Source organism: Sorex fumeus, unplaced genomic scaffold (genome assembly GCF_029834395.1).
Source record: "Sorex fumeus unplaced genomic scaffold, SorFum_2.1 ptg000125l, whole genome shotgun sequence".
Taxonomy (NCBI): domain Eukaryota; kingdom Metazoa; phylum Chordata; class Mammalia; order Eulipotyphla; family Soricidae; genus Sorex; species Sorex fumeus.
In genome coordinates, this window is record NW_026606182.1 from 1,141,285 (window position 1) to 1,202,232 (window position 60,948).

The following is a 60,948-nucleotide window of genomic DNA, read 5'->3' on the forward strand; positions in this document are numbered from 1 at the left end:
TTCCTCTTACTTACCGAGAAAACGGATGATTACCAGAAATTTGTTTCCGAGCATTATATTCTGTAAAGTATGGATATTGGTGCTCTGGCGCCACTTCATATCTGTCATTGTCAATGGTGTCCCAAGGATAGTAGGTGGGGCCAGTCGTACGGGGGATGCAGTTAAAAGCATCAATGGAGTCAGCAGTTTGGTAGATGGGATGAACAGGAACACAGACACAGTTGTAAGTCCCTGTTAAATTCTCTCTATTTCCTAGAAGAACAAAGTATAAAAGATGAGAGGACTGGGGAACAGCTTCTCTGGTTTGGAGTCCATGGTTGTTCCATGTGCTTCTCAATGAGCACTATCCCCTGAGACACTATTGATGGAATCACTAAAAGGTAAAGGTAAAGGCCCTCCCGTTGATCGTTGATTTGCTCGAGCGTGCCCAGTAACGTCTCCATTGGAGACTTTGTTGTTACTGTGTCTGGCATATCGAATACTCTCGGTAGCTTGCCGGGCTCTCCGAGAGGGGCGAAGGAATCGAGCTCGTGTCGGCCATGTTGGCCGCTTGTAAGGCGAATGCCCTACCACTGTGCTATCGCTCCAGCGATATATTTAATCACTGGTGCATGGAATTATATGTATGTCCCTTTTAACCATATGGGTCTTGGCCTCCATTTCGGCTATATTGGAGATGAGGTATTTAGAGATCTAGGAGAGGTTAAATGAGTCATAAGATTCAGATCTCAATTTCTTCTTTTTTACTTTTTGGATCACACCTGGTGGTGCACAAGGGTTACTTCTGGTTCATGCCCTTAGGAATTACTCCTGGCAGTGCTAAGGGGACCATGTAGGATGACAGGGATCGAACCAGGGTCGGCAGTGTACAAAGCAAATGCCCCACCCACTGTGCTATCGCACCAGCCCCTCCCCCAAACCCCCAGATCACAAATTTTTAAGACTGGAATCCTTCTAACAAAGGAAGGGGACTCTGAGTATCTCCCCACCCTATCTCCACAGAGAACAGGACATTGGAGGACAGAGTGGAAAGGTGGCAGCCTGCTCACTAAGAAAACAGGTCTTTCCAGAATCCAACCCTGCCACCACCTCAATATTCTATTTCCAGTCTCCAGAACTCATGAAGTCACCTATGCCTCTCTCTGTGTTTAGAAATAGTCAGTGATGCTTTCGATGGAGCCTGCAGGCACTTTGGTGCAGAAGGTGGGGCAGCACCCTGGACACAAGTCCTCCGTTGTACATGGGCACAGAGGTCTTTTGCCCATCCATTGCCAGGATGTGGTGAATGGGGACAGATAAAATCATGTGTGTGTGTATAGCGATGTATGAGGGGGTGTGTTTGTGTGTGAGAGAGTGATAAAGAGGGTGAGAACGAGAGAGAGAGGACATATTGAGACAATAGAAATCTGATTCCAGCTCCATAGGGTCACACAGGTAAGCAGGTATTCTCATTTCACAAGATGAGTGATCACACAGTCAGCAAGAGAAAGTTCAGGACTAAAGTCTGAGTCAACTTTTAGGCAAGTCTGTGACCTTATATAGAAGCCAACTTATGTTTCCAAAATTCCTCCAATTCCTATCTTAAAGTCTATAGGATATGCGTGGAGATTTATTGGTGTGGTTATATTAAAAATCAATGATGCCTGAAAAAAATGCTCCACATTTTAGCCATCAGAGAGATGTAAATCAAAACAACAGTGACATTTTTTCTCACACCACAGAGACTGGCACACATTTAAAAGAACAAAAGCAACCAGTGCTGGCGTGGATGTGGGGGAAAAGAGATGCTCTTTCACTCTTGGTGAAAATGCCCACTAGTCAGGACTTTCTGGAAAACAATATGGACAGTTCTTCAAAAACTAGAAATTGAGCTTCCATATGAGCCCACAATATGACTTCTCAGAATATATCCCAAGGATGCAAAAAAGCTTAGTAGAAATAATATCTGTACCTATATGTTCATTGCAACACTTCACAATAGCCAAAATCTGGAAACAACCCAAGTGACCTAGAACAGATGATTGGTTAAAGAAACTTTGGGACAACTACACAATAGAATACTGTGCAGCTGTTAGGAGAGATGAAGTCAAGAACTTTGCTTATAAATGGATAGACATGGAGAGTATCACGCTACGTGAAATGTGTCAGAAAGAGAGGGACAGATATAGAAGGCCTGCACTCATTTGTGGAGTTTAAAACAACATAACATGAGGCTGACACCTAAGGATAGTAGATACACGGGACAGGAAGATTGCGCCATAGCTGGAATCCTGTCTCATGAGCAAAGGGGAGAAGGCAGCTGGAATGGAGAAGGGATCACTAAGAAAATGATGGTTTGAGGAACTGGTCGGGATGGGAGATGTGTGCTGAAGGTAGATAAAGAACCAAACATGTTGACCTCTCAGTGTCTGTATTGCAAACCATGATGCCTGAAAGTAGAGAGAGAGAGTGAAGTATGGGTCAGAATGTCTCTCATGAAGGGAGGGGGGGGGTGGGAAAAGGGGGGGAGGTATACCGGGGATATCATTGGTAAGGAATGTGCACTGGTGAAGGGATGGGTTTTTGATTATAAAAAAAAAAACTAACTAACGATGCCACCTTGCACTATGTACATAACTGCAATTACCAGGTAAAAAGGTATTTTTTGTTCATCCTAGACCCTCTAATGTGGACAATAGAAGGGGGTGGTCTGGTCTTCAGATCCATGGGGTTGGATCCTCGGGTCTGATCTTGAGGATAAAGCCCTCATCACTTCTTCCTGGAATCTCACAGGACAAAGCACCCTAATGGCTCTCCATACCCCATGAGGTCCATCGACTGAGCAAGAGATCCTTCTGTTTATGGAGGAGGTTCTGTCCTAGGAAACCTTCTGCCCTAGACTCCTGCTTGGACCCAGAACTTCATTGCCTCTTCATCCTCCCTCCCTCCTCTGCAATCACAGGGTCTGCACAACTGCCTCCTGAGAGTTCCTGAAGGATTAGATTTTATGTAGAGTGAAAGGGAAAAGTACAGTGTGTGAGAGAGAATGCTTCAGGAAATAAGAGAAATTTTGGTTGCAGAGGAGATTCATATTTTTATGGTTTTTCTGCTTCAATGAAGAAAAATAGAATATCATGGCTTACATGAAAGGTACCCAAAGCCTTATGTGTATGTATTTATTCAGGTGGGATCTCTTTTAGGGACTTTGGCATAAATAGGGCCTCCAAGAGGCCATAGTATGTAGTCAACAGGAGCGTATCATAGGCTATTCAAGGCAGGTGCTCTAACACAGTTATGAGGGGATATGGGATAAGGGAGACAGATTCTACCAAAACAAGAAGGTAAAGGATAAGCAACTAGGTGCTTCCATGTGTTAAGTCACATGATAGGAATACACAGTGAGTCTCTATTTAACACAGGGAATTTTTTTTCATTAGATGAGAGTGCAGGTAACATGGTCCATGTCACACCATTCCAATATTGAAAAGAAGAAATGGACTCAAGGTTGGCCATGGCTGCCTCCATTTCCAACATCTGTGTAGGGCTGGAGCGATAGCACAGCGGTAGGGCGTTTGCCTTGCATGCAGCCAACATGGCCGACCAGAGTTCGATTCCTCCACCCCTCTCGGAGAGCCCGGCAAGCTACGGAGAGTATCTCGCCCGCAAGGCAAAGCCTGACAAGCTAACCGTGATGTATTCGACATGCCAAACACAGTAACAAGAAGTCTCACAATGGAGACGTCACGGGGCCCGCTCCAGCAAATTGATGAAACAACAGGAGGACTGTAATGTAGTGTATAGAGTTTCAAGCAGACAATTATAGGAATTTTGAAAGCATGAGGTAAGTTGAATGTAAAGTCAATGTAGCTTGAATAGAATGGACTTATGGGGAATGCTTGAGGCAAGAGGCATGAAGGGGTAAAGAGACCACGTCAGGGTTGCTGATCAACACCCTCTTCACCCTGTCTGACCTCAATCAGTATAGAAACACTATTTCTTCTACTCCTACTGCTCTCCCAAATTATTCAGTAGCTGTCCTGGCTAGTCGTGAGCCATTTAACAGTAGGAGCAGGGAAAGGTATGAATGAACACCTCAGCCATGGTTACCGAGGAAATACCAGGAAGGAAATATCCTCACAGATACCAATTGCATAAGTCATTTCACCCCCTCTAAAGCTTATATACTGTTCATAAACTTTTTCAATTCTTGTTTCCTATGGAAGATATCTCATCCTGGAGGTCCCCTCTCATTGTGGAGGCTCGGGGAGGACGCAATCAGAGAACAGGAAACTGAATACCTTGGTACATGATTCTGCAGGGTCTCACACGCAGCATTCTGTATTCAGGGAGAGAGGCGTGGCTTTAGACTGTGGGGAGAAGACAAAGTGTGAGGTTCAATGTGAGAAACTGAGCCAGACAGGGCAGTTAGAGGATGGGTCTGGGCTTCATTCCAGGAGGGTTACAAATGCTAAAATGCTGCTACTCAAACCCTCTGCCTCAAATCCTCTGCCAAATCTCCCAATGAACCCCTTAATTGTGAGAAGGGCTCTCTATCATCCTCTCTCGCTGAATTGTCCATGGTTCTCCTCTCTCGCTCCAGTAGTAACTGACTTTTTGCCTCTGCAGGGCTGCCACCTCTTAGCTTCCCACTCCACGTAAGTCTCCTGGGAACACCAGAAGCATTGTTGAGAAGGTTGACTGGGGTCGTCTCACCCCTACTTACCCAGGAATCCTCCACGTCAGGCTCTTGGGAACCAGATCAGAGTGAGCAGTCCTGCACAGACAGCTAAGTCTGCTATTTCTGACCCCACCACTGGAGCCTACTTCCTCAGGGGACTGATAGAAAGTGAAAGCACTGAGCAGAACAGATTCAAGCCAGTTCAGCAAACCACCCCCTTCTGAGATATATAATTTCATACTTTCAGATGGATAGCTGGGACGTGAACTGGGGCTCCCTCTCCCCTCTAGAGAAGCCCCCGTTCTCTCCTGAGCACAAAACACCCTCCGCCCCACCCACTGCCCCTCACAGGTTTCCTCAAAACCTCCTTGTATTCTCCTGAAATTCTTTTTGGGGAGAAAGATATGAACCTGAAAGGCCTGGGTAGATCTGGAACTGACTCTTCTTTTTCTGCACGGAGTAAGATACACAGTCTTACATATTCCCAGCCATTCCCAGGTGTTTGGGCGGACACATGTGCATGAACAGGAAACAGCAAATACCCTTCCCACGGCTACCATCTGTTAGCTTCCCACTCCACTTTAGTCTCCTGGGGCCCCCGGCAGCATTGGTGAAAATCTTGGGTGGGGGTCCTCACCCCCTACTTACCCAGGGATCCTCCTACTCAGGCGCTTGGGAACCAGATCAGAGTGAGCAGTCCTGCACAGACAGCTAAGTCTGCTATTTCTGACCCCACAACTGGTGCCTACTTCCTCAGGGGACTGAATGGAAAGTGAAAGCCCTGAGCAGAACAGGTTCAAACCAGTTCAGGAAACCACCTCCTCCTGAGATATGTAATTTCATACTTTCATATCGAAAGCCGGGATTTGAAATGGGACTCCCTCTCCCCTCTGAGAGAAGCCCTCATTCCCTCCTGAGCACAAAACACCCTCTGCCCCACCCTCAGCCCCTCACTGGATTCCCCAAACCCTCCTTGTATTCTCCTGAAATTCTTTCTGGAGAGCAAGGCAAGAACCTGTAAGGCCTGGGTTTATCTGGAACTGACTCTTCTTTTCCTGCAAGGAGTAAGATTCATAGTGCCAGATTTCCCAGTCATTCACACCGGATTTGGGAGATATGTGAGAATGAGCAGGAAATGGAAAATACCCTTCCAGAGCTGCCAACTCTTAGCTTCCCACTGCACATAAGTCTCCTGGTGACCCCGGCAGCATTGGTGAAAAGCTTGGGTGGGGTCCTCTCCCCGTTACTTACCCAGGGATCCTCCGCCTCAGGCTCTTGGGAACCAGATCGGGGTGAGGCGTCCTGCACAGACAGCCAGACCTACTATTTCTGACCCCACAACTGGTGCCTACTTCCTCAGGGGACTGAATGGAAAGTGAAAGCCCTGAGCAGAACAGGTTCAAACCAGTTCAGCAAACCACCCCCTCCTGAGATATGTAATTTCATACTTTCAGATCTAACGCTGGGATCTGAATTGGATCTCCCTCTTACCTCTGGAGAAGCCCTCGTTCTCACCTGAGCACAAAACACCCTCTGCCCCACACTCAGCCACTCACAGGCTTCCTCAAATCCTCCAGATCAAATCTGTTACACTTCCCTACTTGTCTTCTCCTGAAATTCTTTTCTGAGAAAAAGGCAAGAATCTAGCAACTGACTCTTCTTTTCCTGAAAGGACTAAGGTTCACAGAACTAGATTTTCCATCCATTCCCGAGGGATTTGGGGGACATATGTGGATGAACAGGAAACGGCAAATACCCTTCCCAGGGCTGCCACCTCTTAGCTTCCCACTCCGCATAAGTCTCTTGGGGACCCCGGCAGCATTGGCGAGAAGGTTGGCTGGGGTCCTCTCACCCCTACTTACCCAGGGATCCTCCTCCTCAGGCTCTTGTGGACCAGATCAGAGTGAGCGGTCCTGCACAGACAGCTAAGTCTGCTATTTCTGACCCCACAACTGGTGCCTACTTCCTCAGGGGACTGATGGAAAGTGAAAGCACTGAGCCAGTTCAGCAAACCACCCCCTCCTGGGATATGTAATTTCATACTTTCAGATCTAATGCTGGGATGTGAACTGGATCTCTCTCTCCCCCGCTGAAGAAGCCCTCATTCTCGGATGAACACAAAACACCTTCTTCCCAACCCTCAGCCCCTCACAGGCTTCCTCAAAACCTCCAGATCAAATCTGTTACACTTCCCTGCTTGTCTTCTCCTGAAATTCTTTTCTGAGTGAAAGGCAAGAACCTGAAAGGCCTGGGGAGATCTGAACTGACTCTTCTTTGCCTGGAAGGAGTAAGGTTTACAGTCCTAGAATTCCCAGCCATTTCCGAGGGATTTGGGGGACAGATGTGGATGAACAGGAAACGGAAAATACCCTTCCCAAGACTGCCACCTCTTAGCTTCCCACTCCACATAAGTCTCCTGGGGACCCCGGCAGCATTGGTGAGGAGGTTGGCTGGGGTTCTCTCCCCCGTACTTACCCAGGGATCCTCCTCCTCAGGCTCTTGGGAACCAGATCAGAGTGAGCAGTCCTGCACAGACAGCAAAGTCTGCTATTTCTGACCCCACAACTGGTGCCTACTTCCTCAGGGAACTGATGGAAAGTGAAAGCACCGAGCAGAACAGGTTCAAACCAGTTCAGCAAACCATCCCCTCCTGAGATATGTATTTTCATACTTTCAGATCTAATGCTGAGATTTGAACTGGGTCTCTTCCCCCTCTCCCCACCGGAGAAGCCCTCGTTCTCTCCTGACCAAAATACACCCTCTCCCCAGAACAAATCTGTTACACTTCCCTGTTTGTCTTCTCCTGAAATCCTTTTCTGAGAAAAAGGCAAGAATCTAGCAACTGACTCTTCTTTTCCTGAAAGGACTAAGGTTCACAGTCCTAGATTTCCCAGTCATTCCCGAGGGATTTGGGGGACATATGTGAATGAACAGGAAATGGCAAATACCCTTCCCAGGGCTGCCACCTCTTAGCTTCAAACTCCACAATAGTCTCCTGGGGACCCCGGCAGCATTGGTGAGAAGGTTGGCTGGGGTCCTCCCCCCCCCTACTTACCCAGGGATCCTCCTCCTCAGGCTCTTGGGAACCAGATCAGAGTGAGCGGTCCTGCACAGATACCTAAGTCCACTATTTCTGACCCCACAACTGGTGCCTACTCCTTCGGGGATTGAAGGGAAAGTGAAAGCACTCAGCAGAGCAGGATTAAACCTGTTCAGCAATACTCCCTACCCCCCGCCAAGAAAGCATTCCCACACACTCATCCTCTTAGAACAGCTCTCCCTGGTCCCAAATTCAGGTCCCTCTCAGCTAAACCCAGGGCTCAGAAAGGAACCACCACCCAGACTCTTAGCTAATCACGTGCCCACACCAGGGCATGATTCCCCCCACCTTTACCCTCCACGGCACAATACTTGGCACAGTTCTGGATTATTGGTTACTCCAGCGTCTGTGCTCAGGAATCATGCTTGCCGGGCTTTGAAGTATCAGGGATCAAACCTGGGTATGTGGTTAGCAGGCAAGCGTCCTACCCACTCTATTATCTCTCTGTACCCTGTGAGTCATGATTTTTATGATTTTCAAATGTAGTGATTGGTTTACCAATGATCTATTGAAAACTAATCTTCCCTGTAATGGTTTTTGTATTGTTTTATTTAAAATATTGGGGAAACTCCCAAGTGGGGCTCAGAGAACCCGGGGTCACTCCTGTCAGTTCTCAACTCAGCTGGTTCAATGCTCAGGCCCTGAGGTGCTGGGGGTCAGGGGTCACTCCCAGCTGTGCTCTGCCACCAGGACTACACCCAGCAGTGCTGGTGTGGGGTGGGAATGTGTTGCTGGGGGTTGACTGAGGGCCATGCGCATATAAGATATGCGTTCTCACCTCTAGTGTCGCCCCATACCTGCTACTGTCTTTTCTCCTTATGAGATAGGACTAGAGTGGGTGGGGCCTCACAAAAGTCAACTTGTACCCACCATGGGTCCCCTCTTAAGTAGGGTCGAAGCCTGGGGGTCACCCAGGCCTACTCCCCCAGCTATGGAGAGAGACAGGCCAGATGTTTGGGACATCAGGACCCCATCCAAGTTTTGTTATTTTTTTTCCTTTATTTTTTTTAATTGAGCCACCGTAAATGAAAAACTTACAAAGATGTTCATGATTGAGTTTCAGGCGTACACTGTTCCAACACCATTCCCTTCAGCAGTGCCCATTACCCTCCACCAATGTCCCCAGTTTCCCTCCAGCCCCAGAGTCTCCCTCTGGCAGGCACACTTCCCCTCTGCATCTCTCTGATGTTTTTAACCTCCAGTTTAGTGTTAGCACCTCCTAGCCTGGAGGACACAACTGAGCTGGTGTGCACCTAGAAAGCTGAATGAGGGGAGAGGGCCTCACTAGCAGCTCTGTGGAAGTCAGGCATTGACCCTAGCTTGCCCTTTGGCATTTGACACTTGTAGCCACCTCTGCTTGAGGAATGGGGCTTTCTTATTTGAGGAGGCAGCAATGATTTCTAGGACTGTCCTTCTCCTTGGTTCTTCCTATATTAGTGTGACTGTTGCTTCACCATCGAGATGCAGAGCTCTTTTTAAAGTCCCTACAGTGCCAGCCTGGTAATCGCAGGATGCCCTCTTTAGGATGCAGAATGCACCTCAGGCCTTCAGAACTGAAGGACAGTGACTCTGTTCGGTCCACAGCTGGAGGAGAGCAGGAGACTTTAGTCTTAGACTTTAGGCTCCAATACTGGAGCCCGTGAACCCGAGTCACTCCATTCTGGGGATATCCATGTCTCTGGTATCGTGAGAAAAGTCACCCAGAGGCCTTGAGCTCTTGGGCCAAGGTATTGGCTATGCTGTGAGCAGTGAGGAATTTCAGGTACTGTGAAGGGGTGTGTGTGTGTGTGTGTGTGTGTGTGTGTGTGTGTGTGTGTGTGTGTGTGTCACAGTTACCAGAGCTCCACCTGGTGGAATCAGGACACTATTGCCAGAAGCCAGGCAACAGCACCCCACTAAATGACCCACAGGTGCTTGGCATCTCCATCCTGGTGTAATGGAATAGGAGAGCTCTAGGATTTATGGTCCAAGAGGTGTTGGGTATTGAATCCAGGGCTTTGCACCTGCAGAGGAAATGACCTCCCACCGAGCCTGGCCCACACAGGTGAGTGACCTGGAGCTGGAAGGAGCTCTGCTTAGGCGGAAGGAGATTGTAAATAAGCAGCCCGAACTTCAAGGTCGATAGAAGGGGTCACGAGTGCTGGTCAGGAAACAAGAAGGGCTGTGACGGTCGCCTGAACAGAGATATGAGAGACAAATGCCAGGATCACCACCATCTTTTAACCCCTGCTGCCAACGACCAAGAAATCCTTGTCTGGTGTCAGTGGCATGCTAAAAGGGAGCATTCAAATGGTAGCATTGGTACTGGAGAAATAATACCAGGGTAAATCCTCCCCAAGCATTGAGCCAATAGTAATCCCTGAGCACTGCCAGGTCTGGTCCAACCTCCTCCCTTCCCCATATACCTTAAAGAAGATAGAGTAAAATCATAACATCTATGTTCAGAAAAAAAAAACAGTTGAGAGAGTGTATGAGTGAAATTCTCTTCCATGGAGGCAGGGGGAGGGTTGAAAAGGAGGGGTATACTGGGGACATTGGTGGTGGAGAATGTGCACTGGTAGAAGGATGGGTGTTTGATCATTGTATGATTGAAACTCAAACATGAAAACTTGTAACTGTATCTCATGGTGATTCAATTTTTTTAAAAAGCAGGGGGTAATGGAGCCATAACGACAGTACAATAGGTAGGGTGATAGTCATGCAGTATGTCACCAACCTGGGTTTGATCCCCAGCACCCCATATGGTCCCCTGAGCACTACCAGAAGTGACCCCTAAATGCAGAGCCATGAGTATGCCTTAATTATCACGAGACGGGGCCCCAAGCAGCAACAAAATAGAGAGAGAGAGACTTGCTCTAAAACTAAGTGTAGAACTACCTGATATCCATAATTCCCACTTCTGGAAGTGCCCCTGCAAGGCTGAATACAGAAGGGCCTCAAAGAAGTGTCCTGTTTATAGCCGCATTATTCACAGTGACCAAAAGGGGGCACCAGGACAACAGGATGGGAAGCCCTAAGAAGAAAGAAAAGCTCTTCAGTCTTAAAGAGAGCGAAATTCTTTTTTTTTTTCCAATAATGAATTAACGTTTTATTAGTAAAAGTAAGTAAAGGCCCTCCCGTTGATCATCGATTTGCTCGATAGCACAGCGGTAGGGCGTTTGCCTTGCACACAGCCAACATGGCCGACCCGAGTTCGATTCCTCCGCCCCTCTCGGAGATCCCGGCAAGCTACCGAGAGTATCTCGCCCGCACGGCAGAGCCTGGCAAGCCACCCGTGATGTATTCGATATGCCAAACACAGTAACAACGTTTTATTGATATTGAATATTCTTTTCATATTTAGTTGATTATTTTTTACAACAACAGAGCTTTTTTTAAATTTTTATTAGTGAGACACCATGAGGTACAGTTGTAGACTTACAAATTTTTGTGCTTGGGTTTCAATTATACAATGTTCGAATACCCATCGCTCAACCACTGCCCATTTTCACCACCACTGATCCCAGTATTCCTCCCTTCCCCTCTCCCCCATCCCACCCTTCCTCTGTGCAGGGCATTCAAGAGAGGGAAATTCTAACTCATACCAGTTAGGATGACCCTTTAAGACACAGGAAGTGAAATAAGCCATCACACAAGGGGAGAAAGATCCGAATGGTTCTACTACAAAATCACTGTGAGTTGAGGACTCTGGGAGAGAACCCGATTCCTGCACTTACTGGCCTTGGGCGTGGACTCCCAACTTGCCCTTTAGTTTCAAAGGCAGTATCCTGGCACTTTCTGGTCTTCCCCTCTCCTCAGATCATCACACCTCCTTTTCTTCCCTCCACCGCCCTGTCATCCTCATACAAGAATCTTCCTGTTTTCATGGTGTCACTGAAATACCCCCAGAATGTCTCTCTTCTCCACACCCTTTCCTGACCCTCTTCTGGTTCTTTGTCTCTGTAATTCATTTTCACTAGAGTTTGAAAATGTTTTTAGATGCTATTACAAGTTTTACATAACATATAAAAAATAGGATGGTAGCTCTCTGGCTCCTGATAGAGCTGCTTAGTGACCATGATCCCAGAGACTTAGAAACAAATCTCAGAACCCAGCAGCTTTTGGCAGAAATGCGTCCACACTCTGCATTAGGTTACCGGCACTGGGTCACCCCAGGTGGGACAAGATGCCTTCCCTCTGCCTCTTCCCCCTGGCTTCTTGGTGGTCGCCATCTTCCAGAGTCAGGTATGGGCCCACCATGACGAGACACGTGGGGCCTCATGGAATGGGGTGGAGCTGACCCTTTCCTCCCCCACCCCAATTAGACCCCAAGTCACGGCCCACAAATGGCCTCTCTGGCTTCTGATCAAGCTGCTTAACGGTCATGGTCCCAGAGACTCAGAAACAAATCTCCGAGTCCAGCGGGTAGGAAGAAATCCCTCCAGATTTAATTATTAAAATTTTAGAATTCCAAAATCACGTGGCCGCTACATAATATACAGCATACTCAGCAATAGAAAACAAATTGTCTAATATTTCCATTTCAACCGATCTGAGTGTTGGGGTAAAATCCCAAATAATAATGCTGGGTTTGGTGTTGAAATATTGAATGTAATCAAAGCAGAGAGAGAGTAATGTGGCCACACGGATACAGGGAGGGTGTGGGATGGGGGGAGATATACTGGGTTTTCAGTCGTGGAAAATGTGCATTGGTGAAGGGAAGGGTGTTTCATCCTTGCATGACCGAGACTTAAACCTGAAAGCTTCATAACTTCTCTCACAGTGATTCAATAAATAAATTTATTTTAAAAAATGAGTGTTGTATCTACAAAGTACTGAAGTAGAACCCAAATGGAACAGAGAAACAGTGACCTCAAGAGGGCCGCCAAAGAGACACTATTAGGATGAAGCAGGTGGAGGTGATTTGGTCTGAGGAAGTGAGAGCATATGGGATCACTGTTGTGTAAGGGATCCAGGTAAATGTGTCAGAGAGAGATAACAAAGACAGACATAGACAGAGAGAGAAAGTTACTGCCTAAAGTAAGCACAAATTTATCAGACTTTTTGACATGAATCTTTTAAGATGTTTATGTCTCTATTCCTCATTCCTGGTCCTTATTCACAGGGACAGGAAGGGCCTGAATGATGGGTCTAGAACACACTCACCTGGGGCTAGACAGTGAGCACAGGGTTGAAGGCATTTGCTTTCTATATGAGAGACCTGGGTTTGATCCCCGTATCTGGAAATGGCCACCCAAATAATGCCAGCAGTGATCCTTGAGCACAGAGCCAGGAGTAAGCTCTGAGGAACGCCCAGTATAAAACTCCCCCCCTCAATAAAAAGGTACAACCAAATACTCTACTATGCACAAGCAATTCTGTCTTCTGAACTTCAATAGCTTAAATGGAAACACTTGTATTCCATATGTCTGACCCTAATAGTAAGTTTTTTTTGCTACTTAATTAGACAACATTTCTGTTCCTCACAACCAGAGGAATTAAAAGATCTTGCGTGTCTCATTACCTGTTTTCTACCACGACTTTGGTCATGGGAACCAAGTGCTCCATTAACTCAGTGGTCATCACCCACATGTCATTGTCATGACCATCATTATCAATACCACCAGGACCTCAAGACCCACATCAATATCACAGGCTAACTAAGATGAACCTTCCTGAAGACAAAGGTAAAGTGACCCAAGAATGGTAGAGAAAGAGACCGCCACCAAGGAATGAATTCTTTATTGCTGGGATGGGAAACCAGGAATTGGGGTGGGGTGTAAACAGCAGGTGATTTTCTGTCGTCAAATCCTTCTCACTTTTCAGCTCTCTCTTCTTTCAGCGCATTAGAATCATTATCTTCTTCACCGCTTGTTCCTCTGAGCTTCTTTAATCACACTCACGCCCATCTTTTTTGGTCCGAAACAAACAAGAGTTTTCCTCCACTCTACTCACTCTTTTTCTATCTCCTACCTTATACCAGATGCTACGTTACCGCTCTGTCTTTTGTCCAAAGCCTCCATGGTCTCTCTCTGACTGCATTCATCAATAGGAAAGCAAAACTTCTCAACATCCAGTTCAATTAATTTTATCACACAGAAGCCTGCCCCGAAGAGGGTCTCTCCACACTTCGGTCTCTTCAGGCCTCTGCTCTCCACTCTCTTCTGGGGTCCTAAAGTCAGTCCTCCAGGAGACTTGCATGGATCTCTTTGAGATTTTCCAGCTTCAGCTCCAGTTCTGAAGCCTGCTCCCTCAGCCTGCTGGCTGAAGCTGTCTTAGCTCCTTCCTGCATATGGACCGATTGCTTCACAAGGCTGTATACATCTGCCAGGAGGAATAAACCTGCAGTGGCCATCCCTGCCAACCGGGCCCCTTTGCTCATTGCCAGTGCAGTGCCTCCAAAAGCTTTCTGCACCTTCCTGGCATTTCGAGTTGAGATTCTTCCAGTTTTCAAGAAGCGTATCACTCGAGCTTCTAAAAGAGGGTTGGCATTGACCAACTTGATGGCATGAATATTCTTCTTAATGCCCTCCACGCGCCTGATAACATTCCTCCCCAAGGGAACAATTTTGGGGGCACAGTCACACACAACTCCCTTGAATGCTTCCTCTGGGTTCACCCCAGTTGATGTCAACTTATCGGCATCAACTTCGATGGCTGCCATGCTAGCGTGTTCCATGATGCTGGTGGCTACATCAGTCACAGCAGATGCGGCCCCCAGACCCAGCCCAGTTACTGTCAGTCCCAGACTGACCCCAGCTGTCACCGGTGCCAGACCCATGCCAGCAATGGTCAGGATGCCGGACACAATGCTGGTGGAGCTGGCCACCAATTTGTAGAATGCATAGTCCTTGTGGAGCTTGTCAGCTTTGTCTGCCAGTGCTCGGAGCTGTGTAATGTGCTCCTCAAGTTCCCTTTTGACCCGAGGAAACTCTTTCAAAAACCTCTCCCTGTACTCCTGCTCCTGTTGGTGACTCTCTTTGTCGTCCACGGCTTGGAGTGTTTCTTGCTTCCTCAAATCACATTCTGCCTCCTCCCTGCCAGAATGAAGGTGGTTGAGTGGCATGCAGTTTGTTTATATATAAAATTTGGTATACAAGATCTCTCCCATATCACTCACAGAACTTGCAGTCTCAATTCACATGAGAAAGGGTCTTAACCAACATAAAGGACTTTTTACGACATTAAATCAATTGCATGTGTAGAATCTTATTCTCACCATGGAAAATAATTAAATGACACCTTAAGATTCTTACAAAAATAGGTTTTTGATAAATAATCATCACACTTGGGGGTTATCAACACCCATCATCAGCATGGCTGGCATTGGTAGAAGGAAACTCTGGTGAATAAGAGCAGGAGAAGGGGAGCAGGATCACTTCCATTAAAAAGTGAATTCGAGAATTTAATACACAGGGAAAAAATTAAGTTGCCTACAGTCAGATCTGCCCTTTGCCCTGTTTCTTGTGAAGTGAGCTCAAGTTTCATAAAGTGTTTGAAAAAGTGTTCTCATTTGCAACTGGAGTGATAGCACAGTGTGTAAGGGTGTATGCCTTGCACACAGCCAACCTGGGTTCGATTCCCAGCATCTCATATTTTCCCCCGAGCACCACAAGGAGCAATTCCTGAGTGCAGAGCCAGGAGTAACCCCTGAGCATTGCTGGGTGTGACCCAAAAAGAAAAATAGAAAAAGAAAAAAAAGTGTCCTCATTTGCCTGGACTTTTGACTGTTGGAGAGTGAGATGGAGACTTGATGGATGCTATGTGGTATCAATTATGATCTTGGGAGAGGATGTAGGCTATAAAACACCACACGGGAAGTATGTGGTTTATCCAGTATAATTTTTCACACAGAGGGTGAGGAGAAAGAGATTTGCTCTTAAGCAAATCTCCACCAAACTTTGTGAATTCTCATCGAGTTGGCTTTGACCAGCACCTTCAGCGTCCTGTTTGCCAACTTGTAGAGTTCTGTGTCCTCACCATGTCTCATATTAGAAAAGTGGTAGCCACCACAGTCTGACCTTAGAAGTTACACTGCCTTTTTTCAGGATAAGAGCTACTCCATATATGACAGAAGATGGCCTCACATGGCAGCTTGAGAGTCACCCACCCTGACTAGGTATGGAGGAAACAATTGCCCCTAACCCTCTACATAGTGCTGGGGGTATCTGATCAGCAGGAAGAAATAGCCTTTCTCCTGTGATTGTGTCAGAGGGTTCTCAGTCATAGGGCCTCCTTTACATCCACAGATTCCTTTAGGTTCTTCTTGACACTACCCAAGACTTAGCCATGGGGGCTCTCTTCTGGCCGTTATCCAACCTGGACATAATCCTATTCCATCCTGACATCTGGCTCTGACCCTGGTCCCGTTCTTCATAGATAGGAGGATAGGAATAATCCCAGAATCCACTCTACGTACTTTCTCATGATCTCATAACATTGAGTCGCTATTTTTCAAGAACAGAGGATGATTCTAACTCTTCACAGCAAATCTCAATGCCTCAGATTTGGGCAGGTATAGAGTCAGGATAGAGTCCATTTCCAACAACTGCATTTTGCTCTCTACATTGGGATGGAAGGGCCCTGCAGTTTTTGAGGTTCCCTTGAGTGGTAAAATAAGAATCTAACTAAAAACCCAGAGCACCCACAGACTATGTCATAATTTTCTGACTTGTGCCACAAGGAATTTCTTCTCAGCTATTATCTGCAGGTTGAAGACTGGGGGCACTTACCTCTTCCTGCAAACTTTTCTTAGTTAAGAGGAATTGACACTATATGTTTGTTGTCATGCTAAGAACTTTCCATAAATTGTATAGTTTATTCACAACAACACCGAGCAGATGAAGAAACGGACTCAAAAGAGATAATCACTTATCAGAATCCCTCACCAGTTCCTACCGGCTTTTATCACTTCTCAACCCCAGACTAGTCATGTTCAGCATAGGACATATTCCTCATATAAATCTATAAAGGACATAAAGGACATTCTCAATGACCACTCAGGCCTCTACCTGGAGGAGGTGTGGTGGTCAAGAGGAAAGTAACCCGGTAAAACAGAATAAATGACATTTCTATGTACCCAGGCGAACTCCTTGGGAAGTACCAGGACAGATGGTTCAGTTTTTCCAAGAAGTCATCTGTCGCCAGAGATTGCAGTTCCTCAGTGCTCAGAGTGTCCCGCATATAATTGATGGCATCCCCAGCAATGCTGCAGCTGCCTAGAAGGAAGAGAAGAGAATAAGGTGAGCAGATTTGGGGGTGGTAGAGGGACAGTTTCTCAGGCATCAAGTCCAAGGTGTTTCCAAGTGCATCTTCCTGAGCCTCCAGGAGCTATTGATGGAGTCTCCTTGTGTTATGGAATGAACTTTGTTCCCTCCCGACATATATATAATTTTTAAAGTCCTGACTTATTATAACTGTATTAAAGATATTGGCCGTTGATGGGATTACACGGCGCCAGGGGGCCAGGTGGTGGGTGTGACCCCCGCCTACTGGAATTTGGAGGATCTGGGTGGAGGATGCTCGACTCCAATCCGAGTAGGCTTGGAGATCTCGGCCCTGGAACCCGCGTGGCTTTGTCCCTCTGCCAGTACCTTCATGTGTGCGGAGAGTGGTCTCAGCATGGTGGTGGCTGGTCCTGGAGGTCTTCGGCTGCCGGAGCCCTGGTCGGGGTGGGGAGGAAAGCTCAACCCGCTCCCCTCCAAGGGGCCCCGGCGAGGAACAGCCAGGCACGGGGGCAGGAGACTAATCCCATCAACGACCAAGACTCAGATAAAATCCAGCTCCCGGAACATCTTATCAGGACATTTTTTTATGACATCTTATTATCTCATTCCTACTTTGGACAAACTTGCAGGCTATCGAATGTAGCCATGTAGCCTGCCCACAGGGCAGAGTCTGGCAAACTCCCCGTGGCGTACCAAATATGCCAAATACCAGTAACAATGATGGGTCTCATTCTCCTAAAGAGCCTTGAATATAATCTCAGGGCTAGGATGAAAGAGACGTTACTGGGGCCTGCTCGAGGCAATCGACGAATAACAGGATGATGAAATGAAATGAAATGAAAGATATTGGAGAAAGGATAGAGATGAGACCTTTAGTGAGGTAGGAATGATAAAATGAAGTAATCATGACCTCATATTAGTCCATTAGGCCTAGTGTCTACACACAAAGAGAAGAGTGTACACCACTCCACACATCAAAGGAAATACCCTTTGAGGAGGGGGAGGGCAGGAGAAGTGACCATCTGCTGTCCAGGAAGTGGGACCTCACTAGACACCAACCCCAGGAGCACCTTGACCTTGGACTTCCAGCCCTGAGATCTCGTGACATTCAGATAGAGAGTCTGTCTTCCTTTAAGAAGGAGCCTACGAGCACGTAGGTGCAGAACCCCCACTGCAGCAGGAGAGGTGGCATCCCAGACACAGGTGCACCCACGAGCACCCACAATTCACGGAAGTCAGGTCGGCTCCATTCAGTATGGTTATCATGATATAGAGGTTCAGATCAGGATCTGTTCAAGGCCAAATTTCTACTGAAATGAGCGAGCAGATTCTGTGGGGTTTTGAAGGTATTGGAATTGCAGGTAGGCGACTGGGGACATGGATGTCTGTGTGGGGGGGGGGGACACAACATAAATGAGTTTCCCCTTCTGGTCACACATAGAGGAGTTCTTATTTCACAGGAGAAAGTGAGAGCAGAAAAGGGATCACTCAGTCTGCATGCACATTGAAAGTTCAGAATTTGAACCCGAGAGAAATGTCATCCATCTCTTCGACAGTAAAGTCTCCTTCTTTCAGAATCCCTGAAATATCCACCTTAAATTTCCCATGATATATGCAGGGATTTATTATTCTCATATGGTTTAAAACATTATTGCCAACTACAAACATTTAGTAAAATGAGAGTTTAGTGGGATTTCTTTTGCTCGCCAAGGACCCTCCAGATGCACAGCAGAGGGGGATGCTGATGACAGGGTTAGGGGGCTGGACCCTGGTCCTTGGGATGGGTCCTCATCACCTCTCCTCGGGCTGACTTAAGACACATACACTGCCATCCTCGATCCCAGCTAACTCAGGGATGCTTGGGTCTTGCTTCTGACCTCTTAACTTCACCATGACTGAGGTAGCGCTATCTGCTTCTGGGGGAATCCTTGGGTCCCGAGCAAAGCAGTGAGAGGGCAAGTGTCCCGCAATAGGACTATGGTCAGCAGTGGAGTTTGGATTGACTGGGAAATGTTTAGATTTTGCATTATCCTTAGGAGAGAAATGAAACCAGAGCTTTGACATAGGCACCCCCACCGCACATCTTGCTTCATTGACGAGGCTGAAGAAGGTCTGTGTGCTCTGCAGCCAACTTGAGACCCCGACACAGGGTTTGTGCAGCAGGTCTCTCACACCTGGTAAGCAGGTGCCGATAACTGCAAGCACAAGGAAGGTGCTTAGACCTGTCCCCGGGTTAGTGCCTGGAAGAGCAGAGGTTTAGCACCTGGACTAACAAAACCCAGGTAGAGAGCACAGAAGCATTCCCTCTGAGTGACATACAGCAGGGAGGTACTGGGCCAGCCATGCACACTTATTGCAGATCCTCAGGACAACATGGGAAGACACTAGTCTAACATAGAGTTAGATATTCGCTCCAGTGACACAGGAAGAAAGTAGCTACAGTCACACTGAGCTCCAGTTACGTGACCCTTTGCATTTCACACAGAGGTTTGAAAGGCCTCATGGCTAACAGTCCAGGGCAAGAGGGTGGAGGGGCTGAAGGCAGGTGAAACCCCCGTGAGTTGCTGGTCAGTCTCCTCTCTTTTCCTTATACCAAGACCCACTTTCCTCTGCTCCCTGCCCCCTCCTCCCTATGGACTGTCCTTGTCTTGTTTAGCCAACCGAAGGTGACAGGGGAAGGGAGGAGTTAGCACTCAGCCAGGGCACCTGACCATGAGACCAGGACAGAGATACCCTTAATGATCCCTAGTAGGTAAACCCCTTTGGCTCCTATGGGCAGTTCCACCTTTTGATTTCTCTGGAGCATATCCCGCCCTTGAGGTACCCCTTGGATTCAGGGTCTTGAATAAGAACCAGCGAAGGAGAAGAAGCTCAATACCTGTGTGACCTTCTGGGTTCATGTTGCTGCAGGATCTCTGTGTCCCTCACCCTCAGCTGTCTGGGTCCTGGTAGACAGAGGTGTGGCTTCGCTCTGGGAGAAGGAACCAAGTGTGGGGTCCAGTGTGAGCAGTGGGAAAACAGGAAGCCACGAGGGGAATGTGCCGGAGCTTCCCTGGGTGGGGTGGTTTAAACACGAACGCACACGTAAGCTGAAGCTCTGTTCCTCCTCCCTCTGGTATGTCTCAGTTGCTATTTTAAACAAACCAGCCCTCAGACTCTGCCAAACCAAGAATAGTCAATGGCCACAACTGCCGAACCAAGAATAGTCAACAGCTACAAGGAGGAAAGCCCTGTGAAAACATATAGAGGAAATAAAACCAAACACGGGAGAGATGGACAGGAATGTTCTGGAACCCATAGAGGCTGGAGCTGTTGTGTTCACTCACTGATAGGAGCTACTATGAAAAGGAGTCTGTGAGTTGCATGGCTTCCTCATTTGCCTTGGCTTGTATTCTAGGAGTTGTTACTCTTGCTCCCTTTAAATTTGAAATTTAAAACTTTTCATCATTATTATTTAGGTCACATGTTTATAATAGTGTGAATATTTGTGGCTATGATGTAAAGAGTTACCACACCTCAAAGTCACCAAAATGCCCAAGAATTTGCACGGATGTCCCCTTGCTACTTCTGGTTCACCTCATCACACTCCCTCTAGTGCTTGGTAATCTCAGTCTTGAAATCTAGGGCCAAAGGTTTGACATCGCTGGAGAGCACACAGCCCCTTGTTTTATATTTATGTGCCGCAGATAAATCGCACCATCCTGTATTTGTTTTTCTGCCTCTGACTTATTTCGCTTAACATGATGCTCCAGTGTCTTCTAAATTGGAGTGAACTCTAAGGCTTCACTTTTTCTTACAACTGTATTGTATTCCACTGTAGGTCTATACCACAACTTCTTAATCCATTTTTCTACTGTTGGACATTTAGGTTGTTTACATGCCCTGGCTATTATACAAAGCATTTCAATGACACAGGCATTCGTTGTGTAGCACCATAGTACTGTCCTCCCGTTGTTCTTTGATTTGCTAGAGCGGGCGCCAGTAATGTCTCACAACAAATTATGAAACTTGTTGTTGCTGTTTTTGGCATATCGAAAGTGTTTTATGATAGTCAACATGATTTCCCCACTTGGGAGAACTGGACTCATTTTTCAATGCCCACGTTTATCATCATCTCCTCAGAGAAGCCCTCCAGAATTTTCTCAGCAGAGTTCAGTTCTATGCCAATGGCATAAGAGATCTGATTGGAGAACAAGGAACCTGAGTGACGGGAGAGACTGGAACCACATCAGCAACTTTGGGGAGTCAGGCCTCAATTCTAGCTTGACCTTAAACTTGTGTGACCACTTCTCTGTAAAGAAAGAGCTTGTGGGGTCACTTTTTCTATCACCTCCCTTTGTCGTTCCAAGCGACTGAATAAAGGATACACTCGAGCCAAGCTATTCTGTTATCTGGGAGTTTGATGGTTATGTTGGAGATGCTAAGATCCCCAGCCTCATTTAACAGGGGTCCTCCTTTTGACTCATGCTAGTTTTGATCTCCATAACCAAGCAACTGACACAAAAATTAGAGAAGTGGGGCTTGTGTGATAGTACAGCAAGTAGCTAACTTGACTTGGATGTGGCTAACCCAGATTCGATCCTCGACATCCCATATAGTCCCCTGAGGACTGCCAGGAGTAATTCCTTAGTGCAGAGCCAGGAGTAACCCCTGAGTATCGCCAGGCAAGACCCAAAAAGAAGAAAAAGGGAAAAAATTAGAGAGAAATGTATCAACTACACTAAATCACAGTGGAATTCAACATAAAGGGTCAGAGGAAAAAACGTTGATGAGTCTTTGAATAATATAATTTTCCAGGGCTTACACTCAATGTCAAGTTCAGTCTCTGAAAGAGCATCAATTCTTCTCTTCTTGTGATGAAGAATTTACCAAGAGATAAAGCATATTGCTTGTGTAAAATGGCAAGTATCGGTCAGGATCCTATTGGCCTCTTCAGGAAGAAATAAAAGACGCCATTGATGGCCACAAGGAGACATCAACCGACAGATGGATTGAGAAAAGCCCTCAACAAGGTGGTTGTGAAAGAACCTGTCAGTCATTAGATCACTTGGTTAGTGGTTTAAGAGACTTTCTAAAATGATACTGTATGTCCAAGTCTCCTGCTTCTTGCCATGAGTGGAAACCTGTGGCATATATGTGCAATGCTTCTGTAAATGTTTATGATAATGAGGAAACAACAAGAAATGGAGTGAATGACAGATGACCTTTTCTCTGCCTCTTTGGAGAACATGATTCTGTGATCCTCCACAAAAGTTCTTCCTAAGATCCTAGTAAATCCAGCACACAAGGGTGATCAAATCCAGAACAGTATGCATTCAGGGGTGTTCAGGGTGAGCAGAGGGCAGGGTCTCTATTCCAGGGGAAAACCAGGAGACCTTTCTGGGACACAACTACAAAAACATAAATAAAACATGGAAGCAGCTTGGGATAGAGTGATGCTGTCTGGATTTCTCCCGAGATTTCTGAGAAAAATCTCTGATGTTCTGTGACACCTCTTAAACCAGTCCTCTGGATTTGCAGAGTCTCACAGGCATGTGTCAATCTAGGATTTAGCTGGATCTGTCCATTAACACTATGAAAGCTCAGAGTATCACCAATCCACAGGCCAAGGGTCACAAGGACCAAGCAGAATCCATATATTGTTCTGTCCAGCACTCACGCAGGGATAAAGAGATGGAGGCACAGAGAGTTCTTGTCTCTGGAATCCAAATAGGTTGATCTTGACCCAGTAAGTTCCTGACCCGAGCTAAAATCTAAATTTATTTCTTCACTTAGTATGTTAAAAACATTTTTTATTTAGGCAACATTGTTCAAACAATTGTTATGATTACAACTTCAGGCCAACAATGTTCCAATTCCACTCTACCACCAGTGTCCCTCCTAACTTTCTCCTCCCCTCTCCTACGCACCTATCCCACCTTTTAAAAAACAACTATTTTACTAGAAATCGGGCTCCCATTTGACACAGCAATACCACTTCTGGTAATATATCCCGGAGATTTAAAAAAAAAAACATTGGAAATGACATCTGGACTTGTATGTTTATTGCAGCACTATTTACAACAGTCAGAATCTGTAAAAAAAAAAAAAAAAAAAAAACCTGAGAGGTCGAGAACAGATGACTGGTTAAAGAAACTTTGGTACATCTACACAATGGAATACTATGCAGCTGTTAGAAGAGATAAAATCATGAAATTTGCATATAAGTGGATCAACATGGAGAGTATCATGCTAACTGAAATGAGTTGGAGAGAGACAGACATAGATAACTGCACTCATTTGTGAATGTAAATTAACAGAATGGGAGACTAACACCCACATACAATAGAGATAGGGGTCAGGAGGATCGCTCCATGGCTTGGAAGCTGGCCTCACATGCTGGAGGAAAAGGCAGCTAGAATAGAGAAGGGACCACAAAGTGAATGATGCTTGCAAGTCTCGATTTGGTTTGGAGATGTGTGATGAACGTATACTATAAACCAAACATGATGGCCAATTACTACCTGTACTGCGAACCACAACACCCCAAAGGAGAGGAAAGTAAAAAGAAACATGCCTGCCACAGAGGTGGGGGTGGGGGTCAGGAGGGTATGGGGTAGGTGTGGCAGGAGGGATCCTGGGAATATTGGTGGTGGAGAATGGGCACTGGTGGAGTGATGGGTACTCGGTCACTGTATGACTGAAATGTAATCACAAAAGTTTGTAAGTCTGTAACTGTATCTCACAGTGATTCATTAAAAAAAAAGTAATAAAAAAGCAACTATTTTACAACACAGCATTTGACCTTTCATTGAAACTTCACTGATTCTTCAGTGAACGCTGAACCCAAAAAGCACCAGCAATTTGCCAAATGCTCCATATGCTCAACTCGTATCACCCACATCCTATTCCCATTCACACAATCACTACCACCAGGACTTCCACCATCCTCACGAAGAAGACAGAGTCATAAAGGCAAGCCTCCTGGAACACAAAAGTGAGTAATAATGGAAATGGTAGAGACAGCAACCACCACTAGGGAATAAATTCTTTATTGCTGGGAGGGGGAATCCATGGGGAATGTTAACAATGAAATCATGAAAGCTCCTTCATGAGCAAATCCTTCTCACTCTTCAGTTCTCTCAGAATTCAACTCAGATTGCTGAACTTCTCACTGTTTGTCACATCATCTTTTTCCTTCGTGCCCCAATATCTTTGTTCCAAAATAAACAATTTCATGCCCACTCTCTTGGCTCTCAGATCCTCTCACCTCCTGATTCGAGGCTCCATAGTCCTGCCTGTCTTTCACCCAACAGCCTCCTCCATGAACCCTCCCTAGCTATGCTTCACTAACAGGAAAGCTAAATTATTTAACATCCAGATCAATTAAACTTATCTCACAAAAACCTCCCCCAAGGAGGGTCTTTCCACCCGTCAGTCAGTTCAGGCCTCTGCTCCCTAAGCTATTCCCTGGTCCTCCAGGATAATTGCATGGATCTCTTTGAGATTTTCCAGTTTCATCTCCAGTTCCGAAGCATGCTCCCTCAGCCTGCTGGCTGACGCTGTCTGAGCCCCCTTCTGCAAGTCAGCCGATTGCTGCACGAGGCTGTATACATCTGCCAGGAGGAAAATACCTGAAGTGGCCATCCCTGCCAACCGGGCCCCTTTGCTCATTGCCAGTGCAGTGCCTCCAAAAGCTTTCTTCACCTGCCTGGCACCTCGGGCTGAGATTCTTCCACTGTTCATGAAGCGTGTTGCTCGGGCCGCTAGGCGAGGGTTAGCACTGACCAACTTGATGGCACGAATGTTCTTCTCAATGTTCATCATACCTTTGTAAATATTTGTTCCCATGGGAACAACTTTCGGGGCACAGTTAGATATAATTCCCTTTAATATTTCCTCTGGATTGACCTCAATTGATGTCAACTTCTTGGCATCACCTTCAACGGCTGCCAATCTTACGTGTTCCACAATGCCGGTGGCTACACCAGTCACAGCAGATGCGGCCCCCAGACCCACCCCAGCTGTTGTCAGACCCAGACTGATCCCAGCTGTCACCGGTGCCAGACCCATGCCAGCAATGGTCAGGATGCCAGACAAAATGCTGCTGGAGGAGGCCACCATGTTTGAGATGGTGCAGTCCTTGTGTATCTGGTCGGCCTTGTCTGCCAGTTCTCGGAGCTGTGTTATTTGCTCCTCAAGTTTCCTTTTCATTTGAGGAAACTCTTTCAAGAATCTCTCCCTGAACTCCTGCTCCTGTGGCTCTATGTGCTTCATGTCTCCAAGCATTTCCTGTGCCATCAAACTTACACGTACTTCGTCTGCCTCCTCCCTGTAAAGAACAAAAGTAGGTGATTGGCTTCTAGTATGATCATCTGTAAAATGAACTCAGTAAGGTCCATCTTGTGTTAAGCACAGGGCATTCACTATCAATACAATAAAAAAATGTTTTACAAATGTAAGACTTTTAAAAAAGACATTATGGAGCCAGAGAGATAGTACAGCAGGTAAGGTCTTTGCCTTGCATATGGCCCACCTGAGTTCAAACCCCAGCATCCCTTATGGTCCTCCAAATTCCATGAGGGGTAATCCCTGAGCACTACCAGATGTGGCCTAAAAACCTAAATAAATAAGATCACGGTCACGGTCACAATCCTCCCGTTGTTAATCAATTTGCTCGAGCAGGCCCAGTAACATCTCCATTGGAGACTTTGTTGTTACTGTGTTTGGCATATCGAATACATCACAGGTAGCTTGCCAGGCGAGATACTCTCGGTAGTTTGCCGGGCTCTCCGAGAGGGGCGGAGGAATCGAACTCGGGTCAGCCATGTTGGCTGCGTGCAAGGCAAACGCCCTACCGCTGTGCTATGTCAAACATATAGATTCTGGTTGTACTTATATCTGCATAAATAACTATTTTTTTATTTTGGGGGTCACACTGGTGATGCTCACAGGTTACTCCTGGCTCTGCACTCAAGGTCGTGCTTAGGGGACCAGGTGGGGTGCTGCGGGGAATCAAACCTGGGTCGTCCACATGCAAGGCAAATACCCTACCCACTGTACTCAAGATCCTAAGGTGCTCCCAAGAAGGAGGCATTTCTTGGGACAGGGAGACCACATAGCAGTTTTGGCACATACGGACATGTTCCTGACCCAGGTTTGATTCCTGACATCACCACGTCCCCAAGCATAGTGAATGTAGCCCTAGAGATCCTGAACCCCTCTGCAAGGCCCAGCAAAATTGCCCTGCAAAGCCCTTGAAGCCCACTGACCCACCAGCTTTGAAACACAAATGAGGTCCTCAGGTCTCCTGAGAACCTCGTGGTTTCTTCTAGAAGAACCGAATATTAGACAAAAACCATCTCTCTAGAGACCAAGTAAACAGCATCAGTACAATAGGTGCTCCTAGGGCAGGGACTCTGACAGGAGAAGGAAGAGCATGAGCACCTTTATTCCAGAACCGTGAGTGAAAACTGAGGTGACCCACTGTCAGACCTGCCCTTTGCCTTGGGCACCCAGGAAATGGTGTCCAGGTACTGTAATGTCCTGTGTCATACAAGTGTCTCCATATGTCTGGAACCTTGCAAACTGGGTAGTGTATCATGGTGGTTTGTGATGTAAGGCTGGGGTCATGTGGTAACAGTTCTGACCTCAGTGAGAGGATAAATGTTGTAGGTTAACAAATGAGCAGCAAGAGATTGACCCCAGGAAAAATTTACATACAAAGGGAGGGATGAAGAGATTCTCAGGGCTTCCTGTAGGCTCTGTGCTAATGGATCATTCTTGACCATGCTGGGGGTACTTGTGAGTCAAGCCTGGGTCAGCTGCAGAAAAGGCAAGTGTCCTATGCTCTATACTATCTTTCTGCTCCAGATTATGCTCTTGAGCAAACCTCTGCCAGGATCTGTGGATCCTTCTCTAGATGAGATCTCCACCTTGGTGTTCCATGTCCTGTACTTGTCACCTTATATTTCCCTGTATTAGAAATATTAGGCTTACAGCAAGAACCCCTACCATTTTTTGACATCCCATAGCCCTTGATAGCAGACAGGATGTCTTCAAAGGACAGGGAAGCATCACCTAATAAATATTCCAGAGATAGCACAGCGGTAGGGCGTTTGCCTTGCATGCAGCCAACATGGCCGACCCGAGTTCGATTCCTCCGCCCCTCTCAGAAAGCCCGGCAAGCTACTGAGAGTATCTCGCCCGCACGGCAGAGCCTGGCAAGCTCCCCGTGACGTATTCGATATGCCAAACACAGTAACAACAAAGTCTCCAATGGAGACGTTACTGGGCCTGCTCGAGCAATCCTTAAGCTTTCAGCCCTTCTCTATATGGAGTTATAACTGTGAGTAAAACCAGGTCTTGGAGCTTTATGAGTACTTGTTGGAGTACACGGAGCTTAGGTTTATCAGATTGTGCCCATCACAGTGCTCCCGAGTCACTCCCATTACTTTGTCTGTCTGTAACCTCTTCTATGCTCTCTTCCCCAACCAATTTGTAAGGTCTCATCCTTCTTAGACACTGAAGCTGTACTGTAAGTCAATATTGCCTTTCTCCTCTCCTTATGTCTTTGAGCAGTTTACTTTAATGCAATGTCCTTTTGTATAGATACAGGAAGGCAATTAATTAATATTATGCTTTATAACTTAGGAATTGATTGGCTTTGAATATTATTCACTCCTGGGCATCTGCCTTCTCAACTTAAGCCTCAGTTGCCCTTACTTCCTAGCACCCCAAGGGCAGGGTCCCGACGTGGGACTGGATGGAACCAGGGCAAGCCGGTAAGTTATGTGCTACCCTGGCATCGCGATGGGCCAGGCCAAGGTGCCACGATTCTTAACTATAAGTTAAGAATTTGATCATAGGCAAATGATGTCATGATCCAAAAGTAACGACGAGACTAGGGCCCTGCTGCTAGGAATAGGAAAGATATCTGGCCTGAGCACTGCAGTCTGAGATCGAGATGGCCCTAGGAGAGCAATTCTATAAGCCCAAAGTATTTCTTACTGTGTCCATACGAAATGATTAATATTATGTATGCTTATATGTTGGTTGGACAAGGAGAGGAGAAACACGTCCTAGAAGCAGTTTCCTGTGTGTCCTGACTAGCTTGGATGAGACTGCTTTTTTGGAGATGTAGATTCCAAGCTCTAGCAGACTGGTCTTTGTTGTGCTAATCTAAGTACTTGTAGCTTGTGAAAAGGTGAGGCCAGGATTACTGGCCTGCGGATGTAAGGAAACAATGTATGGTTTGCCGCCTCAACGTTCTTTCTGTAACTCCTTCTGATGACATCATTATATTGCGCCCTTTAGAGGTACTATGATCTATATAAGGGAGATTTCAGGGCTCTCTGGGGGGACACGTGCACCAGAGAACGGGGGGACACGTGCATCAGAGAACCTGGGAAGATGGGGCTGAGACAGAAGCGGAGAGAACAAAGGCGCACGTGCTCGAGGATTCCTGAGGCCTCCATGACTTACATCTCTTCCCATGTAATAAACGGCTACTAAGACCAACTAGCTTGGCCTCGTTTCCTTCCTTCACCTGACCATCGCCTTCGACCTCCCTGGAGTGGGGAAACGGCAGACCGCCGGCCTTTTTATTTTTTGTGTGTTTACACAAGTACTGATCGAGAAAAGTCAAAACTAGGATGATTTGAGGAATCCCCAACTGTGGTTAGTATCACGGGAAGAGGCCTCTTTAGAAAGTATTTTCGAAAAGACATTCTGTTATTCTGGCTCTTTAGGGTTTAAAAATCTCAAACTACAAAGGTAGAAAGGATATTAGTGATGTGTTCTTGTATCATCTTTCTTCAGAGCCATTAACCTTTCTATGTGGCCACTGGGTCCAGTCTCAGACCAAATGCTGAAACAACGAAGACATGTCATTAACACTGTTACCCTTGCACTCTCCAGTCCGCCCCTTGACCTCTGACCCAACATCCAGAACTCCTCCCCTCTAAGCTGACTCCAGCCTTCCCAACAAATTAGCTGGTGACATTCCCCTGTGAGTCCTCTCTATCTGTGTGCCAATTCACGGAAACTCTGAAACATTCTGCAGACATTAAGAAGCACAGATAGAAACTTCTAGTTATGAATAGATTTGCTTTGGGACAGTGAGTTGAGGAGTAACTGTGCTTTTTACAGATCAGATGTGAATCTCTTCACCATTAATCAATGACACAAAATTGGCCACCATCACAAATTTGACTAAGCCACACCACCCTGCTGGTCTATTCTATGTAGAATAAAAGGTCTCAAGTGGTAGCTGAGAATCACCCACCCCAGGCAGGTTTAGAGGAAGCAATCAGCATGTGAACCCTATCATAGGGGCTATGTCCTCTCTCCCACTCAGAGGAGACTTCCAAACCCACGTGTCCCTTATATTCTGTACTGGACACTGATCCTAGTTCTGACCATGGCATCCAAGTCTTCTGACTAATCTTCCAACTAGCACATAATCCAATTCCGTCCTGAAACCTGCCTCTGATCCTGGTCTAGGTCTCAACAGGCCTTTGAGCAGACTGTTTGCATGCTTCCAGACTTTTACCCTGCAGTTTACTCTAAGTAATTAATTTTGATTAACAAGATTGAATGCCTATTCTTACAGAACAACCCACAGTTCTGACTCTCTAAGACAAAGTCCAGGGGGCAGGAGCGATAGTACAGGGGTAGGGTGCTTGCCTTGCACGTGGACAACCCGGGTTCAATACCCAGAATCCCTGATGGTCCCCCGAGAATCACCAGGAGTTACTAATTTCTAAGTTCAGAACCAGGAGTAACCCCTGAGCATCGCTGGGTGTGACCCAAAAAGAAAATAAAGAAGACAAAGTCCAATACTTTGGAAGTTGGCAGGGATAGAGCTGGCATGTAACCCAACTCCATCCAACTTAATTTCACATTCTACCTTGTGGACAAAAGGAACCTGCTGAGTTTCTGAGATTCTTTAGGCAGAGAGAACAAAATACCAAGCTAGAATTCGCCGGAGCACAAAATGATTCTGTCAGTATTTTTCTGACTTTCCAAAGGGAAGTTCTACTTGGCTTTCACTTCCAAGCTGAATGTCCTCATCTCTTCTCAGCAAATTTTTCAAAATTAATATTAACTGAACACCTCTATATGTTGGTCATTATGCTAAGCACTTTGTATACATCATGCAGTTTACTCACAACACTGGACAGATTAAGAAACTTTCGGAAGATACCTTGAGAAATGTGCTTCAGTCACAAAATACTCCCAGATGTCATTATTTGTCAGCAGGGAATAGAGATCTTCTTTATTCATTGTGTTCTGGATGTAATTGATGGAGTACTCAACGAAGCTGCAGTTTGCTAGATGAAAGAATAAAGAATTAGATGAGAGGCCTGGGGTGGCACTTCCAGAGGATTGAGTTGAAGGTGATTCCATCTTCCTGAGCAGAGTCTCCTGGGTACTCCTGATAAGTAACCTGGTGCTATTGATGACTTTTCTCCCCCCCCACCACCACCACACACACATGCCAAATGATTTCTAAAACCTGCTTCTTAATATAATTGCATTAAGGCAAAATGGAGATGAGACCTTCAGTGGGAAAGGAGAGGTAAAATGAGGCAATAAAGATCAGCTCTTAAGTTATTAAATCAAATGTCCATAGAGAAAGCAAGTCTACACCCCATTCACCTTCCTCCTAGCCTGCTCCATGCACAGAGAATTGCCACAGGAAAGCAGAGTAGAAAGGTGGGCGTCAGATTCCTCAAGGAATCTGTCATCCTTTAGAAAGAGCCTGTGGGACCTTTTACTACAGTCAATGGGCAGCACCCTGGACACAAGTGCAACCATGTTTTATAGGGAACATATTTCTTCCTATTCAATGGGATGAATGTGGTGATGACAATAAATAAGCGCAGGTAGGATCTGCTCAAAAACGCATTGCTACTTAAATGAGTGAACAGTAGAACAGTAGAAGGTGAGTAATTGGAGATAAGAAACTAGAGAACCGTATTTACCATAGACTCTGTACAAAGAAACAAATAAAACAAATAAAAAATAATAAAAAAAAAGAAACTAGATAGAGAACCGTGTGTGTGCCTGTGTGTGTGTGTGTGTGTGTGTGTGTGTGCGTGCGCGCGCATGCGTGTGTGATATAGTGGGTTTCTTGCTCCTTGCATTCAAAGAGGAGTTCTTGCTTCACAGGAGAAAGTGAGATCAGATAGGATAAAGTCAGCAAAACAGTCAGTAAAGGGAAAACCCAGGAGTTAATTCACATCAACTATTAGTCATGTCTTTGATATTACAATGAAGTTCCTTCATATTTCAGAATTCCTGCAGTTTTTGCCTTAAAGTCTTGAGAACTTATGTCCAGATTTGTTGTTTCTGTTATATTTCTAAAGAGTGGTATACTCTACAACCATTTAGGAAAATTACATTTTGGTGGGGATTTTGTTCGCTTGTTTGTTTGTTTTTTTAATTGAATCACCGTGTTTGAGTTTCAGTCATACACTGATCAAACACCCATCCCTCTACCAGTATACATTTTCCACCACCAATGTCCCCAATATCCCTCCCCCACCCCTGTCCCATTCCTCCCCCTGCCTCTTTGGCAGACAATTTCCACTTACTCTCTCTCTCTACTTATAGGCATTATGATTTGCAATACAGATGAGAGGCCATCATGTTTAATTTCTTATCCACTTTCAGCACACATCTCCCATCCTGAGTGGTTGGGTTGGAAACTACATTTTGATAGGAACCCTTCCATTTGTCACATACCTTCCAAATGGGCATGGAAGGAATCCTGCAGGTGGGTGGGGTTAGACCTCTCCCAAACGATTGTCTTAGGAAACATAGGTACCCACTGTTGACCTTGCTGAACCATGGACTGGTCAATAGATCCCATTCTTGCTGGGGAAGTATGAGTGTCCTGGAAACCTCCAACCCTGATCTCTTTTTTTTTTCATTTTTTTATAATTTTATTTATTGAATCACCATGAGAGCAGTTACAAAGCTTTCGGTTTTAAGTCTCGGTCATACAATGAAACACCCGTACCTTCACCAGTGCCCATTCTCAACCCCCCAAAATCCCAGTATACCCCCATCCCACACCCTCCTGCTACCTGTGGGGTAGATGATTTCCACATTATTCTCTCTCTATTTTGATTACATTCAATATTTTGATAACAGACCCACCATATTATTTGGGACTTTACCCCAACATTTAGATCTGCTGAAAAGGCAACAGTAGACAATTTGTTTTCTATTGCTGGTTATGAAAAACATATGATTCTGTGTGGCTGCAGTAGTGGCCGTACAATTTTGAAATTACAAAATTTTAACAATTAAATCTGGAGGGATTTCTGCCAAAACCTGCTAGGTTCTGAGATTTGTTCCTGAGTCTCTTGGATCATGGTCGTTAAGCAGGTTGGTCAGGAGCCAGAAAAGCCATTCGTGGGCAGCAACTCGGGGTCTTGTTGGGACGGGGAGGAAAGGGCCAGCTTCACACCCATCCCATGAGGCTCCACATGTCTCATCACTGTGGGCCCTAACATGACTGTCCAATGGCCTCTGGAGGATGGTGGCCACCGAGCTGCCTAGGGGGAGCAGGCAGAGGGACAGCACCCTTTCCCCACTGGGGTGGCCCGGCGACATTAACCTACTGTGGGGTCCAGTCACATTTCTGCCAAAAGCCGTTGAGTTTCAAGATTTGTTTCTGAGTCTCTGGGATCATGGCCATTAAGCAGCTTGATCATGAGCCAGAGAGGTCATTCTTTGGCGGCAACTCGGGGTCTTGTTGGAGTGGGGAGGAAAGAGCCGGCTCCACCCCCATTCCATGAGGCCCCATGTGTCTCGTCACTGTGGGCCCAAACCTGACTGTCCAGTGGCCTCTGGAGGATGGTGGTGACTGGGCCGCCAGGGGGAACAAGCCAAGGCACAAAACTTATTCCCACCTGGGGTGGCCCCGGGCCTGTAACCTACTTCAGGGACTGGACACATTTCTGCCAAAAGCCGTTGGGTTTCGAGATTTGTTTCTGAGTCTCTGGGATCATGGCCATTAAGCACTTTGATCAGGAACCAGAGAGGACATACCTCCAATTATATAGCTGAGCCAGAGAAGGTTTGTGGGTGTGTCTTCCATATACCTAACTTTTGGCCATTTACTTTCTTGGTAAACTTTGCCCCAAGTTTTTGGGGTTCTGGCCAAAAGCACAGCAGCAATTTTGGGGTATCTGAAAATCTGATAGTGCCATCAGGCTGCTGATGCACTCACCTCACAGGTACAGATTGACCTGCTGGCGGCAACAAACCCCCCAGCCCTGATCTCTTGCAAAGACTTGGGGTCACTGGCATTTCTGCTTCTGATCTTTCCTCTTTCTTCTGCAATGTAATTGAGTCAGCACTTCTGCTTTCTGGAGGTTCTAGAGGGGTTGAACTTGGTGTCCAAAGGAATAAGGGAGAGGGAAATAGGATCCTAGGAAGGACTTTGAGAAACACAACTTTGAGAAACAGAGTGGTTTAAGTTGGAAAGGGGACAGTATAGTTTTTGTGATTTCCCTGCCATTATGAAAGGAGCAAGGAAACCAGGGCATTGACACAGGTACCCCTAACACCAAATCTCATGTGTTTTATTGGGGGTGAAAAAGCTGGGGGAGAAGGGATGAGACAGAGTCACCATATTGAAATCAATAGAAGGAGCCTCTGTCTGAAGTTATCACATCTGGTCAGCAGGTGCTGACAATAGCAACCTAGTCCTTAAGTTAGAATCTGAGGGAAGTAGAGGTCTCATATCAGGACTAACTCTCACCAGGCTGAGATCACTAAACCAAAAAGCATTCCTTGGTGACAGAACTGCGAGGCACTGATCAGGCCATGCACACATATTGTATTGACCCTCAGAATCACACAGGAAGATGATAGTGTCAAGTGCAGGTTTTTCTCCTCTCCTTGTCCGACCAACATATAAGCATACATAATATAAATTATTTTGTATGGACACAGTAAGAAATACTTTAAGCTTATAGAATTGCTTTCCCAGGGCCACCTTGATCTCAGACTGCAGTGCTCAGGCCAGATACCTTTCCTATTCCTAGCAGCAAGGTCCTAGTCTCATCATTACTTTTGGATCATGACAGTATTTGCCTATGATCAAACTCTTAACCTATAGTTAAGAATCGTGGCACCTTGGCCTGGCCCATTGTGATGCCAGGGTAGCACATAACTTACCGGCTTGCCCTGGTTCCATCCAGTCCCACGTCAGGACCCTGCCCTTGGGGTTCTAGGAAGTGAGGGCAACTGAGGCTTAAGTTGAGAAAGTAGATGCCCGGGAGTGAATAATATTCAAAGCCAATCAACTCCTAAGTTGCAAAGCATAATATTAATTATCTTCCTGTATCTATACAAAAAGGACATTGCATTAAAGTAAACTATTCAAAAGACATAAGGAGAGAAGAAAGGCAATATTAACTTACAGTACAAGTTCAGTGTCCTAGAAGAATGAGACCTTACAAATTGGTTGGGGAAAAGAGCATATAAGTGGTTGCATACAAACAAAGTAATGGGAGTGACTCGCGAGCACTGTGATAGGTGCAACCTGATAAACCTAAGCTCCTTGTACTCCAACACCTTTTATTTCTTTTCTACTTTCCGATAAACTTTTCTGCTTTCCAACACTAAGTCTGAACATCTTTATTACTCAATAGGTTCATTCTTGAAAACTTTGAATCACCTGGGAATCGCAAACAAACAGAGACCCACTGTCATTGCCACAGCATCGTCTGCATCAGATACCTCCTCAATTGGGGGTGTAGATATCGATCCAGCCAAGGAGAAAAACTGACTACCTGGGTAGACTTCTGGATTCATGGTGTTGCTTCTTCCCCTTACTCAGCAGTCTGAGGTGTGGTGTCTCCAGTTGTCAGAGGTGTGGCTTTTTCCTGGAGTAGAGGAACAGAATGTGGGGTCCAATGTTAGTGTTGGAGACAGGAAACAGTTAGGGGTGGGATCTGGAGCTTTCTTCCAGGAAGGTCAGAAATGTTAAAATGCACTTAAACTTAGGTTTCTGTGTCCTGGAGTTTAGTAGAAGCTTCTATTTAATAGAAGTTCTCAGCTCCCTCAGACTTACTACCAAACCTAGTAGAGTCACCTGGTCCTTGGGTCACAAAGAGAAGTCAGATAAGGAGAGAGTCGGTTGAGTACTTATAGAAACAATAAAAACCACACTTAAAGGAAAGATGGGAAGGAATGTTCTAGAACCCATGGGAAGTTTGGAACTGTAGTATCTATACGTTGGAAGTAGCTCCTGTAATGGTGAATGTCCTCGTATGATAATTGATAGTGATGCACCCTTTGTATATCGCTACTCTGTGGGTCTCTTTTTAAAGTAGAGGAACTGGCCCCCTAGAAATCCTGGCGGTCACCATCTTCCAGAACACAATGAAAAGCCCAGGTACATAGGAGCAGTAACAGCAAATGCCAGACCTCACGGGCTGGGGGGAGGAGTCTGTTCCTCTCTTCCCCACCCTACCCCAACCCCGACGGGACTCTCAGATGACTCCCATCAGCTGCTTCTGGCTACAAGTAAGCCCCTTAACAGCCGTGATCCAGAGATACACAAAAGAACCTCAGAGTGGTGTTGGGACGGGGAGGAGTGGGTCCTTCTCCTTCACCCCCCCCACCCCACCCACCCTGATGAGACTCAGAGGTGACTCCATAACAGGCCACCGTCTACTTAAGCTCCCACGGGGCCTTGATCCGGAGACACACAAATGACCCTCGGACCCAAGCAATTTGTTGCAGAAATGGCCCCAAACTTTGCAATAGGCCCTTTCCGCTAGGCAACTCCAGACAGGGGTAGGCGCCGTCCCTCCACCTTCCCTCTAGGAGCTCAGGCGACCACCATTTTCTAGAAATCAGCAACAAACTCCAGGGGCATGTGGCAGTGGTGGCAGATTCCAGACCTCATGGGATAGGGGAGAAGTGAGCTCTTCCCCCGCCTGCCCCAGTGGGACTCAAAGATGACGCCACATTCGCCCACCGTCTACTTCAGCTCCCATACGGTCATGATCCAGAGACACGCAAACGAACCTCAGACCCAAACAACTTGCTGCAGCGATCTCTTCAGACCCTAATAATTAAAATTTTAGAATTCCTAGAGTATATTGTTTGGATACATAACAAGCGATACAAAAACACTAGCATTGCCCTTTTTGGCAGGTGTGAACGGTGGTGGGACAGGTCCTGAAATATCAATAGTAACTAAAGTAGAGAAAGAGAGTATTGTGTAATTTGTAAGCCACACAGGCAGGGGGAGTTGTGGAATGGGTAGGGTGGGGGGATACTGAGGATTTTGGTGGTGAAAAACATGCACTGGTGAAGGGATGGGTGTTTGATGGCTGTATGATCGATGCTCAAACACGAAAGCTTTGTTACTGTATCTCACAGTTAATCAATTAAAAAAAAAAGAAGAAGAATCTCAGGACTGAGAAGCTCACTACAGAGATCTTGCCAGACCATAATTATTAACATTTTAGAATTTCAGGAGCACGTGGCCAACTCTAACGGCCTCAGACATCATATGCTATTCATAACAGGCAATACAAAAAAATTGTCTAGCATTGCCGTTTCCGCAGATTTGAGTGGTAGTGAGAAAATTCCAGATAATAAGGTGTAACTGGTGTCGAAGTAGTGAACGTAATCAAAGTAGAGAGAATTGTGGAAATTGTGTACCACACAGGCAGAGAAAAGGCTGGGATGGGAGGAGATACTGGGGACTTTGGTGGTGGACAATGTACACTGGTGAAGGGATAGGTGTATGACCCATCGTTGTATCATTGTATGACCATTGTATGACCAAAATTCAAACATAAAAGCTTTGTAATTGTATCTCACGATGATTCAATAAAAATAAGTGAATAAAATAAATAAAAAGTAGAGGAATTTTGCGGCCAGAGCAACAGTACAGTGCGTAGGATATTTGCCTTGCACATAGTCAACCTGGGTTTAATCCCCAGCATCCCATATGGCCCCCTGAGCATCACGAGGAAAAATTTCTGAATGCAGGGTAAAGAGTAATCCCTGAGCATCACTAGGTGTGGCCCCCAAACAAACAAACAAAAAGAAAATAAAGAATATTATAAAGTAGAGGAACCATTACAAAATTTGGTTACATCACCTAACCTTAGGTTCAGCCATGCTTTCACAATAGTGCCAAGTCAGACAAAGCCGTGTATCTCGGTACCTGATCCCGTGTTTTTGATTACCATGCTCTTCTTCTGGTAAATTAGATGTGCACTTCATGTCTAGGTTTACTGAAATGATTCCTTTCACTCCAACATTATGCCCTCTACTCTGGGCACCAGCTTCTGTGCCCACTCTTGCACTTCCTGGGCTGCAGTTTCCAAAGGTTGTGCCCTCATTTTTCTCCCAGATCCCTTGTATCACAGGGACTGTAACCTGGCTGTGGACATACAACACCCATAATGGGCCCCAACCTCTCGGTGTTTCTCCCATAACTGCAGAAACTTTCACTGTCTCTCAGTTTTTGTATAAATAATAGTACAAGATGCGCCTCCCCCAGATGGAACCCCGGTGACCAGAAGCCTCTACAAACACAGCTCGAGTATGCGGGAACGAGGACTTTTTCTCAAATCTGCCGGACTACACCTCCCAGGTAACCTCTGATTCCGGAAGTCATGCCCACAGCCCGCCCCCCAGCGCCATCTTTGAAGCCTTAAGCATAAGAGAAAGAACACATGGAGGGTGCGGGATCCCGGAGGAAAAAAAAAAAGAAAAAACAGGTTCCAAAAAGAGCCAAGTTCACCCGCAAGTTCCAGATGGAGTAGGCGCCGCATCTCGCCTCCCCCAGATGGAACCCCGGTGACCAGAAGCCTCTACAAACACAGCTCGAGTATGCGGGAACGAAGACTTTTTCTCAAATCTGCCGGACTACACCTCCCAGGTAACCTCTGATTCCGGAAGTCATGCCCACAGCCCGCCCCCCAGCGCCATCTTTGAAGCCTTAAGCATAAGAGAAAGAACACATGGAGGGTGCGGGATCCCGGAGGAAAAAAAAAAAGAAAAAACAGGTTCCAAAAAGAGCCAAGTTCACCCGCAAGTTCCAGATGGAGTAGGCGCCGCATCTCGCCTCCCCCAGATGGAACCCCGGTGACCAGAAGCCTCTACAAACACAGCTCGAGTATGCGGGAACGAAGACTTTTTCTCAAATCTGCCGGACTACACCTCCCAGGTAACCTCTGATTCCGGAAGTCATGCCCACAGCCCGCCCCCCAGCGCCATCTTTGAAGCCTTAAGCATAAGAGAAAGAACACATGGAGGGTGCGGGATCCCGGAGGAAAAAAAAAAAGAAAAAACAGGTTCCAAAAAGAGCCAAGTTCACCCGCAAGTTCCAGATGGAGTAGGCGCCGCATCTCGCCTCCCCCAGATGGAACCCCGGTGACCAGAAGCCTCTACAAACACAGCTCGAGTATGCGGGAACGAGGACTTTTTCTCAGAACCGCGCGGCCGCTTACGCGGCCGCGCGACATCTCTCTATATACAAAGTGATCAATGAGAAGTAAACCACCCAATCTTTCTCCCTGAAAGTCAGAGTTAAGTTTGGAGCACGGCCACAGCCCCAGAAACACAAGGACTTAATGCAGAACCCAGCAGCTTAGAGCAGAAAAGTGAAAGGACTATGCGTTAATCCAGGCCATCAAGTCTGCCGGAGGGGAAAGGGTGTTGCCCCATTCGCCCTCTCCTCTCTGGAAAGAAGGATGGCGGCCGCATGGGAGCCTTGTGGACAGCAGGTATGAGCCGGGGGTGTGGGGGCGACTAAAACCTCATGGGAAGGGGGGCGTTCCGGTCCGTCCTTCACGCCCTACCGAGGTCACCAGTTGCCCCCCACGAGCGGCTCTCCAGCACGGCCACAGCCCCAGAAGCACAAGGGCTTAATGCAGAACCCAGCAGCTTGGAGCAGAAAAGTGAAAGGACTATGCGTTAATCCAGGCAATCATTTCTGCCCAGAGGGGAAAGGGTGTTGCTCCCTTCCGCCCTCCTCCCTCTGGAAAGAAAGATGGCAGCCACATGGGAGCCTTGTGGACAGCAGGTATGAGCCGGGGGTGTGGGGGCGACTAAAACCTCATGGGAAGGGGGGCGTTCCGGTCCGTCCTTCACGCCCTACCGAGGTCACCAGTCGCCCCCCACGAGCGGCTCTCCAGCACAGCCACGGCCCCAGAAGCACAAGGGCTTAATGCAGAACCCAGCAGCTTGGAGCAGAAAAGTGAACGGACTATGCATTGACCCAGGCCATCAAGTCTGCCGGAGGGGAAAGGGTGTTGCCCCATTCGCCCTCTCCTCTCTGGAAAGAAAGATGGCGGCCACATGGGAGCCTTGTGGACAGCAGGTATGAGCCGGGGGTGTGGGGGCGACTAAAACCTCATGGGAAGGGGGGCGTTCCGGTCCGTCCTTCACGCCCTACCGAGGTCACCAGTTGCCCCCCACGAGCGGCTCTCCAGCACGGCCACAGCCCCAGAAGCACAAGGGCTTAATGCAGAACCCAGCAGCTTGGAGCAGAAAAGTGAAAGGACTATGCGTTAATCCAGGCAATCATTTCTGCCCAGAGGGGAAAGGGTGTTGCTCCCTTCCGCCCTCCTCCCTCTGGAAAGAAAGATGGCGGCCACATGGGAGCCTTGTGGACAGCAGGTATGAGCCGGGGGTGTGGGGGCGACTAAAACTTCATGGGAAGGGGGGCGTTCCGGTCCGTCCTTCACGCCCTACCGAGGTCACCAGTTGCCCCCCACGAGCGGCTCTCCAGCACAGCCACGGCCCCAGAAGCACAAGGACTTAATGCAGAACCCAGCAGCTTGGAGCAGAAAAGTGAACGGACTATGCATTGATCCAGGCCATCAAGTCTGCCGGAGGGGAAAGGGTGTTGCCCCATTCGCCCTCTCCTCTCTGGAAAGAAAGATGGCGGCCACATGGGAGCCTTGTGGACAGCAGGTATGAGCCGGGGGAGTGGGGGCGACTAAAACCTCATGGGAAGGGGGGCGTTCCGGTCCGTCCTTCACGCCCTACCGAGGTCACCAGTCGCCCCCCGCGAGCGGCTCTCCAGCACGGCCATGGCCCCAGAAGCACAAGGACTTAATGCAGAACCCAGCAGCTTGGAGCAGAAAAGTGAATGGACTATGCGTTGATCCAGCCCATCGAGTCTGCCGGAGGGGAAAGGGTGTTGCCCCGTTCGCCCTCTCCTCTCTGGAGGGAGGGATGGCGGCCACATGGGAGCCTTGTGGACAGCAGGTATGAGCCGGGAGTGTGGGGGCGACTAAAACCTCATGGGAAGGGGGGCGTTTCGGTCCGCCCTTCACGCCCTACTGAGGCCACCGGTTGCCCCCCGCGAGCGGCTCTCCAGCACGGCCACGACTCCAGAACACAGAAACCAATTTCTTAACTATCTGACTTTCAGTAGAAATACTTCCAGGGTCAATAGGTAAAATAGCAGAAATCCAAAACCAACATTTAATTCTTGAACCCAGCTGTAGAAAGCAAATCACTTCACAATGCTTTTTCAGCATGTCTGATTTGGGGGGGGGGGGGGTAAACTCTAAATAATAGTGGCGAATCTTTTATTGAAACAATCTAATCAAAGCGGATAGAGTGTTAACTAGAATTCATCTGCCTCACAGGGACGGGGAGGGGTGGGGGGTGGGGTTTTATTGGGGTTCTTCATGGGAAAAAATAAGTATTGGTAAAGGGAAATGTGTTTGATATTTGCATGACTGAGACATAAACCTGAAGGCTTTGTGGCCTTTCCCACAGTGATTCAATAAATAAATTAAAAAAATAAAAATAAAAAAAAAAAATAATAGTACAAGATGCAATCTCCTGATATAAAGTTGGTCATCGTTGAGATTGGGGTTTGTGTTTTTGTTTTTGTTTTTTTAGTTTTTAATTGAATCACAGTGAGATACACAGTTACAAGATTGCTCACCATTGGGTTTCAATCATACAATATTACGATACCTGTCCCTTCACCTTCACCAGTGTACATTTCCCACCACTAATGTTCCCAGTTTTTATTCCATCCACCAACTGCCTTGTGGCAGGCACTTATTTCTCTCTCTCTCTCTCTCTCTCTCTCTCTCTCTCTCTCTCTCTCTCACACACACACACATGCTTGCTCATTCTCTCTCTTTCTGTTTCTGTCTCTGTCTCTCGGTCTGTCTCTTCTCTGTCTCTATCTTCTTTTGGGTATTCTGGTCTGCAATAACATTCAGTTCTTTTCTAGACTGATTTTTAACTATTATTGTCATAGTGGTTCCTTCTCTATCCTAACTGCCCTTTGCCATATACACATTGGTGGCAAGCTATCAACCATTAACCAGTCCTCCTGGCTCCTGTTTTCCCTGGCCTTGGACATGAGTCTCATACTTTTCATTTAAGATTGCTGACTGAGGAAATTTCTGGAAATGGAATGGCCTTTCAGGCAGCCCCTAAATACTTTGAAACAAACCTAGAAATATATACCATAATACTACTATGACGAAAAACAAGTCAAAATGATAATGAGATATTGCTTCACATCAATGGTCGTGGCCTCCATTAAAAGGATTGAAGATAGCAAACTCTGGTGGGAATGCAGAGGGAAAAAGACATGCTATTCTGATGTATTATTCGTAGGTATGAAAAGTCCCAACCTCTATGCAAAGCAGTATAGACTCTCAAAATATAAAAAATTAGATTTATCATAGGATCCAACAATTCTACTCCTAAGTTATTCAGCCGAACACTAAAGCTCTGATTCAAAAAGTTGTTTGCACACCTATGTTCATTGCAGCAATGTTTACAACATCCAAGGACAGACAAGTGGCTAAAGATGTGGTATATCTCCACAATGAAGCGCTACTCACTTTTTGACATCTATCATTTGGGGAAACCTGTTGAAGGTGTCATATTTTGTTAAATAACTCAGAAGGAAAAGACATGTATTAGATAATATCACTCATTTGTGGACTAAAAAGAAAGCAAATAGGAAACAGATAATGTCAACAAAAGCAAGCCTGAGGACTGAATGTTTGACTGAGGTTTCCAGGGGTGTTGGAGAGGGCCAGTGACATTGTGGAGAGATACTGGTACTTGGAAACTTAGAAGTCAATGAGAGTTTCCAGAAACTAAGGCAGAGAAGTGAGCAAAATTGTGCTACGTGGACAATAGAAAGGTTAAATCACAATAATTGATTAGTTTAGTAACCTATGCATTTTCTTGATAATTTGATGCTGAAAAAAATAAGCATGTACTGTACTCATGAGGTGGGTGCAGTGGAGAGTTGTCAAGAGTGAGAAAAATGAGAGATAAGAAACAGGAAAACCACCGCAAAGAGATGGATGTTAAGACGTCAGCTGGACCTACAGCAGGCCAGTTAGCTACCCGAAAGATTGAGATAAGGTGGTAAAATCTATGGGGAAAGTGGATTTTTCAGTAACCTATATAGCACACTGCTTTTTAAATAAAATGAGGGACTGGAGCGATAGCACCAGTTTGTCTTGCATGCGGCCAACTGGGGTTCGATTCCCAGCATTCCATATGGTCCCCTGAGCGGCGCCAGAAGTAATTTCTGGGTGCAAAAGCCAGGAGTTACCCCTGTGCATCACCAGGTGTGACCCAAAAAGAAAAAAAAACGAGGCACAAACCACACAAGAATGAAAGCAAAGACAATTAGAAACATCAGGTATAAATAAAACTGTGCCAGAAGATTTGGGCTGCTCTGTTGTATAAGTGAGTTCTATAGGAAGGAAATTTTTGGAGGGCAGGAAAGATAGTCCCAGAAGAAGAATCGCTGCAGAGCCCTCCCAGAATCATCTCCCATGGCATTAAATGTTGAATGTTTTCTGTGTATTGGTAGAATACTTGGAAAGCTAGACACCCTCCCTGAGGGAGGAAACCCACTGTGGAACAAGAGACAGTCAAGAAGCAGTTATTGGTAGAAACCAATGCAAAAAAATTTAATCATACCACACATAACTGTTAATTCAAAATGGATTAGAGATTTTGATATTTTGCCCAGACCCATCAAGTATGTATTTTTATTTCTCTATATTTTATTAAAGAACTGATTTACAAAGCTGTTCACAGCTGAGTTTTAGACGTACACAAAGCATATTTTTTTTAAAAGTCAGCACTATATTATTGACTTAAGAGGTGACACCGATGATTCTACTCCATTGGCAAATAAATCGAAAGGAAAAGTAAACAGTGAGACTACATCCACATGTTTCTACACTGTAAAAAGCCATAGCTAAAATTAAAAGCCTACCTATGAAAGGAAGAGAGCATGTGCACATGACACATCTGACAAGGGATCATAATCTTAGATAAAAGGGTAAAGGGTAAAGGCCCTCCCGTTGATCATCGATTTGCTCGAGCGGGCCCAGTAACGTCTCCACTGGAGACTTTGTTGTTACTGTGTTTGGCATATCGAATACTTCACGGGGAGCTTGCCAGGCTCTGCCGTGCGGGCGAGATACTCTCAGTAGCTTGGTGGGCTTTCCGAGAAGGGCGGAGGAATCGAACTCGGGTCGGCCATGTTGGCTGCATGCGAGGCAAACGCCCTACCGCTGTGCTATCGCTCTAGCCCTATAATCTTAGATAAACAACAAAATAACCCAAATAATCCCATCAAAAAATGTGAATAAAAGCTGAGCAAAAACTTCACCAAAGAAGATACACGGGTAACTAAGAGTCATGAAAAAGTGTTCATCACTGATCATCAGGGAAATTTAAATACATTTCTAATCTCACACTAATGAGAATGGCCTATATCAAAAAGAAAGTAAGAACCATATTCCAGTATTGACCTAATATAACTTGGTAAAAATTCTATAGAAAACTAATTTTTGAGAGTTCCCTAAAAATTAAGAATAGAGCTATCATTAAAGCCAGCAATTCCATCCATGCATATTATTTTACCTACGATCTGAAATAGCTAAGACCTGGAAGTAACTCAATTGTAAAAAAAAAAAAAAAGTGGATAAAGAAATGATGGTATGTATACAAAATGGAATACTACTCAGGTACAAGAGAAAGCAAAATCTTGTAGTCCACGATACATGGAGCAGGTCAAAGGGCCTTGTTATGCAAAATAAGCCAGAAGGAGAAAGACAAATACCATACAGCCCTACTCATATGTGGTATATAAAGCAACGAAGCAAGGGAATAGAAAATGCTCAGTGGGTGGGTGGATGGGTCTCTTTGTACATTAGCAGCATCCACCAGGAAACTACAATCTCCACCAAATGTCAATGTTTCTAGGATTTGATCAATCAGGAAACTAGCCAGGGAGGATACTGCATGGGATGATCAACTGAGATGGGCCAATATTGGCATCAGCACTCAAGAGAGACTCAAAAAAGGGTCAGGGCCAGACCATGATGACAGAGAAGGAAATATCCAGAAGGACACGAAGGGCTAGATGCCTGTACCAATATTTGGGCTCCCCAGGGGCCATCCTCTCCACCTGTCTACTCTTCACTCTACCGTGGTTCTTGGTCTAGCTCTTTCTGACTTCAGGTGGCTGTCCTGGCCCCGAGGGTCACCCACAGTAGCAGGAGTCAACTTAATACCAACCTTCTGAGAGTCCCAATTCCCCTCCAGTAAGACCCTCCTGAGAGGACTGGACTGTTCAACCATCCTCATAACAGGGAGATTCCGAAGTCAATACCTATACACACCAGCAGAGCTATCAAGGATTCCTCAGGGGAACCATGCAAAGAACCTGAACCTACAAATCCCAATAAGCAGAAGTTATGTCATGGGTGGAGCACCATGGCCTGAGATCAATGTTTCCTTTCTCCAAGGGGGTCCTGTCTCAATGCACTGCAGATAAGACCTCTTCTCTGCTGCATCTTGCAGAACCAAAATCAAAATGTCACTTCCATGACATTTTGCAATCAGTCAACACAAGAGCATTTAGGTGGCCTCATCCAATCATATGAGAATTGAGGTTCTCTGAAATCAACCCACAGCAGCAAATCCTCAAAACCTGCCAGTCCCCCTTTCTGAAGTCTGTTCTTTGTTCAGCTAATTCAGTCAACCTATGTAAAGTAAGGAAGATCAACAAGGCCACCAGTAGGTGAAAACAAACTGTAGCACTGTGGCACTGTCCTCCCGTTGTTCATCCATTTGCTCAAGTGGGCACCAGTAACGTCTCCATTGTGAGACTTGTTGTTACTGTTTTGGCATATCAAAAACACCACGGGGAGCTAACCAGGTTCTGTCATGTGGGCAGGATACTTTCAGTAGCCTGCCTGAGGAATCAAACCCAGGTCAGCCGCGTGAAAGGCAAACGCCCTACCGATTGGGCTATCACTCCAGCCCGATAAAAACAAAAGAAAAAAAAATACCAACAAACCTCTATGTCCATCTCCCTTAGTCTGTCCACAACTTAGAACTCACCTGCTACACCTAGATTTCTGTTCTGCAGGTTGAAACCTTGACAACAGGTTTTCTGTTTGTCTTAACAGGGTGTGAACTTTGCTGTTTGACTTGGCAAGTTCTTGCTCCTGTGCCTCCCTGGGACCCCTCAGGATGAGACTTGGTGAATCTGAAGTCTGGTACCCAATACGTAGACATGAAACAGTAAGCACACATTGATTCTAGTTTGGGAATGCTTTCCTCTTCTCTGGGTCAATAAGAGTCCACTGGTGGAGAACAAGGAAGACTTGACTGGTTTCAGACAAATTGGCTGTTGTTTTAAAGTACAAAGGTAGTTCTAAAATCTCTCAGGAGAGTTTTCCTTTATTTTCTTATGAATCCTTACTCTGACACCTAAAACCACAACACTCAGATAAGAGAGAGGAGCAGAGAGTTGCAGAGAAACCAGGTCTCAAGTGAATCTTGAACCATATTGAGCATTGATCAGACCACCTGCAATCCCCTCCCAAGGGTCTGAACTCAGCTCAGCAATGCCTTTCCCTCCCAAGACTTGTTCATTAGATGCCCCCAGGATCAGCATATAATTCTTTTTTCTGCCAAAGTACTCCTTTCAGTCAACTTGATCCCCGTGTTTCTAAAGAAATCCTTTGTTCCCTCAGCCTGAGCAGCAGGACTCTGGGGACCAGGGGACCAGAACACAATGGAGAAGTTCAGATTCTCACACTTACCTCCTCTGCTGCCTCTAAATGCCCCTGGGAGGAATCACCCCCAGCCTGACTCTCCAGCTCACATCCAACTGTCTTCTCAGTTAACTGTGTCTCAGGGACACAGGCTCAATTAGGGGTACCAGGTTGCCCTTGTGAACCCGTCTGAGCAGTACCCTCCCTCTAATGTTTAGGGAACAGAGTGAGGGAGCAGCGGTCAGCCCAACTCAGTTCAAATCTGGGCTCTATTACTGTTCCTGTTTGGCCCTGTGCCCTTTATCTCACTCCCCAGAACTTGATTCTCCTCGTCCATAGTCACCACTGTCCCTTGAGGGAAGTTGTGAGAAGATAAGGGTGAGGGAATGGAGGTGGGGGTTCTCTCTCCCCTACTTACCCCAGAGTACTCTTCTGGCCGTTGGAATTAGGATCCAGGATCTCCAGTACAGCTCGGCTCCTGATCCTGTGGCTGGGTAATGAGTACCCACAGCTCCCAGAAAGGGAAACAGAAAGTAAAACAACTCTTTTTTTTTTTAATTGAATCATCGATGAACACAGCAACAGGACCTTGAAGGCGGAGACAGCGGCTACTAAGACAACTACAGGTACTAGGAGGGAAGAAAGGAGGGAATGCCCTGCCACAGAGGCAGGGTGGTATGAGGGGGATGGGAGGTGGGAGGGATACTAGAATCAGTGGTGGTGGAGAATGGGCACTGATGGAGGGATGGGTATTCAATCACTGTATAACTGAAACCCAAGCACAAAAATTTGTAAGTCTACAACTGTACCTCATGCTGTTTCACTAATAAAGTATTTTTAATTTTAATAAATAAATAAGTCATGGTCCTGTGACCACAGTGTTACACTTTTGCAAAAAAAAAAAGAAAGAAAGAAAGAAAGAAAGAGAGAGAGAGAGAGAGAGAGAGAGAGAGAGGAAGAAAGAAAGAAAGAAAGAAAGAAAGAAAGAAAGAAAGAAAGAAAGAAAGAAAGAAAGCAAGCCAGGGAAAAGGGAAGAGAAGAAACTAGGCTGATGAGGAAGGAGGAGAAATTACTACACTGCACAGGAAAAAAGTAGAACTAACACCTAGGGGAGGAGAGAGAAATAAACTGAGTACCAACCAGCCTGGGGAATGGTTCTCGGCCACTGGCCACCTAACACCCCAGTTCCTCAAGCGGCTTTTATTTTGAATTTTGAAACTCACACCACCTCTGAAGAATTGTCTTGGCATCCAATGCTATCCTGGATGTTTTCTATACACTCCCTGAATATTGAATTACTTTGATGTAATAGTTTCAATCATATAAAATGGAATTTTTGCACTCTGTCTTTTCTAAGAGCATGTTTATAAAATGTGAAGTATTTTGGAAGCATGTCTTCTAATTCTACAAATGAAAAAAATGAGCAGAGGTAATACAAGTCATAGTTTTATGTTACAAGTTATTTTCTTTTTCTTCTTTAATGCAGATAGATTATGTAAGAATTAAAAAGGGGCAGAAATGTCATGTCAATTCAGAGATAGAAGAAAAACTTTATTCCGTACTTGGTGTATAAGCTGGAGCGATAGCACAGCGGGTAGAGTGTTTGCCTTGCACGCAGCCGGTCCGGGTTCAATTCCTCCACCCCTCTCACTGAGCCCAGCAAGCTACCAAGAGTATCTCGCCTGTAGGGCCAGGCAAAGCCTGCAAGCTACTTGTGATGTATTCGATATGCCAAACACAGTAACAACAAATCTCACGATGGAGACGTTATTGGGCCCGCTTGAACAAATTGATGAACAACGGGAGGACAGTGTTACAGTGAATCACCATGAGATACAGTTACAAAGTTTTCATATTTGAGTTCCCATCGTACAATGATCAAACACCCATCCGTCCACTAGTGCACATTCTCCACCACCAATATCACCAGTTCCCACTCCCAAATCGTCCCTTCCCCTGCCTCTATGGCAAATAATCTCCCCCATACTCTCTTTCTACTTTGGGGCATTATGGTTTGCAATACAGATACTGAGAGACTATCACGTTTGAGCTTTTATCTACTTTCAGCACACATCTCCCATTCCAAACGATCCCTCCAACCAACATGACTTAGTGATTCCTTCTCTATCCCAGCTGCCTTTCCCCCCAGTTCATGAGGCAGGCTTCCAACTATGGAGCAACTGGTGAAGATAAATCGACCACACCAGGTCCAATGTCCAGGGCACAACCTCTCAGTCTCTCCTCCTTTCTCACCCTGTTAAAAGAGTTTTTCCAGACCTTACATTTCAAATTCCTCTCTGCTCAGCCAAACTGCCCGTGAGGCAGGGAAACATCCATTCAACTGGTTTTCATAGCAGAGAATCAAGTAAATGAACAAAAAGAAAACATGGAAGGACTGAGCAATGGACTCTTATGGAGAGGAAGGAAGTCAAACACGTAAGCCATCCTGGCTTCCATATTGATTGGCTGTCATGGCTTCATGGTGTAGAGACCATCCCAACTAGGAACAAGATGAGAGATGCTGATAGAAGAGAACAGTTTCCTGGGAAACAAACCCATTATTTCCAGGGGTGTGAGTTCACAGAATAAAACATGGGTTCTCCTGCTGCAACACATGTGGGTTCGTTCAGTGGCCCAGAGCTGCCTCCTCACCTCCCCAGGCCTCCCCAACAGAGAGACAGATGTGAGGGACAGGCCCCAAATGGACCACCACCAGAATTAATTTAGTTTAGCTTAATAGGAACCTGCATTGCAAAATAACTGGTTTTTCAAGGAACAGGTCTAGATAAGCTTTTTCAGATCCGCTTTATAGGAGCCTGCACTGCAAAATAACTGGTTTTTCTGCCCCTGAGCAAGGAATTCAGATACAGGTATCCGAAGGGTGGGGGTCAGACCAGATAACCGGATGTCTCTCACAAGACCCATGTTGCTAGACCCAGGACTGTCCTAAAAACCAGGACGTTCCTAAGCACTGACGCAAATGCTGACCTTCAAACTATAGGCTTAGAAATGATGTACCCTTAATTGGATTGGTTAGAAAAGTATCTGTTATTACAAATCTATTGGCTATGAAATGCACGGGCTCTGCTGTAATGGTTGGTGAAGGCCTATATAAGATCTTCTTTGAAGAAGTTCGGGGTCTTTTACCCAACCTGCCAGACCTGGGTGTCTGTGTAGGCGGTGGGACCCTGGCTAGCCAGTCTTGCAATAAACCCTGCTTGGTGCTTACAGTCTCTTGAGGTTCTTTGTCGTTAAAGGGAGATTTAGATCTGCGCCCTAACACAGAGAGACAGAGAGATGGGGAACAACAGTCTGATGGTGAAAATGGCCAGTTTAATACAGAGCTGCTAACATACCTAAGAACATCTGAGTGGGCTTCAGGTCAGGACAGAGGTGTGATTGATCAGTTACATGGGTAAGACATCTGGAAGTTTGCACAGATTATTTGCATAAATAAAAGATAGGAAATTCTCTTTTGGGATTTTAACTCAAGGAGACACTCTGTCTCCGAGGGACATCTACATTGCTTTCATCTTTCCCTCTAGTTGTATATGTTATCAATACTTGTAGGTGTTTGCATAAACACAGGAAGAAAAAAGGAACTCAAAACTTAGTTCCCTGAGCTCTGAGAGCAAGCAAGGCTTTTACAGTAAATCCCAGACTAAGTCCTCAGGCCAGTTCAGCTTGGCATTCCTCATAGGGGCCCTATCTCTTAAGTCATAACACCTTCGATCAAGATCATGCACTTATGCTTTCTAGAATGTCCCATTTCGATGCCTGGGTAGCTTTGTCTCTCGCCCCAATTCCATCCCAATCCCATGGCAGGACCTCCCTTTTTTTTGGAGTGTGAGGAACTATAGCAACTGAAGCCTGAGTCAAGTAATTATGGCCAAGTAATTAAGGTCAGGAGTAGATATATTTCAGATTCAATCAACTCCCAAATATTACGAACATAACATTACTAGTCTTTCTGTGTTTAACCAAAGAACATTGCACTGTAGTAAAATATAAAAAGGCTATCGGGGAAACAGACCAGCAGGTACCAATACACAGCACTTCAAATATAAAGCAGTACAAATACAAAGCTCAGAATTATCAGAAAGTTAGGTCAGCTCCCATTCAGTATGGTGATGATGACATAGAGGTTCAGATCAGGATCTGTTCAAGGCCAAATTTCTGCTGAATTGAGCAAGAAGATTCCATGTGGTTTATGGGGGATTTGAAGATATTGGAATTGCAGGTAGGCGACAGCAGACATGGATGCCAATGTGTGTGTGTGTGTGTGTGTGTGTGTGTGTGTGTGTGTGTGTTGGGACACAACGTAAGTGAGTTTCCCCATCTATTCACACAAGAGGAGTTCTTACTTCACAGGAGAAAGTGAGAGGGGGAAAAAGGGTCACTCAGTCTACATGCACATTGAAAGCTCAGAATTTGAACCAGAGAAGAAAGGTCATCAGTCACTAATAAAAACAATTATATAAAAAATAAAGTCACCCATCTCTTCGACAGTACAGTGAAGTCTCCTTATTTCAGAATCCCTGAAATGTCCACCTTAAAGATCCCAGGATATATGCGGGGATTTGTTATTCTCATTATGTTTTAAAAGGTTTAAAACATTATCGCTGTGGGTATGGTGCCACCAGCAGGTCAATCTGTACCTGTGAGGCGAGAGCATCAGCAGCCTGATGGCACCGTCAGACTTTCAGATATCCCCAAATTGCTGCTGTGCCTTTGGCCAGACCCCAAAAGCTTGGGGCAGTTTACCAAGAAAGTAAACGGCCAAAAGGTAGGTATGTGGGAAACACACCCACAAACCACCTCCGGCTCAGCTATATGATTGGAGGCATGGCCTCTCTGGTTCCTGATCAAACTGCTTGAAGGTTGCGATCCCAGAGACTCAGAAACGAATCTCAGAACCGGGGGACTTTTGGCAGAAATGCATCCTGTTCCTGCAGTGGGTTGCTGGGCCACTCCAGGTGGGGGTAGGTTTTGTGCCTTGGCGTGTTCCCCCTGGTGGCCTGGTGGCTGCCATCCTCCAGAGGTCACCGGACAGTCAGGTTTGGACCTGCAATGACGAGACACCGGGGCCTCATGGGATGGAGGTGGAGCCAGCCCCTTCTTCCCCATCCCAACAAGACCCCGAGTCACCACCAATGGGTGGTCTCTTTGGCTCCTGATCAGGCTGATTGATGGCCATGATCCCAGAGACTCAGAAACAAATCTCAAAACCCAGCGGCTTTTGGCAGAAATGCATCTGGATCACATACAAGGTGGCCACCACCTCAGAGCTTATAGGAACACAAGGTATGAGCCGACAGTGATGGGGCAACTGCAGTCTCATGGGAAGTGGGGCAGTACCGGCTTGTTCTTCATGCCCTACCAAGGTCACGAGTTGCCCCCCACGAGTGGCTCTCCAGCACAGCCATAACACCAGACGCACAGAAACTAATCTTGTAATTATCTGGCTCTTTGCAGAAATCCAAAATCATTACATGATTCTCATAACCAGCTATAGAAAACAAAGTATTTCACAACGCCTTTTCAGCAATTCTGATTTTTGGGGTGGGGGGATTTCTAAACAATAATAGTGCATCTTTTGTCGAAATAATGAGTGTAGTCAATGTAGAGAGGAGTTGAGTGGAAATGATTTGCCTCACAGGCATTGGGAGGGATGGGAGGGGGGTGTATTGGGGTTGATGGTGGTGAAGAATGAGTACTGGTGAAGGGAAAGGTGTTTGCTCATTGTGTGACTGAGGCTTGAACCTAAAAGCTTTGTCACTTTTCCCCAGTAATTCAATAAATAAATATAAGAAGAAAAAAAGGTAAAGGTAAAGGCCCTCCCGTTGATCGTCGATTTGCTCGAGCGGGCCCAGTAACGTCCCCATTGGAGACTTTGTTGTTACTGTGTCTGGCATATCGAATACTCTCGGTAGCTTGCCGGGCTCTCCGAGAGGGGCGGAGGAATCGAACTCGGGTTGGCCATGTTGGCCGCGTGTAAGGCGAACGCCCTAACCGCTGTGCTATCGAAAAAAATTAATAAAATTATGAAAAAAAGTAAGGTGGAGTTCATGCCCAATTCAATCAGGTAATCATGGCTGCATGAATAGCAATGCTCCTACATATAAAAAAATTATCGCCAACTATAAACATTCAGTAAAATGAGAGTATTACAGGATATCTTTTGCTCACCAGGGACCACCGAGATTCACATTGGAGGGGATGCTAATGGCAGGGTTGAGGCTGGACCCTGGTTCTTGGGATGAGTCCTCATCACCTCTCCCCAGGCTGCCTCAGGACACACAAGTTGCCACTTTCCACCCCAGCTAACCCGGGGATGCCCGGGTCCCGCTTCTGATCTGTTCTCTTCACTATGACTGAGGTAGCGCCATCTGCTTCAGGGTGAGTTCTTGTGTGCCGAGGCAAAGCAGTGAGAGGGAAAGTGTCCTGCGACAGGTCTATGGTCAGCAGTGGGGTTGGATTGACTGGGCAATGTTCAGATTTTGTGTTATCTTAAGGGGAGAAATGAAACCAGAGTTTTCACACAGGCACCGCCCCGGTACCCCTTCCTTTCACCCCCCCACATCTTGCTTCATTGACGAGGATGAAGAAGGTCTTTGTGCTCTGTGGCCACCTTGACCACACGGGGTCCGTGCAGCAGGTCTCTGGCACTTGGTAAGCAGGTGCAGATAACTGCAAGCACCAGGCAGGTGCTATAGACAAGTCCCTAGGTTAGAACCTGGAAGACTAGAGGTTTACCACCTGGACTAACAAGACCCAGGTAGAGAGCACAGAAACATTCTCCCTGAGTGACATACAGCAAGGAGGTACTGGGTCAGCCACGCACACTTATCACGAATCCTCAGAACAACACGGGAAGACACTAGTCTAACAGAGAGTTAGATATGCACTTCAGGGACACAGAAAGGAAGTAGCTACAGTCACACTGAGGTCCAGTTTCGCTTTTCACAGAGAGGTTTGAAAGGCCTCATGGCTAACAGTCCCGGGCAAGAGAGTGGAGGGGCTGAAGGCAGGAGAAGCCCCCGTGAGTTGCTGGTCAGCCTCCTCTCTTTTCCTTATACCAAGACTTCCTTTCCTCTGCTCCCCCCATCTCTCTATGGACTGTCCTTGTCTCATTTAGGCGACTGAAAGTGACAGAGGAAGGGAGGAGTTAGCACTCAGCCTGGGCACCTGACCATGAGACCAGGACACAGATATCCTTAATGCCCTCTAGTGGGTGAATCCCTTTGACCTCTATAGGCAGTTCCCCCTTTTGATTCCTCTGGAACATCTTGAGATGTGCGCAGAAAGTAGATAAAGGACCAAACATGATAACCTCTCGATGTCTGTATTGCAAACCATAATTCCCAAAAATAGAGAGAGATTATGGGGAATAATGTCTGCCATGGAGGCAGGGGGAGGGTGGGAAAGGGGGGAGTATACCAGGGATATTGGTGGCAGGGAATGTGCACTGGTGGAGGGATGGGTGTTTGATCATTGTGTGATTTGAGATACACCTTGGATTCAGAGTCTTGAGTAGGAACCAGTGAAGGAGAAGAAGCCCAATACCTGGGTGACCTTTTGGGTTCATGGTGCTGCAGGATCTCTGCGTCCCTCACCCTCAGCTGTCTGGGTCCTGGTAGACAGAGGTGTGGCTTCGCTCTAGAAGGAGGAACCAAGTGTGGGGTCCAGTGTGAGCAGTGGGAAAACAGGAAGCCGCGAGGGAAATGTGCGAGAGCTTCCCTGTGGGGAGAGGTTTAAACACCAACACACACATGAGCTGAAGCTCTGTTCCTCCTTCCTCTGGTATGTGTCAGCTGCTATTTTTTTTAATTTTATTGAATCACTGTGAGATAGTTACAAGCTTTCATGTTTGGGTTACAATCACACAATGATCAAACACCCATCCCTCCACCAGTGCACATTCCCTGCTACCAATATCCCCGGTATACCCCCCACCCTTTCCCACCCTCCCGCTGCCTCCATGGCAGACATTATTCCCAAAATCTCTCTCTACTTTTGGGCATTATGGTTTACAATACAGACACTGAGAGGTTATTGTGTTTGGTCCTTTATCTACTTTCTGCACACATCTCCCATCCCGACCAATTCCTCCAGCCATCATTTTCTTAGTGATCCCTTCTCTATTCCCTCAGCTGCTATTTTAAACAAATGAGCCCTCAGACTCTGCCAAACCAAGAAGAGTCAATAGCTACATGGAGAAAGCCCTGTGAAAACATAGAGGGAATAAGACCAAACACAGAAGGAGAGACAGAAAGGAATGTTCTGGAACCCATAGAAGCTGTTGTGTTTACTCTCTGATAGCAGCTACTATGAATGGGACTCTGTGAGGTGCAGGGTTTCCTCATTTGCCCTGCCTTGTGTTCTATGAGTTGCTGCTCTTGCTTCCTTTGAATCTGAAAACTTTTCATTATTATTATTAAGGTCACATGTTTATGGCTGGAGTGATAGCACAGTGGTAGGGCATTCGCCTTACAAGCGGCCAACATGGCAGACCCGAGTTCGATTCCTCCGCCCCTCTCGGAGAGCCTGGCAAGCTACCGAGAGTATTCGATATGCCAAACACAGTAACAACAAAGTCTCCAATGGAGACGTTACTGGGCCCGCTCGAGCAAATCGACGATCAACGGGAGGGCCTTTACCTTTACCTTTACATGTTTATAATAGTGTGAATATTTCTGGCTATGATGTACATTGTTATCACACCTCATGGCCACCAAAGTGCCCAAGACATTCACCTTTCATTGAAACTTCACTGATTCTTCAGTGAACGTTGAACCCAAAGAGCATCAGCAATTTGCCAAATGCTCCATCTGCTCAACTCTCATCACCCACATCCCATTCCCATTCGCACAATCACTACCACCAGGACTTCCACCATCCTCACGAAGAAGACAGGCTCATAAAGGCAAGCCTCCTGGAAGACAAAAGTGAGTGGTAATGGAAATGGTAGAGACAGCAACCACCACCAAGGAATAAATTCTTTATTGCTGGGAGGGGGGATTCATGGGGAGTGTTAACAGTGAAATCATGGGAGCTCCTTCATGAGCAAATGCTTCTCACTCTTCAGTTCTCTAGAATTCAACTCAGATTGCTGAACTTCTCGCTGTTTGTCCCATCATCTTTTTCCTTCATGCCCCAATATCTTTGTTCCAAAATAAACAATTTCATGCCCACTCTCTTGGAACTCAGATCCTCTCACCTCCTGATTCAAGGCTCTATAGTCCTGCCTGTCTTTCACCCAACAGCCTCCCCCGTGAACCCTCCCTAGCTATGCTTCATTAACAGGAAAGCTAAATTATTTAACATCCAGATCAATTAAGTTGATCTCAAAAAAACCTCCCCCCTGAGGAGGGTCTCTCCACACTTCGGTATGTTCAGGCCTCTGCTCCCTGGGCTTTTCCCACGACCTCCAGGAGAATTGCATGGATCTCTTTGAGATGTTCCAGCTTCGCCTCCAGTTCTGAAGCCTGCTCCCTCAGCTTGCTGGCTGACGCTGTCTCAGCTCCCTTATGCAAGTCGATCGATTGCTGCACGAGGTTGCATACATCTGCCAGGAGGAAAATACCTGCAGTGGCCATCCCTGCCAACCGGGCCCCTTTGCTCATTGCCAGTGCAGTGCCTCCAAAAGCTTTCTGCACCTGCCTGGCACCTCGGGCTGAGATTCTTCCATTATTCATGAGGCGTGCTGCTCGGGATGCTAGGCGAGGGTCAGCACCAACCAACTTGATGGCACGAATGTTCTTCTCAATGTTCCTCACACCTTTGTAAATATTCGTTCCCATGGGAACAACTTTCGAGGCACAATTCATTACAATTCCCTTTAATGCTTCCTCTGTGTTGACCTCAATTGATGTCAACTTCTTGGCATCACCTTCAACGGCTGCCAATTTTGTGTGTTCCACGATGCCAGTGGCTACTCCAGTCACAGCAGATGCGGCCCCCAGACCCACCCCAGCCGCTGTCAGACCCAAACTGATCCCAGCTGTCACCGGTGCCAGACCAATGCCAACAATGCCCAGGATGCCAGACAAAATGCCGGTAGAGGTGGCCACCACGTTTGAGATGGTGCAGTCCTTGTGTATCTTGTCGGCCTTGTCTGCCAGTTCTCGGAGCTGTGTTATTTGCTCCTCAAGTTTCCTTTTCATTTGAGGAAACTCTTTCAAGAATGTCTCCCTCAACTCCTGCTCCTGTGGCTCTATGTCCTTCATCTCTCCAAGTGCTTCCTCCGCCATCAAACTTTCGCATAATTCCTCTGCCTCCTCCCTGCAAAGAACAAAGGTAGGTGATTTGCATCCAGTCTAATCATCTGTAAAATGGACTCAGTAAGGTCCATCCTGTGTTAAGCACAGGGCACTTACTGTCAATACAATGAAAAAATGTTTTTTACAAATGTAAGGACTTTTTAAAAAGACATTATGGGATCAGAGAGACAGTACAGCAGGTAAGGTCTTTGCCTTGCACATAGCCTTCCTGGGTTCAAACCCCAGCATCCCTTATGGTCCTCCAAACCCCATGAGGAGTAATCCCTGAGCACTGCCATATGTGGCCTAAAAATTTAAATAAATAAGCACTGTAGCACTGTCCTCCCGTTGTTCATTGATTTGCTTGAGCTGGCCCAGTAATGTCTCCATTATGAGACTTGTTACTGTGTTTGGCATATCAAATATGTCATGGGTAGCTTGCCAGGCTTTGTCATGTGGGCGAGATACTCTCGGTTGCTTGCCAGGCTCTCCAAGAGGAGCAGAGGAATCGAACTTGGATCAGCCAGGTGGGCTGCATGCAAGGTAAACACCCTACCTGCTGTGCTATTGCTCCGGCCCTAAATACTCTGGTGTCTCTTCAGCTCGCATAAATAAATAAGACAGTAAATAAAATGTCAAAGATGTAGATTCTTTTATACAGAATATTTTGGGTGCCCAAGGCAAAGGGAAGGTCTGACAGTGGGTCACCTCGGTTTTCACTCACAGTTCTTAAATGAAGGTGCTCATGTTCTTCCTTCTCCTGTCAGAGTTCCAGCCCTAGGAGCACCTATTGTACTTTTTATTTATACAGATATAACTATATTTTTTCTTTTTGGGGGTCACACTGGTGATACTCATAAGTTACTCCTGGCTCTACACTCAGTGTGGTGCTCAGGGGACCATATGGGATGCTGGGGGTCTGACAGCCAGATGCAAGGCAAATGCCCTACCCACTGTACTATCACTCCAGCACCAAAATCTTAAAGTGCTCCCAAGAAGGATGCATTTCATGGGACAGGGAGAACACATAGTAGTTATGGCACATACGGACATGTTCCTGACCCAGGTTTGATTCCTGACATCACCACGTCCCCAAGCATAGTGAATGTAGCCCTAGAGATCCTGAACCCCTCTGCAAGGCCCAGCAAAATTGCCCTGCAAAGCCCTTGAAGCCCACTGACCCACCAGCTTTGAAACACAAATGAGGTCCTCAGGTCTCCTGAGAACCTCGTGGTTTCTTCTAGAAGAACCGAATATTAGATAAAAAACCTTCTCTCTAGAGACTAAGTAAACAGCATCAGTACAATAGGTGCTCCTAGGGCTGGAACTCTGACAGGAAAAGGAAGAGCATGAGCACCTTCATTTAAGAGCTGTGAGTGAAAACTGAGGTGACCCACTGTCAGACCTGCCCTTTGCCTTGGGCACCCAGGAAATGGTGTCCAGGTCCTCTAATGTCCTGTTTCATACAAGTATCCCCATATGTCTGGGACTTTGCAAACTGGGAAGTGTATCATGTGATGAGGGGCTGGGATCATGCGGTAACAATTCTGACCTCAGTCAGAGGATACTTATTATAGGTTAGCAAATGAGCAGCAAAAGAATGACCCCAGGGAAAAATTTACATACAAAGGGAGGGATGAAGAGATCCTTTTCAATAGGTATTGGCTTTTTGTTTTGCACTCACATCTGTTCTCAAGGCTTACTCTAGGTTCTGTGATAAGGGATCACTCTTGGCAGTGCTGGGGGTACTTGTGAATCAAACTTGGGTCAGCTGTATGAAAGACAAGTTTCCTATCTGCTCCACGATCTCTCTGGCCCAAGATTATGCACTTGAGCAAACCTCTGCTAGGTTCTATGGAGCCTTCTCTAGATGAGACCTCCACCTTGGTGTTCCGTGTCCTGTGAATGCCACCTTATATTTCCCTGTATTAGAAAACATCAGGCTTATAGCAAGAACCCTCACCATTTTTGACATTCCATCGTCCTTGACAGCAGACAGGGATGCCTTCAAAGGACAGGGAAGCATCACCTTAGAAATATTCAGGAGTCAAACTTTTCTCTCTTTACCTCTTTAAACTTGCAGCCCTTCCCTATATGGAACTATTACTCTGAGTAAAACTAGTACTCGGCATTCTATGGGTCCTGATAGGGAAAAATCAAACCTGAAATCAAACCTGAGGGTAATTCGAGGACTCCCCAACTGTGGTTAACATCAAGGGAGGAGGAGTCTTTAGAAAATATTTTTAAAAGGACATTCTGCTGATATTCCAGTGCTTGGGGATTTAAAAATCTCCAAATACAGAGATAGAAAGGATATTAATCATGTGTTCTTGTATCTGCTCTTTAAAGGGCCTAAAATGCCATTAACCTTTCTATGTGGCCACTGTGTCCAGACTCAGATCAAATGATGGGACACAAGAGACGTGCCAGTAACACTGTTACCCTGGCACTCTCTAGTTCACCCCTTAACCTCTGACCCAACATCCAGAACTTCTGCCCTCTAAGCTGACTCCACAAATTAGGTCCACAATAACTCTTCCCCAAAAGTTAGCTGGTAATATCCCCCTATGTGTTCTCTTAATTCGTGTACCAATTTATGGAAACTCTGAAACATTCTGCAGATGTTACAAAGCATAGCTAGCAACTTCTAGTTATGAATTGATTTGCTTTGGGACAGTGGATTGAGGAGGAGCAGTCCTTTTTACAGAACAGATGGGAATCTCCTTATCATTAATCAATGACACAAAATTGGCTGCCACCACAAATTTGAATAAGCCACAAATTTGACTAAGCCACACCATCCTACTGGTTAGGGACTACCCTATGTAGAATAGAAGAGGAACTCAAATAGTGGCCGAGAATCACCAACCCCAGGCAGGCTTAGAGGAAGCAATTAGCAAGTGGACCCTATCAGAGGGACCATATCCTCTCTCCCACAAAAAAGAAGACTTACAGCTTCCTTACATTCTGTCCAGAACACTGGTTCTAATTCTGACCATGGTGAGCAAGTCTTCTAACCATTTTATCAACTAGGACATAATCCAACTCCATCCTGAAACCTGACTATGATCCTGGTCTAGGTCGCAATAGCCTTTGGGCAGACTTTTTGCAGTGGTTCCAGCCTTTGACTTTGCAGATTACTCTAAGTAATTAATTTTGATTATCAAGATTGAACGGCTATTCTTACAGAACAACCCACAGTTCTAACTCTCTAAGACAGATGGTCAGAGCGATAGTAAAGGGGTAGGATGTTTGCCTTGCATGCGGCCAACCCAGCTTCAATTCCCAGAATTCCATATGGTCCCCAGAGCACCGCCAGGGGTAATTCTTTAGTGCAGAGCCAGGAGTAACCCTGAGCATCGCTGGGTGTAACCCAAAAAGAAAATAGCACTGCAGCAATGTCTTCCCATTGTTCATCGAATTGCTTCAGCGGGCACCATTATGAGACTTGTTGTTGCTGTTTTTGGCATATCGAATACACCATGGGGAGCTTGCCAGGCTCTGCTATGCGGGCAGGATACCCTCGATAGCTTGCCGGGCTCTCTGAGAGGAATGGAACTGGGTTGGAAGCATGCAAGGCAAACTCCCTACCCACTGTGCTATCACTCCACCCCGCTGTGCTATCTGTCCAGTCCAAAAAGAAAATATACAAGACAAAATCCGATACCTCAGAGGTTGGCAGGGATAGAGTTGGAATGTAACCCAACTCCATCCAAAATGATTTCACTTTCTACCTTATGGACAAAAGGGACCTGCTGAGTTTTTGAGATTCTTGAGGGAGGGGAACAAAGTACCAAACTAGAATCCCCAAGAACACAAAATGATTCTGTCAGTTTTTTTCTGAATTTTCATAAGGAAGTTTTACTTGGCTTAATTTCCAAGCTGAAGTTCCTCGTCTCTTCTCAGCAAATTTTTCAAAATTAATATTAACTGAAGTCTCCAAGCCTACTTGGATTGGGACTGGGACTTCTCCAACCAGACCCCCATCTTCCAGTAGGTAGGCGTCATACCCACCAGCTGCTGCCAGCGCCAGGTTGATCCCATCAATGGTCAAGACGTAGAGACTATAAAATTCAGCTTCCGGAAGCGCGGCCACTTTTGCGGTCACGCAACATCTTGTTATCTTTATTTTTTTCCTTTGGAGAACCTGGCAGGCTACCAAAAGCATCCTGCCCGCACGGTAGAGTCTGGCAAACTTCCGTGTCGTATTCAGTATGCCAAATACCAGTAACAATGATGGGTCTCATTCTTCTAATCCTGAAAGAGCATTGAAATTGCTCTTTTAAAAACTCTGGGCTAGGCTGAAGGAGACATTATTGGAGCCTGCTCGAGGGAATCGACGAACAACAGAATGCTTGTGCTTGTGAATATTAACTGAACACCTCTGTATCTTGGTCTTTATGCTAAGCTCTTTGTATGCATCATGCAGTTTACTCACAACACTGGACAGATTAAGAAACTTTTCGAAGGTACCTTGAGAAATGAGATTCAGTCACAATATGATACCTGATTTCATCATCTGTCAGCAGGGAAAAGATATCTTCTTTATTCATGGAGTTCTCGATGAAGCTGTCATTTACTAGACAAAAGAATAAAGAGTTAGAAGAGAGGCCTGAAGTGGCACTTCCCCAGAATTGAGTTGAAGGTGATTCCATCTTCCTGAGCA

At 46.2% G+C, this 60,948-nt stretch overlaps 2 protein-coding genes across 6 annotated transcripts; both read right to left on the reverse strand.

The window, feature by feature from the left end:
- Positions 1–13,463: 13,463 nt before the first annotated feature.
- LOC130044873 (apolipoprotein L3-like) lies at positions 13,464–53,672 on the reverse strand. Of its 2 annotated transcripts, none has more exons than XM_056137533.1 (3): positions 53,587–53,672; positions 16,816–16,954; positions 13,464–14,773 (listed from the first exon to the last, which is right to left on the reverse strand). In XM_056137533.1, exons 1-3 carry the CDS (start codon positions 53,606–53,608, stop codon positions 13,915–13,917), a joined length of 1,020 nt encoding a protein of 339 aa, XP_055993508.1. In that variant the 5' UTR covers positions 53,609–53,672; the 3' UTR covers positions 13,464–13,914. The 2 variants fall into 2 exon arrangements, with proteins under 2 accessions (XP_055993508.1, XP_055993507.1); XM_056137532.1 differs by lacking the exon at positions 53,587–53,672 and adding an exon at positions 19,842–20,002.
- Positions 23,979–46,541, reverse strand: LOC130044872 (apolipoprotein L2-like). Of its 4 annotated transcripts, none has more exons than XM_056137529.1 (5): positions 46,439–46,541; positions 34,759–34,851; positions 30,150–30,276; positions 28,773–28,811; positions 23,979–25,274 (listed from the first exon to the last, which is right to left on the reverse strand). In XM_056137529.1, exons 2-5 carry the CDS (start codon positions 34,778–34,780, stop codon positions 24,401–24,403), a joined length of 1,062 nt encoding a protein of 353 aa, XP_055993504.1. In that variant the 5' UTR covers positions 34,781–34,851; positions 46,439–46,541; the 3' UTR covers positions 23,979–24,400. The 4 variants fall into 4 exon arrangements, with proteins under 4 accessions (XP_055993504.1, XP_055993503.1, XP_055993506.1 ...); XM_056137528.1 differs by having other exon boundaries at positions 34,756–34,851; XM_056137531.1 differs by lacking the exon at positions 46,439–46,541 and adding an exon at positions 31,694–31,757 and having other exon boundaries at positions 34,759–34,792.
- Positions 53,673–60,948: the final 7,276 nt, after the last annotated feature.

Excerpts from the sequence above, each read along its gene's own strand:
- LOC130044872 (XM_056137528.1), bottom strand. The coding sequence starts at position 34,780 with ATGAATCCAGAAGTCTACCCAGGTA. Across the intron at positions 28,812-30,149 it reads ACTGAAGCACATTTCTCAAG|CATTTGGTCTGAGACTGGAC; the intron begins GTATCTTCCGAA and ends TCGTTGTTTCAG. Across the intron at positions 25,275-28,772 it reads CCCAGTGGCCACATAGAAAG|GGAGGAGGCAGACGAAGTAC; the intron begins GTTAATGGCTCT and ends TGTTCTTTACAG.
- LOC130044873 (XM_056137533.1), bottom strand. The coding sequence starts at position 53,608 with ATGAACCCAAAAGGTCACCCAG. Across the intron at positions 16,955-53,586 it reads GAACCCAAAAGGTCACCCAG|GCAGCTGCAGCATTGCTGGG; the intron begins GTATTGGGCTTC and ends TCTTCCTTCTAG. Across the intron at positions 14,774-16,815 it reads TTCCCAAGGAGTTCGCCTGG|GGAGGAGGCAGAATGTGATT; the intron begins GTACATAGAAAT and ends TCATTCTGGCAG.